At 39.1% G+C, this 72,089-nt stretch overlaps 1 protein-coding gene across 1 annotated transcript; it reads left to right on the top strand.

The window, feature by feature from the left end:
• Positions 1-21,554: 21,554 nt before the first annotated feature.
• Positions 21,555-49,813, top strand: BCHE (butyrylcholinesterase). Its single transcript, XM_009989545.2, has 3 exons — positions 21,555-23,065; positions 42,726-42,892; positions 49,686-49,813. The coding sequence occupies exons 1-3, from the start codon at positions 21,555-21,557 to the stop codon at positions 49,811-49,813; spliced, it is 1,806 nt and encodes a 601-aa protein (XP_009987847.1).
• Positions 49,814-72,089: the final 22,276 nt, after the last annotated feature.

Raw genomic sequence — 72,089 nt, forward strand, 5'->3', positions numbered from 1 at the left:
AGTGATGTTTCCAAACAGGGACAAGGTTTACTTGGATGATGAGGGGAAAGTAAATTCTTTCCTATGCCCAGAAAGCCTGATAGAACGGAGTAGGTTGGTTTAGCTTAGAAAAGTGATGCAGCTGATGCAGATGTTTCCTTCTTATAAATTTAACCACAAAGAAATGTTGAAGAGGGGAAAAACATAATGAAAAATTGTAACACTCATAATAAAAATAGTTTTGTACATGTTTATTCTGGAAATGGGAGTAAGATTTCTAATCATAAGTGACTGAGATTGTTAAATGCTCTTCCATTAGGAGTAAAGTGGGTAAGAAACTGCAAGATTATGCTTAATCAAGCAGCGAGTGAAATAATATATAATGATTTCTTATAACATTAGAGGTCTGGACATGATGAGCAGGAAGTCTTAAGGAATTTTACTGTGAAAAAAATTATTTTTGTTAAACAACAGATTCAGAAGGAAAAAAGGTGGGCAGAATCTATCAGCCTGCTCTAGCAAACAGATGCTTTTGGGATTATTTATATTTTATATTTGGAATTTGGGTTAGTAGGCCTTCTAGCTAAATTAAACTGTGTTCTTATCAGCTAAGTAGCACTGAGGAATCTAAGGAAACTGAGATGCTACATTTCCAACAAAATAAACCAGTATCCTCAGCCTTACCTTAATCCAAGTATTTGAGAAGAAGAGAAAGGAAAAGGAGATACTGAAAAATATATTTTATAAATATTGTGAACATATATTTTTTTAAATTTTGTAGATATCCTTACCAAAACCAATAAAGATCAAGGACACTTTCTGAACTCCTCTCTATGTGGATAGAAACTGCTGATTTCCATCAGTTCTTCTACAGGGACCATCAAGACTTCACACTTGCTAATCTTGCATTGTGAATAGAAGGCTAATGCTTTGCATGTGCTACACACAACCTGAAATAAAATACAATTATTGACTTCAGTTCTACATTATTCTCAAAAGGGTAAATGTATTGTGTAAGCTGGGAAGGCTTCCAATCACATTTTTAGAAAAATGAGATATTTTAGGTGGCCTACACTAGGCAGCATAATTCATAATGCAAATAAAAATATTACATGGTCACATATATCAATATCTGTTGGCATAAGGTAGCTGATTTTCTGAGATCATTGCTTCATCAACTGACAATGGAAATTAAATGTTCAACTTTGTTTTCTGCCAATTCCTCCTGCCACGGTGCCTAACTATGAAATACACTACGAAGACAACTTTTTGGCTGAACTGACTGTTAATCAATTTATGCTCTAAATCATGACTATTCATTGTACTTAGTGGCTTTGTCTTGATATATGTGCACAGGATAATTGAGTCAAATTTCTCTAACCAGGGTGACCATGGCAAGCTTTCAGCTTTTGAGATGCTGCACAGTTGAAAGACTTTCGCTGGTTTTGCTGGTTAAAAAAGGAGCAGAACCCTGTGTAAAACTGCTTTTACACTTTTTAAAGCTCTTGTTGCCTAGAAGACATTTCTGTTGTGCTTCTTCCGAATGTTTTCCATGTTTTCTGTGATGTGATTGAAACTGAGTTCAAAATCAAGAGGATGTGAAATAACAGCAAACTTTCAAATTGGACTTTTATCTTTTTGCTAGCAGTCACTTGCAACACATTAACCATTTTTGGCTGCTTTTGAAGAATAAACAGACATTTTTACTGAATTGTTTAGATTATTTTTTTTTATTATTTTAGTATTAAAACAACCATCTCTGAATCCATTAGTGTCTGTGTTGGTTGATTCATGAATATTTATCTGCATGAAACTTCCTCTACCATTTTTTCCAGTTGGCTACGTCTACTGGAAAATGAGTTGTATACCATTTGCTTCCATGATGAACTTCTGCATACATCCATGGCATGTTTTAAACCTTTGAAATGGAGTTTGCTAGGGATTTAAAGACTGGTTTTGATGCTGAATGCCATTCATTCTGACATAACAGCAATGTTTTCCTCAGCAGCAGAATGATTCCCACGTTTTTTCAATATACAAGGGAAAAATACATTTTATCTGCCTTGCCGAGCTTCAGACTCACTGAATGGTTTCAAAGAAAAATTGTCTTTGTTCTGATTTATGAGCAATCACAAGTAACACAGATTCTCCCCTTGGGACTTTTCTACTGAAGTGTAACCACATCGAGATTAAGCTTCCTCTTTGCGTGCCTGATAGTCTTGTGGGTGCTGCTACCAGCTGAGGCATAGAGACTCGGGAGCCTGATCTAAAGCAAGAAAGCACAAGTATTTATTGCAGTAGAGAAGTGCAGACTATTTGCTGAGTAAGATAGTACTTTTTGGATTATGCTGGGGATTTAAAGTGACAAAAATCAGTCCCAGCAGCAAGTCTTAGGGCACTCCATATTAACCTCTCTGTACGTCAAGAATTTGATCTTTTTTCTTCTCCTTTGTTTTCTCTATCTCATGAATAGTTTTAAATCCATGGCAGAAACTTACCTTTTACCCTGTAGTTTTCGAATTTCCATAATAGGCTTTGGTGATGGATTGTGTCGTAAGCCTTCTAAAACTACAACCAAATGATCTCTTCAGGTTTGCTTTTATTCTCTATTATTAGATGCCCCATCCCTGGAAGTGTTCAAGGCCAGGTTGGATGAGGCTTTGAGCAACCTGGTGTAGTGGAGGGTGTCCCTGCCCATGGCAGGGGGGTTGGAACTAGATGATCTTTGAGGTCCCTTCTGACCCTAACCATTCTATGATTCTACGATTCTATTTTTTTGCTGGCATTGAATAGATCGGTGGGGCAAGATTTTTAACCTTCCCAAGCAGGGGTATTTTTCCCTGTTGTACAACTTTGTAAATGTTCTGGAGTTTTATATTCACATTTACCACCCCATCTGAAACACTGGACTTCACATAGTAGTGTCCAACATTTAAATACCCTCTTTCTGAAGGGCCAGATTGGCGTCTCAGCTAAATAGATGTACAGAAGCAGTTTCTAATAGTTCTACTGTGATTTTCAGTAGCTAAAAATCTGGTTGTTGTCCTGGTTTTGACCGGGACAGAGTTTTTGTTTTTAGCAGCTAGAAGAGCTCTGCGTTTTGGTTTAGTCTGGGATTCGCTATGAGAAGAATGTTGATACACACTGATGTTTATAGTTGTTACTGAGACATCAAGGACTTTTCAGCTTCTGGTGTTTTTGCCAGTGTGCAGGAGCACAACAGGCTGGAGGGGGAAAATAGCCAGGAAAAAGGGTCCGCAACTTCCCTTATGATTTGAACTTAGACTTTGGATTGAGGGTTAAATTGGCCAATGAGCTATTCCATATCATGCAGCATCATTCCCAGTATATAGATGAGGACTGACTGGAAAGAAGGGCTCTTGCTCTTCTGGGGACTCTCAGATCTCAGAGTCCAATCTCTCTCTCTCGTTCTCTTCTCGGGCCTCTCATCCAGGATTGTGATGTCAGAACTTCCCTGTTTCGGAATTGTTCACCAAGATGGGACAGGCATTGGTCACCAAGTGGTGAGCAATTATACTGTGCTTCATTCATTTGTATGTATTATTATCATTATATATATGTATTCATATAGCCTCATTATTATTAAACTGTTCTTATCTCAACTCACTGGTCTGACTCCCTTTTCCCCTTTAATTCTCTTCCCATTCCCGGTGAGTGGCTGTGTGGCGTTTAGTTGCCGGCCGAGCAAAACGACAACAGTTGTATTCTTTGGGAGACTATTTTATGAGAGAAAGCAACTGTACAGCATGTCATCTGCAACTAAAGTGTGATCCACAAGCCAGAACGGTACCAGGTCCCCACCGGGAGCTGAATAACCTGAGCTGTGCTTCTTGTGTTAGAGCGTTTCCTGATGTGGTGTATTCCCACTGAGGTCCATGAAAGAAGAGGAGACTTTCCCCCTCTCCTTTTTAAGCAGAGCTAACAGCTGTTTTTCTTGGAGTACTTTGAGGGAAGATAGAAGACAGTATGTGTTGCATCAGTCAAGGAAGAAGGCACACAGTGTGGGAAAGCTACTCCAGCACCAAGCAAAAAGTCGAAGGGTAACTGGGGAACGATCCTAAAAGGTTTGAGGATATTTAGAAGAGAATACACAGGCAAATGCTTACAGATGTGGAAGTTAAAATTAAACCAAATCATCTCCAAAAGTAACTCCTGGTGATTTTGTCTAGATTTAAAGATTTGAAGTCTTGGATTTGGTTGTGTGTTGTGAAATCGTCTTGTCTCTTGTGTCACAAACCCCTAAAACTGATCTTATCTAATTATCAAGTTTTCTGAGGGAAAGTATCAGGATCCAGCCTGGAATCTCAGCCCAGTTTTTCTTTATACTATCCTGTGTACAACTAGCGGGTGGTGGGTGTAGAAGCAAACTGAAAAGAACGTTTTTTCTCAGCTCGTGCACTTATGCAATGGATCTTTTCTCCAGATGTTCCGAATGCCAAATGTTCTCAAGGTCGCAAAAAGTGCTTGGACAAATTCAAGAAAGAAAAATCTCTGGGCAGCAATAAGATACAAAAACATCACCTCTTATGAAAACTCATTTTTTTTGCTGGCTGGAAAGTTTTACGTGTATCATTACACATTTAGCCTGCTCTTCTACTTCTGCAGACTTCCCTGGCATTTGGTCAGACTCAGCACAGCCGTTCTTGCACATTCTTCTTATGTAAAATTTCTGTTATTTAATAGATGTTATTACTTTCCTGAAGTTAATGTATTTCTTTAGTCATACATAGTGGAAAAGTAATTTCGAGCCACACCACTGTCTGCGGTGATCAGTCCTATAGAAAAAAAATCTGTTCAGTTTAGTGGTGATTTGCTTAGAAATTGTGTAATGGAGAACGTGGAAAAAATGAAATCTCTTTAGAAATTAGCAAGAAAAAGAAATAGCTCAGGTATAAACTTCAAAAAGGGTAGTATGAAAGATGTCCTGAAAAAATTATGGGTTGGTCCAGCATGCCAGAGGCACTTATAAGATTCAAAGGGTCAGTCTAGTGCAAGCAGCATTGTGGTTCCAAGAGCAAACGGACATGGTGTCCAGCATCTTCACTGATCTCTGCTCATTTAAGATGTCTTCTAAGCCCTGTCCTCAGTACACTTCTGATTTTTGAAATAGTATACAGGTTTGAAAAACTGAAACGGTCGGTAGTGGAAGTAAGCTGCAGCGATGAACATTAACGGATGGCTTGTTAGAAATTGCGCTGAGTGTAACATCAATTCTCAGATCAGCTTTGCAGTGTTTGCATCCTAAGCCCGTGCAGATGGATTATTTATTTTTGTACCTGAATTTCAGGACCAGCAAACGCTGCCAGTGGCTTACAAAGAGAGCCAAAGTCCTATAAAAAATACTGAGCTGTATCATCAAAAGGAAAATGAGTCTGAGGGACTTGTTTTCTTTCTGTTTTTCTAGGATTTTAGGGTCTTCCCCGACGAATACCGGCCATCAGAAGGGCACAGTAGCAGAGCTCCGTGGTGATGCATATTGCTTAAGGGCAACAGCACAACCTGGTGGTTTATGGTTATTCTAATGCATCAGCTCAGGTATCTGCACAAGAAAACACAGGACTTTCCCTTCCCCAGAAACCATCCCGCTGCCTGTACAGAACCGACGCTGTTTTTCATTAATTCCTTTGTAAGATACCATTTTACCGGAGGTTTTCAGAATAAATAGAAAAGACTAGACTGCAAGGGCATATGCAAAAAGATAAATTAATAGGTCGCTTCCTTTCCAACATCTATGATTCTGAAACCTCCAGGCGCCGTAGTGACGAGCCATTTCATGTGGTTTTGTGCTGGGTATGTCTGAATTTTTGTTCCAAGATAATAGCTAGAGGCGTGTAACTATAAAGAAAAGCTTGCAATACGCACTATGCAAAATTTGGTAAAAAAAAGACAAAAGGAAAGTGTGTGTGGAAAAAAATACAAGTTTGTCTTGCTTGCTTTTTCTATTATGATGAAGCTAAGCAAAGTATATAATACATTTACATAGACTGAATATTCAAACACCAGTAATAATATTTATTCTCTTTCTTCTGTGTCTTCAGGGTATGTGACGTTGGTCAGAGTGTATCTTCTGATGTGCCAGTGAAATGAAACGGGTGACAAATGTTCTCAGACAGAATTTTCAAATAAAATTAATTACATTTTCTATTTTGCTTGATTCTGAAGAATGGGCTATGTTATTACTAGCAATGCAGCTGGCACTGGTGTGGTTGCTGAACAAAATTCTTGCAAACTACATATGCACTTAATTTACTGATAGTATAGAATGGGACAAAACCCACCAGCTGTAACTAGAAAGGTGGTGCCAATGCTGGGGCTGGTCCTGAGACTGTGCAAGCCTTTTTCTTCTTCAGACAGCATCCAAAACACAGACTCCTCCATCCTGCCTAGCTTGATAGAAAGAATCTTTGATTTCAGCCTGTGTGGTTTTGGATCTGAGGGAAAAGGTATCTTAAGAGATGCTTGACTTTAAAGCACTGAAAGACTGAAGTGTTTTGAGCCAAAAAGTAGCATTAGTTTTTGTGCAGCGAAGATTCCTATAGGATTGTCACCACGGGTAGATGCTAAGGTTTCTCACTGCTTCATCATTGTACTTTAGTCCTGTTCATGGCTAAACTATGACTCACATTCTTGGTCCAAGAAAGCACGTTAGTATAATTAACACATTTAAACATACACTTAAGCTCACACTTAACTTTCTTTTATTTTATTGTGGTCAAATATATATGAAATGTAAAGCGTGCTGAAATTTATGAAAATGCTTCTTATTATGCTTTAGTTTATTGTAGAGGAAATACACTGTTACATAAATAAGACAAAATACTCTGAAGAGCACTGATGGTATTTCTGAAAAACTGTACAAAGAGCTTCGGAAAAGAGTAGAATGAAAAAAAAAAAAACACAAACCAGAAAGAAGAGAAAGAATTGTTTCCTTTTCCTTGAGTGCTGAATTAGAGGACAAAATGATCAAAGACCAAGTCCTGTTGTCCACAGCATTTCCCTAAAGTCCACTAAAATATAGGGATGCGATGTGGTTCCCACATCCCTGTATCCCACTGGCGCAGATACAGGAAGACAGGAAACATGTTCTGTTCTACAGAAAACAAACACATCTGAGACGATGTGCCAGCTTCCCACACATCCTTCTTCACAGAAAACTCCAGAATATTTTTCGCTTTGCTAAAAATTATTGGTGAGCACAGTGACATCAGGTCTACCTGCTTTCTTAATTACAATCCATCAATTCAGTCATTGCTTTTTGCTTTGTTCATGAATTGGGTGACAGTGTTGATTACTGGATGGAGAACATCAGATTTGGTGGATTGAGCTGACATGTCTCAACCAGCTCCTCCTGCCATAACTGCTGTGTAGTGTCTGGTGCAGCATGGACACCCACTACTGCTGATGGGACCAATCCTCCACTCTGCTTCCGCTACTGTTGGCTAAAGCTATTACATACTTTTACGTTAGGAAAAAGAATTTGTCAGCAAGAACTTAATATACTACCTGGGGACATCTGCCAATCTTGACAGCTGAGTACGAACACCCACTCAGAGAATAAGCATGTACCCAGTTTTCATGCTTGGGTAAGAGAAAACTCTCCTTTTCCCATGTGAAATGGAGGGAACATAGAGAGGATCTGTGTTGTTTTCACAGTGCCATTCGTGCCACCAAAGTGAACGCTGTATCAGCATTTACACTACATTTAGAGGGTGAATCATCTTTTACTCAGAGGAGTAACAATTCTGCGGTACAAATTCAATGTGTTCCCATACGTGTCCACCAAATTGTCTTCTCACTGCTACAAATTTTTTATTAAATTATTTAGGTCAGCTTAAATTTGGAAAGCAACAACATAAACACCGTTTTTGGCTCGTTTACAAGTCTATGAATATTGCAAAATGATTTGCTTCCTAAATTAAAGTGATGCAAGTAGCCTGCCAGGAAAATGAGCAGCAATTTTTTTTTTTTTTGTTATGTTTTTGAAAAGCTGGTTGTAACACTCAGTCATTAACCCAAGAATAGGCGGACACCTGGAAAATGAAAACTCAGATTACTTTTAGCATACGCTGGATCTGTAGAGGCTCGGGTTTGAAATTTCATGATTTTCCTTTGAGCTAAACAGATTTTGAGTCTTTGCCTAATGGTTTTACTGTATACTGCTGCAGACGTGGGTAGCACACTTTGGCACCGTGTATCTTTAGAGCTGTTAGCGTTGGTATATCAATATCCATGATCCGGTGATTAAGGACCGCCTAATAGCATGCATTGTCAGGATATGGAGTATCGCATTAAAAGTCATTAATAGCTCTATCCTGTGCACTGACGTGATGCAATATAGCAGCTGTCCTGTTGAGAAACTCTGAAGGCATCCTGTCAGCGGTAGACATGCTAATAACCGTGGTAGGCTCTGGCACGTTGCATCGTGACAGCGCCAGAGTCCTTCCTGCAGACAGCACTACAGTAATGCCAGAGATGTTGTATGTAGTGCTAAAAATCCATGTGTTAACAGATCCATTTTTACTGACATCCTCTTCTATGCCATGCCAGAGATTTATAGTAAATGAGTTAATGTGAGCCAAGATCAGGCTTATTTCATGTGACTTTGAGGCACCGTGGGGACAACAGGAGCTAGCGGGCAGATGCTTGAACTCAAAGTCTGAACGACTTGTCCTCACTGCCTGACCTCAACCTACCTCTTCTTTTTACTGCCGTACTCCAGAATTCATTTCTGGCTGACCCTAGCTCAGACAAACACCTCTCTTTCCCTCAGTGGTATATGGGTATATGCTGCATGTGCTGACAAATGTTGCTCTGTGGTTTTCAGTGTGTCTGTCCCATCTTTCTGCTTCCACCAGATGACACTTATCTTAAATTGAAAGGGTTTTTTTCCACTAGGACAGCTCATAGCTGATATCCTTGCACACCCCATTACATGAAAACTCCTGATCATCACTAAAGCTTCTGGCATGGAAGAAGATACAGTACAGCTTTCTATGAGAAAAGTTTGTTCCTTATAAATATAGAATAAAATTATGCTACAATAAATTCAAAGAAGTCTTGGTAAAGATCTTTAGCCCAGTAATGAGTCAGAGGGAACACTGGTTTCTAAAATGCCACAAATGAGTACATGAAAGTTGCTCTTTGGATGTTTTCTATGTCAAATACGGGTTGAAATCACTGGATTGGGTATTCAGTGTAGTGTCACTACCATCTCCAGCAGATATTTGGAGTTATACTATACTTGGAGAATCTCACACCTGATTCAAGTGAGGTTATTGGCTTTAGCAGACCGTATTTTCCCCCCTCAGGATCTTTGAGTGAGGAGGAGGAAGCAATATGTCTGTCTTTCAGCCACATTATTGAATAAATATCCATTGAGGTACAGGAAGCACTTTCATACCCTTTGCTGTTGAATCTGCACATGTAACAGAAATGGCTAAGCTGGAAAATCTCCACTTAATACCCACAGATCCTTGGGCTCTTGGCTCATGTTTTGGCTGAAGTGCAGCATCCTAGACAAACAGTAACACCTGTGTTGAGTAGCCCTTTGATAGCTTATCCCATAGCTATCCCGTATCCAGAATGCTGGAGATACTGAAGGAAGAGCTTGAAAATCCCTGCAACTGCTTAGGCAGGGGCTGTCCCCTGGCTTAACCTGGATTGCTCAGGGGCAAAAAGCTCCTAGTCCACAGAGCAGACACCAAAGTTCATGTAACCAGAGCTTGGAGCTGCTTATGTATATATTGATCCTATTGACTCTTTATCTGATCATCCAAAATAAATGCGTATTTGTATTTGCCCTGGCTGGGTTCTGAAGGCTGTAAGGTACTGCCTGTGCAAGGTCTCATTTTCTGCTTGCTTACCAGATGGTCTTTGGGTTTGTTTGCAGAGATGAGTTGGACGTGTCTGGGCGTGCGTATCAGGATAGGGAGGTACCCACGGGCACACCGTGGCTGCAATAACAAGTAGCACACCTTGGTGAGAGCAACAAAAGAGCCCGTTCTGAGGATCTGGTGATGTACACACTGCAGGGATTCTTTTTTCTTTTTTTTTTTCTTTTATTCTTTTTGTGTTTTTCTTCCCCCCCCCCCAGTTTGGAGAAGCTCTAGACTGAACCCAGAGACAGAATCCCCATTGCCCACGCATCAGGTGCTTAGCACAAACTAAATTCCTGCTGTCCAGGCACCCATTGCTGAAACATTAACTTGAAATCATTTGCATGGTGACACACTGGGATCACCTAAGCCCAAAAGGACAATGATTTGGAAAGCATAGAAAAGAGCTGGATTCATTCAATCACATTCCCTTTGGTCAAACATCTTGTTTCCTGTCTGTTCTGGTAAAATTGTCTCAGCAACATTTGATAAATTTTACTCCTTGCCCATCTTCTCTTGAAACAGCTTCCAGGTTTCTTTATAAAGCTCTCTGATTCAGCCCCTTTTCCCATTTCATGCACCAATACTTAATTCTTGTACAGATTTTTATTGATTGTTTTTCTTAGTGTTGTTTTATTCCACTGTTTTACGGCTGCTGTTAACATTTATTAGAAAAGCTATTTTTTATACTCTGCGTGTAAGAATGTCGCTGCACAATTTTTGGCAACGCTGACAATAGCTGACTGAGAGGAGGAGAGAAAAAGCAGCATAGGAGAGTTAGCAAATTCCTTTTCACTTTTCACATGGTTAAATCCTAAACACTGGTAAAAGCCCTTTCACTGGGAGGACAGTTCATATTTGATGTAAGTACCAGTGTGCTTAATCAGAAAGGCAACACCACAGGCACTTGCATTTCTTTGCGCGACATTCAAAAATCTTTGATGTTTTCATCAGCTGGTGGTGGGATTTATTTTTTGCATGAACATGAAAATTAAAATCACTGGAATGTTTTCTCTGAGCAAGCTGTAGCCATTGCACTTTATTCCTCCAGCGGCACTGGGAAATAGACTGACATTTTATTAAAGCTGTGTTCCTGCAGGATAGGCAATGAAAGGAAAACCACGTAAAACTCACTTAGCAGCACCTACCTGCCTACTGGTTGGTTTTCTTCAACGTCAGTCAGCCGCTGCTTTGGCAAAAATGAAGGTACATGGTTTTGTGCCATGATATTCCATCTGTACCTTCTGTATCGGTTTCCAAACCAAATCCTCGCTACAACCTTTATTATGATTAATTAGTGTGCACAAAAGATTCACAGCTGTGGTGGTGGCTCCATCAGGAGGCACTGGCAGCTCCTGGGCAGATTGGTCTGAAGTGGCTTTCCTTCTCCATGGTACATCTACCAACTGAGTAGCCCAGGAGTATTCAGTAGCTTCTTTCTATTATTGCCTGTGGTGACTTGTAGAAAACTCAGCCTCTGAATCCCAAGGACTGACTTCTGTTGCTGTGGAAAATGGATGGAAATGCTGCTTTTAGTCAAGATTACCGTCAAAAATATCTTCAGTTTTTGGTGATGTATTGAGAGAAAACCTACCACAGCTATAAAACTGGGGGATTTAAAACAAACCAAGAAGGATGGTGTTTTAAAGTTCTGGGAGTCTGAATGCAATTCAGTCTTCCTTATGATCTTGGGCACATCTTTTAATTTCCCAGAATCCCTGGGTCTGAAAACTTAAATAGAAAGTCCTTCAGGTTGTGGACTGTCTTTGTGCATTTTGTACTGAACCTGCCTTGAGGCAAGAGTGAGGGAACGAGCGGAGAATCGTAACATTCCTGCAACTGCTAAAAAATGCCTCTTCTCCCCAGCCGGGTCCATGAGGTCTGCCCGTGAGGCCACGTTCCCTGTCAGTGCACTGAGGTTTTCCTTTCCTGTTTCAACCTGCTGCAACCCCTGCTAAGGGAAAATACACTTACGGATTGTTTTCAGTGTTAAAATGCTACTACATGATAGGGAGGAAGGGTCTGGAGAAAGTCAGTGTTGTGTTGGGCTTGTATGATCCCCTTGGTGCAAACAAAGGTGAGACAAAGAAGAGAGAAGTTTATGGGGTGGCTTAATCCATCAGGAATCTGTATAGGGCAGAATAATCATGAGCAGAACATACCGTTAATAAACTAATGAAGGTTACTGTTGAAGAATTCTTCTAATTGTTTGATAAAATCATGTTTCTTAATAGTTATACACGGTTAATGTTTTAAGGACACTGTTGGAATCAAAATGCCCTTAATATTTTGACTCGAATCCTTGAACTTCATATCAAGCATCATATTTTGATCATACTACCTTTAAGTTAATGTTATGTACTTCACACAGAGACATGTAGCAAGACCTGAGGGAGTCTACTGTACTTTACTACTAAGCCACCTGTTCTGACAGCTCTGTTTTTCAAGCAGAGGGCAACGTGATGAATTACCTGATACCCACCAATCACGGCATCTTCCTGAAAAATTCGCACAGATCTTTATAATGAGATTTTCATGATTACACCACACTTGGACATCCACAGAGTGAAGGGGCCTTCTGTTAAAAAGCCACTTGGCCTGAGGAGTTTGCTTCTCTGATGGGACTACAACAGTGCTCAGCAGTGCCTGAGCTCTCATAAGCGTCATGGTCTCTGGGCATGACCCTATGGCAGAGGTCAGCGTGCGCCTATGTGTGTTGTGCCACAGTGGTAAGAAAATAAGCACAAGCTCTTCCAGGGTCATCTGTTTTTCCTGAAGTTATGCTTCTTTCATAAAACACATAGGCAAAGAGATCAAATCAGCTGCGAATTATAGAAAATAAAGGCAAAACGTTTCTGGAATACCTTTTAGTTTTGCCCTGATGCAGCCATAGAAAGAAAAATAAAACACGTGACTTGATGTTGACCAATGTCAACTCTGCCTTCCTCCTACTTGAGCAAGGCTATTGGAGAGATGCAGCCCAGGTGCCTTCGTTGCATGTGGGCTGCAGTAACCTCTCAAACCTCCTCTCTCATAGGCTTCAGACCTACACAGAGCTATGACAGGGCACTAGTAGATCTGAAGTTTTATCTCATGACAAATACCTAATTTTTTTCACCAGAAATCCGTAATTGTGACATATTCAGGTGCTGTGACCCATTTATTGAAGTGTGGACTGAGGCACTGAGCTCGTTTCCTCTGTAACTTCCCACCCGCAGGTCCCAGCAGGTCCTGATGTAAAGCTCCATTTTTTTCATTCCTATTTTCAACATACTGGCTGAAATTGAACTCTGGAAGCTGAAGAGGCTTAAACTAAACCTTTGAACAACTCTATGGCATTTTTCATTAGAGATATGTACCTCTCTTGTTGATGCAGAGCCTGAAAGATGGAGAATCATTAGTGATGAGGCCTAAAATAGAGGAAGAATTGGGAAGATTGAGAATTGGAAAGAGCTCCCACCTTCCAGATACAAGTTCTGCTTAACAGATTCAAATGAGCTCATTTATTTATCAAACTGCTTAGTTATTCACAGATTTTGGGTACTAGAGGGCGTATTATAATTGTGAACTTCACACTACTGTCAGTAGGTGATTACCAGAAACCAAGCTTGATTATTCAGGTATCTTTATATAATTTTAAACAATTAGAACTTTATTATCCATAGGAAAGAAAAAAATAAATAGAAATGGAAAACAGTTACATTGTTAATTAATTAACCTTCTGCAGAAATCTGTGAAACTTAACTTATACTTTGATTAGCTTTATCATGCTCCCACAAGATTTCATCTCTTTGCTGATATTTCAGTTTTGCCTGTTTTCTTACAAGTTAAACACTAGGTTATAATAAATTCATGCAAGACATATTGTGTATACATTAATAATTTTTTATTTTCTTTATTGAATCTGATCCCTATATGTGACAAAATATCAAGTTGTGCAAAAGTGCTATAAGGAATTAAGAGTAAGTGAACATTCAATAGAACTAATAATAACTTTGTCTTCTAACTGGCTATATTTTCTCATTGGCTCTGATTTCTCCAAGAATTTTATAAAAGTACAGACCATAATTGTGCTAATAAAGAGGAAATTATACCAGCCTATAATTAGAGTAATAAGCAGAAAGGTACAGCAGATCATAATTGAACCAATAAGATGAAGATATAATAATGTTTAATGGCTTATATGAGTGTTAGTGTTTTCTGTATACCTAATAAATTGGTATCCATTTTCATGGTATGTATCTAAGACACCTTTCCTAATATTATCAAACTACCCTTCAGATCCATTGTTGGGAACTTCTGCAACTCCTGGAAGCTTCTCTGGAGTGAAGCTTCTTTGTATAACCAGAATAACAAGAGAATTTCAGACAGGCCTGACCACCAGCTACAATGGTCTGTAGCAACACTTAAGCTCTCTCCAGGTTTCTTTAGGATGTCCCTGCTTGACATTCATGGGTATACAGAGGCGTTGTGTGCAGTACCAAGTATGAGATTTACAAAAGAAATACAGAAAAAGAAGAAAGATATAACTTTTTGGGGTGACTGTATTTGGGCATGGCAAGATGATCTGCAAGCGGGGTATACTCAGCTTAAAAGTGAAGACAATGATTTATTTTCTAATGGGAACAGCAGAATAACATGAATGCAAGCCCCAAAGCTGAGTATCTGTAGTTCCTTGCTGCTGCTGAGCTCCCGTCTTCTGTCTTTTTTACCTGAAGGTTTCACAGCTTGTTTTTCCCTCCGAGCCCTTGAGCTGCTAACTGTCCCCATCTCAGCAGCCTCACCCCCTGTCTGCGGTTTCACCTTTCGTGTCTTGTGCAGCTTGAGTTTCCTTGTTTTCCTCGCAGCTTTTTCTCACACCGTAGCAGTTTTCTCAGCAGTTCGAGCCAGGGTCACGCAGATGCTCAGCGTGAACACTCGGCCGGGGATCAGAGACAGCCGAGACCCCCCGAGGGAGCTTACCAAGCCTTAAAAAAAACCCTCCCCACACTTTAATAGAAATGACATTTCATATAGTTTAGCTATAATTCACCTTTCGGTTTTCCTCTCAGCAATTAAAAAAATAAGAATGTTTCCTGCTTTTACATACTATTAACATGTAAATATTTCCGTACGCGTGCACACACTTCACATGTGATGTCCTTCACTTTGAAGTGACATTTGCAAAGCTTTTCAGCCCAGTTTTCCTACAGGAGCCCAGGTGCTCTTTCTGAGGCTGTAGATGTTTTGGAAGGGCAGGATCAAATGTGGTGAATAGGATTCTTCACGTGCAAATAGACCTTGAAAGCTCAGAGGACACCTTGTGAGAGAGGCATGTGTTTTCCACTAGAGATGTCTGAGATACATCATTTTCCAAACAGTTTTGTCGCTCATAGATTTCTCAGCTCTGTTAGGTAACTCCTGAAGATAAACCAGAACGTGCATAATTTAGATTATTCATGAGTGTAAACATCTGCATATGCTTAGGTAATACCCTGAAGGGCAGTTTAATAATGAACTAAACCATAACAAAATCATTTATGTTATTTCTATAATACATATTGTTTAAATTTTCCAAGCTGCTTAGGCTATTAACTGTCAATCTTTCCTAGAGCTGACCTTTGCTTTAATTTCTTAAGAGACTTGGACATCTCCTATCAAATTCCTATGTCAATGTGGGATCTATTTCGTATGTACATGTTAAATGATGAAGAGGCACTTTTATCTTTGGTAGTGATTCTTAAGAATCTTTGCCTTAAATATTAATTTTCATGATCTCAAAAAAACCCCTCAGTATTATAGATAGGTAGACAGATGGGTAGAGATACCTAAATGAACCAGTATATGTACATGTATATACATGTGTATATATAACAGCTTATATACACATCCACACATATATGGTGTTCTATCTGCTGGTTTGTACCTCTTTTCCTTTCAAGCTCCCAAAGGAAATCTGAGAAAATGACCACTCTACACAGAATTACTAAAGGCATTATGTGTATTTAATCTCTAATTTTCGCGCAGGTATTTTTAGTAAGCTAAGTAATAACTAAAGTAAGTGTTTCTTCTCACAGCACACAGTTGTGAAACTTTAATTTATATGTTAATTTTTTAATTAAAGGAAAAAATTATAGAAGAGGGCTTGGTTTTGCTCAAAAGTACAGCACAATAGTCTAAAATTAGACTGAAGCATAATGATCGAGAAGTGTAAGAGTCTAAACAGCCCATCCTAATGCCCCTCTTCTCTGAAGACATCCAGGTAACCCCAAGGCTGAGCTCAGTGTTTCCTACCACCCGAGAAACAGCCTGAGACAGTTGATTCACTTGTCCCAGGGTCACCTTGTCTGAGTCCATTGAAATGCTCCACGTTTTGCATTCAATAACTGTGCTGCTTCAGAGGAGGAGGCTGTTTCAGGCACCTTGGGTGCTGTAAAGGGCAGCAGAGAGGGATGAGGAAAAGGAAAAGAGCGATGGCAACAGGAGATGTAGGACAACATGGCCAATGCTGGAAAAATGATGAAGCCAGAAACAGCATTTGTAGGGTTTGAGTCTCCTGCTGTTTCTCTACGGCTTAAGGCAGTGATGAGGGTTGACAATATAATGGTTTGTCGTAAGCATCAAAAACGCCTTATTTAAAAGTGGCCTCTAACAAGATTTAGGGGCTATGATTTGTTCCTCTGATGATACGGAAGTGAAGCAAACGTGTCACCTGGCCTTGTTTCCAAAAGGATTGAAGAGGCTTTGCAGAAAGTCAGCGAATGTGCACGTCAGAGAACATTGAAAACTGCCTTAATTTAAAGAGCACAACTTGGTGTTTCCTGCAGGCAACTGCACTTGGAAAGCTTTGAATAGCAAGAGTTGCCACTAGAGTTGATTCCAAATTAATCCTATTTTGTTATTAAATATTTCTGTTTGCATTGCTGAGATAACAATCTCAGCTAAGAATTCTGAATTCCTAACTAGCAACTATATTGAACATTTCCATGCTGGAAATGTAGAGATTTATAATCTGGTTTAGATTTAGACTGGGACATATTCTCTCCAATGGACAAGTCACTGCAATGTGCCTTTCAAATGTCTGATCCTAAAGGTAGACTGTAAAATTACTGGGAGAAATGAAATGACCAAGCTTTCTTGAGCTTTTCTCTATTAAAACACTATTTCACATGCTAGCCTTTAAAAAGCATTCGTAGTCTCCATGTTAAGGTCTATAAACTTCATATTTAACTTTTTATTTCTGCTTTATGCCTGTTCTGTGCATTGCCAAATATTGCTTTTGTGTAATTGAAACAGAGCTGTAGTTTGATTATTAAACAGAGGGAAAGTAATTGTCTTCTGCTCTAATGGGGGAAGCAAAGACTCTCAGTAGAAGAAAACCTTAAACTGTGGAAAAGTTACTTTTTTCAGAGCAGCACTGGAGAGCAGATGCTGCCAGGGGTCAGCAGCCCCACCACCCCACCACCAATGGTTGGCCTTCTGGCTTCATGTGGTGGCTCAGGGATGTGGGTTTGATGAGACCTTTCGTAGAGGCGGTGTACGTAATTTATTTATCTTCTCTACCCCTCTTCTCTATTCTGCCTTTGTTTGTACCTCGAAATATTTGCAATTTAAATATCACTCCTGTGTTTTGGGACATTTCCACAGCTGTGCTGCAACCTTGACAACTTTGACCTGTGGTTTAGACTGGCGTTACACCTGCAGTGCTGAATTCTGGTGGAAACAGTGATTAAGAGGTTCAGGCAAAAGGAGGGTATCAGGTGTACTAGGCAGCAAGGGTGGTTTCCTATTTGAAGCCTAAAGAAGAGAGAGAAAACAGCATGTGACACCATATGAGTACCATTTTTAACCCTAACATCAGCAGAGGACAACGCAGGTTTCTACAGAAGCCTACAGATGGCCATGAGTCAAGTAACACGACTGATGCTTGCCAGTTGTTGACATGTCTGTGCAGAGGACGCTCCTTTTTTATCCACCACAGTTGCTTAAAACCAAAAATAGCTACTCATCTTACAGTGAAAAGAAAAGTTTGAGGTACTTTAAAATTGTTGTAATCTTGAGCTAAATAACAGCAAAGAGCAAGTGAGATCAGTGCTCCAAGCAAGATGAAGGAAAGAGAGGCAGGATTTTGTTGTATTTATAATTCTGTTTATCTTTTTAGATTTTAAAATTGTTGCTCCGTGCCAAGAACAAATCTCTGCACCTTCCCTTTCCTAGCAAAAGCTCACGGCTGATTTTCTCCGAAACGGGTCTCCCTCCGTAGCGTTTCTACGGCTATTCCGCTAGCCTTGGAGCAGATGTCAGATCCTAAGGAACGGCTGCCGGCAGATCAAGTTGCTGCTGCCAACTCTCGCGAGCTTTGTGTCAGAAACAGTTGATTATAATGTCAGTACTGTCCAATTTACGGGCTCAAAGCAGCAGCTGCACACCGCGTTTTCCCTGACGTATTCAAAGATCCCGACTCTTAGAAACTTTGTAGTTCTTGTAGTAGAAGTGGGGTAAGTGATTCTCTATTTACGTGTCTCTGTCTGCCAGGATAATTTACAGTTCAGCTTGATTTGCACGGGGATTGGGATCTTTTAAAACGTTACGCTCTGCCCATTTGTTGCTCTCTTGGGAAAACTCACTCTGCTCTGCAAATGGAACGAGTCAGCAGGCATGTGTATCAGACCTTGGTATTATTCAAGGGATCCTGGGCTAAGTAAATTAAGCTGAGCTAGAAATCACTTATTAATTCAACCATCTTTTCTATTTAAATAGTGATTATATAGTCTTGTGTATAGATTTTTTGGCTGGGTAAAGATTTGCAAGGAGAGGAAACAGTCATTGAAATAAATTGTGTTCCCTTGCTGAATAAGAATACAAAAGTATAGTCTGGTTAACTTGTGCTGGAGGAAACTACTACAGAAGCAGCTTTTTAAAGTGTGCAAATGCATTATATGATATAGCCCTGCTCGGTTAAGGTTGATGAGCTAAAGCAATCTTCTGACCTTTTTACTCTCATAGTAATAATCAAGTAATGTTTGTTTTGCTCAGTGAGCTTTATGTTGTTGGGTTTGTTTCAGTGCAGCATTAAAAAACTTATTAAATGTAATATTTGCCATACATTCAAAGTGGGATAATAATCTTCTGTCACTTGCTACTTTTGTTAATATTTGCAGAGTAACTTCAGATTAGACAAGCCCTCTCATTCAGTAGTACAAAACTTCTGTGTTTTTCAAGCTTGATCTATTTCAAACTTTTGCTTTAAAATGCCACCTGTTCTTTTGCAGAGCTAATTAAAACGGTACAGAATTGAATTCGTTAGGTTTTTTCTTCCTAAATTTTTTGTCTGAAACTTGTCAGGGTCAAAAATTATGCCTCTGTGTTTTGCAACAGTACAGTATTTTCCTCCCATCCCATTCCTTTTTAATTAACAGGAAAGTGCAGAGGGCAATCAATTTTAATTACTATTTAGATACTAAAAGCTTTACGATCTTCAACGTCTCTTACTTTTCTTGGTATCATACGCTCTTCTTCATAATGACAATGTTTGAAATCTCTTATCATTTCCAGCTTGCTGTTGTGGTTTGGTCCTGGGTGATATGTTAGAAGTGAATCTGTGAAAAAAGGCAGTGTCTGTGAAACAACAGCCTTGCAGAAATCACTTCTCCTGTCTCACCGTGCTGTGCGTTGGGTGTGCACATACCCAAGTAGATCCCTGCTATCAACATTACTCCCAGCCTCCCCAGTTGCCTTGGTTGACTGTGAGATAGGGTGAAAGAGTTTTGTCCTAAGCCAATCTTTACATCTCTTTTCTCACTCAGCTCTTAAAAGATTTTATTATAGGAATTAATGGGGAAAAAAAAAAGTTAGAAAAAGACTGGCATGTAGAGAGGAGAGCTAAATGCCACTTAACTGATGTGAGCCTCCTGTGCTGGTATTGTGGGCTGCTGAAGTGAGCCTCTGCTTACCAAAACTGCTCTGGAGTTGCTGGACCACGTGAGTCGTCAGACTGGCTACTCTCATCTCTGAAATTTTGCATACACGGGGGCGTTTGCAGGTTTTTACAACTCAAGCTGAAGGCTAGGTGGAGTGTTAGACCAACTCTGAAGTCTATTGCCCCCACTCACCAGCTTATCTTCTTTTTGTTTTATTTTTTAATAAAAACCCAAGAGTGTTCATATTTTCTAGAATTTATCTATTTTCTATCTATTTACATGAGCGCTAAAAATATTGTCTCTGAAGATTCTTCCCTGCTCCGTTGATGCTGTCTCAAAGTTAGGACCCTCTTTGTACAAAATCCTCCTTTTCTCCCCACTGTGTTTTCTTAGTCGATTCCCAGCCATACACAAACAAGCAGGAGGAGCTCAGATTAGGCCACAGCTGTACTTTGCACAGAAATTAGCCTCATTCCTTGTAAGGACACGAGTGCTTCCCATCAACAAAGAATGGCCTGTTTAAAGTGGAAGGACAGAGTACGCTGTGTACAACAGGGCAACAAGCAAAAAATAGAAGGATGCTTTGTTGAGCATTTTCAAATATGTAAGTCATAGAAGTGGGTTTATGCAAATATATTTTTTATGACTTTTCATTTTCAAGGGGAAGATTCTGGGGGTTTTATAGCATTTGAAAAGGTTGGGGTAAATAAGACTGTTAGTATGTTTAGATGTGGTGCGTAATCAGGATCTATAACCTCAGCTTTAAGATAATATCAATTATCACTTTGAAAATTTCTCAGAAAGCAAAGACCAGGCCACAATTAAATTATTAGGCACTACCTACATATATGAAAAAAAATCCTTGGCTTTTTTAGCATTTTAATATTTGTTCTAAGTAGTAGAAGTATGACTACTTGTCATGACTATGATGGTTGTAAACTTGGTTAAGTTGCTTTAGAGAAAAAAGCGTTTTTTCTTGAAAGAAATGTTTCATTTACATCTTGGCATACCACTGTGTGCAGTTGCCCACAGAAACTGATGAATTGACAGTCAGTTCAGAGGTTCTTCATGTACTTCACTTGTTAAAACACCTCCAGATCTTAAGACATATGAGTAGAACAGTGAAATCACCCAGTGCTTTGAGTTTATAGCAATGCCATCTCAATGGTTCGCTTCAGCCCAGGCATCTACTGTGACACGAGTATATAGTTCAAAACTTACCGAAAATCCTTGGATTTCTGAACCCTGGAAATCCTTGAATTAAAACTTGGCTTCAAACTCCTTTTCGATGTGTTTATGTGTGGAAAAATCTGCGCCTAATGATGTTGGTTATCACACTTTATTGATATGAGAATACAAGTTGCCAAAGTAACCTCTAACAGAACAACGGCTAGTTGGGCATGGTATTTTCCATCACAGATCATAAAATGTCCTGTTCACTGCGCCAGTGGAAATGTAAGTGGTTAAGTCATCTCCTAACTGAAGTAGTCAGAGTCTGCTTACATGACTTTACCTTCTCTGGTCTGGCTTCTTCCGTTCTATTTTTTTTCAGCAACAGAGTTTTTCTGAACCACTGTATCAAATACTAAATATTAAATACAGTTTTTGCAACACTACTAACAAGAATTTATGGTTAAAGACTGCTGAGCTTTGTGCTTATTTCCTTATTTCCAGTGCCCTTGGGATGACCTGCACCCTTTTTGAAGAAACTGTTTTGGCTCTGGTACTAATACATCGCAATACTAATTCTGAATTTCTTTTTTCCTGTGTTTAAGGCATCATGATTTGGATGAATGGTACAAGTCACAGATTTCTTATGTGGCTTCTTCTCCTGTATGTGTCAATCAGGAAGGTAATGCCTGAAGATAACATCATTACAACAAAGAAAGGCAGAGTCAGAGGGACAAACCTGCAGGTACTGGGGGGAACGGTGACAGCCTTCCTTGGAATACCTTATGGACAGCCACCCATTGGTAGACTGAGATTTCAAAAACCAGAACCTCGTGAGAATTGGTCAGACGTTTGGGATGCCACAAAACATGCAAACTCTTGTTACCAGCTTATAGATACAACTTACCCAGGATTTCCTGGATCAGAGATGTGGAATCCAAAAACTAACCTAAGTGAAGACTGCTTATACCTTAATGTGTGGATTCCTTCTCCCAAACCTAAGAACGCGACTGTCATGGTTTGGATATATGGTGGTGCCTTTGAGACTGGGACAACTTCCCTGCCTGTCTACGATGGCAAGTTTCTGGCCAGGGTAGAAAGAGTCATTGTAGTTTCCATGAACTACAGGATTGGTGCATTAGGATTTTTGGCTTTGCCAGGAAACCAGGAAGCTCCTGGAAACGCAGGTTTGTTTGATCAAAGATTGGCACTTCAGTGGGTCCAGGAGAACATAGCAGCATTTGGAGGCAATCCAAAAAGCGTGACTCTATTTGGAGAGAGCGCTGGCTCGGCTTCTGTCAGCTACCATATTCTTTCTCCTAAAAGCCATCCTTTATTCACAAGAGCCATCCTGCAAAGTGGATCTGCAAACGCCCCTTGGGCTGCAATAACAGCATCTGAAGCCAGAAACAGAACAGTGGCCTTAGCTAAACAACTCCAGTGTCCCACCAGCAATGAGACAGAGCTAATTCTCTGCCTCCAAGACAAGGACCCACAGGATATACTGGAGAATGAAATTTTTGTTGTAACCTATGACTCTCTTTTCCGAGTATATTTTTGTCCAACTGTGGATGGTGATTTTCTCTTGGACATGCCAGAAACATTGATTGAGAATGGCCTTTTCAAACAAACACAGATCTTAGTCGGTGTTAATAAAGATGAGGGATCAGCATTTCTAGCATATGGAGTCCCTGGCTTCAGCAAGGACAGTGATGGCTTGATCAATAAAACAGAATTTGAAGCTGCTTTGACTCTGTCCTTCCCAGAAGCAAGCCAACTTGCGATAGAAACGATCATTTTTCAGTACACAGACTGGGAAAATGAGCAAAAGCCAGAACATTACCGTGATGCCATGGATGATGTTATTGGGGACTACCATATAATATGTCCTGCAATGGAATTCACCAAAAAATTTGCACAACTAGGCCACAATGCGTTCTTTTATTTTTTTGAACATCGATCCTCAAAGCTCCCTTGGCCAGAGTGGATGGGAGTAATGCATGGTTACGAGATCGAGTTTGTGTTCGGGTTGCCCCTAGAAAGAAGAGTGAATTACACCAAAGCCGAAGAAATCTTAAGTCGGTCCATGTTGAGGTACTGGGCAACTTTTGCAAAAACTGGGTAAGTTTACTGTGAAAGTTTGTTTGCTTGGTCAGATGCTTGTTGTTTCATGGGCAGAGAAACTCTTACTGTTTGATTTCGAGCCTCATGAGAATGATGAGGAAGGATTAATTGTTCAGCTATCCAAAATTCCTGGTTTAGTTCTGATAAAAACATCATCTTAGTAAAATAAACTGTGATGCGTAGCTCACTGTGTTGGATGAGCTTAACAAAACAATGTGTATCCATCTATAAAAGCAAACACAAACCATTTTTTTTTGCCATGGCAGCAGTTTTTACAAAGGAAGGTAATGCTTTCAAGTTTTAGAGAGAAAATATTTCAAATTCTGGGAAAGGCTTCCAACAGTAGAAGTAAGAGGAAAAAGCCCAATTTGCTTTAAGAATGTAATTTGCTCAGAACATGCAGGTGTATAATATGGAGGTATATTACGTTCACATGATGAAGTGATTGGGATTGCAGGATGTTCTTTTCAGAAAACCTATCTTCCCATGTCTGCTGTAAGTATAATCCTGAATTTCACTGGAGCTGATGACAAATCACTTGCTATTTCCATTAAACTCTTCTTTAAGTGAAATATGTCCCAGCCTGTGTAAGAAGCAAATAAGCATATTTCATTTGGGTGTTTGATATTTGTTAAATACAGCCCCTTGTTCACTCTTTAGCTGGAGTCCAAGAGAAGTGAGACAAGCCTCGCTCGGCACGGCAGGGTTGTGGGGCTCTCAGTGCAATATTTGGTTTGAATGGAAAACATTTCAGTGTGGCAAGAAAAACAGCTGCTACCACAGTCATGTACAATGAGTCTCAAGGATGCAAGCCTGATGGGATGGGGGAATGTCTTGTCTTCTCAGACACCCAGTTTGTGCTCTGTCCTGAGAAAATTAGATGTATATATAAATTTGTACCTATGAAAACATACAACCAAACAATTCACACTTTAAAAATGTTTAATTAACTTGAATTTTAAAATCCTGCATTAGTTTTACTTCCATGGTGGACTTTTCCTTCGATTTCTGGAGGATACGTAAATTTGTAAAAGCTGAAATCAACTTTGGAGCAGAATCAAATTATTTTTCTTAATAGATTAGAAATCAGAGGAGACCACAGTGCTCAATTAGTCCATATAACACAAAACACAGGTAAGACTTTAACACTTCCCATAATGAAAAATCCAGAGCAAATGTTGTAGGTTGCTCTAAAGTTTAGTTACAGTTACAATGGTTACAGTTAGAAAAAGAAGGTTTGTGTCTGGTCTGAATTTGCCTGTTCTACATTTTCCAGGTGCTATATTTTGTTTGACAATTTCTAAGCTTTATATTATGAATTGTGTTCCATATAGAGATAATTCTAGGCTCTATTCAAATAGCCTTTAATCCTGGGTGGGGTTTTTTTGTGTGTTTTTTTTATTATTATTTATTTATTTAAATAAAACAGGTTATGCTCTTGACTCTTTCACTGTAAGACACTTTTTCAAGTCCTTAATAACTCTGCATCTTCTTTAAAACTGTGATTCATCAACACCTTGTTGGAACTTTCCGTGTCGGAATTAAACACTGGCATCCCCAAAGAGCCCTAATTACAGCTGTCATCCATTCCCTCTGGTTCAACCTGATATTCTCTTGTTTACTTATCCAAGGCGAGTGCTATTTGCCTTGGCTGTGGTGTTAGGTTAAGAGGCTCTTCCATCCACCCTGATCCCATGGCCCCCCTTCTCCAGTGGCTCTGCCGTGGCTCCGAAACACGCTGCCTGCCCTTGGCGGCTGGCACCAACCTGGGGGCACTCAGCTGCTGCCCGAGCCCTGGGTAGTCCCTTCACGTTACCTTCCAAGGTGAACTAACAGCTTATTTTTATGTGCATCCTTTTTGTTTAACAGATTGCTTATCAATACACGTGACCGATTATTTGCCTTAATGTGTAGGAATATTAATTACATTAATAAGTTCTATCCCCTGTATGTGTTGGAGCCTGTAATATTTTTTTACCTACCATAAGTGAAGAGCATATTAAAACTCAGAAAATGACTCTACAGCCATACTCATCAATGCATGATATTTTAATGCAGGCCTTATTCTTGTAAAATTTAATCTAAAATTTAATCTATGAGCTCTTCCTGCTTCCCTCTTTACTCCGAGCCCAATGACACCGCTCCATATGAATTCAGGGTGAAAGACCATTGCCCAGAGAAAAGCATTCAGCAAGGGTGTAAATTGTGGAATTGAGCTGTGCCATTGATTTATCAATGCCAAAAATGCATCTGATAGATTCCCAGGATGAAGTCTGAACAATGAGGTCAGGTAAAACTTGGCAGCAATTCCTGCATCATGAAGACAGGTTATGACAATGCTGCTTTGAAGCTGGTGTCATTAGGCCCTTAGTGGGGAGCAAACTGAGTGAAGGCTTCTTATTACATACTGCAGCTTTACAACCTGCCCTGCAGAAGCTTGCAATTGGGATCTTACACCAGACATAGTGGATCTTTCCATTAAACAGAACTATATCTTGGTAGGAAGAAATAAATTCGGGTCTAGATCAGATTTTGCAGAACAGTATTTACGTTTTTGTGAATTACTGGTTTCCACTGGATTTTATTTATCTATTCAATTTATATGTAAAAATATCTATCATTTTTGTATGTGTATATATATAAAAATCTCAATAATCTGCTCTGCAAAATAGAGTACACTGTCCCTGTCACTGTAGCTAGCTAAAATTAGACAATGTGAGGTACATTCAGGTTTAAGTTTATAGAAGACAGTCCTGTCATCTAGTATGATTATTCATAGAATCATGGATTTTATTATTTGCACTATAATTAGATTAGCCTACAGATCAAATTTCAAGTGGTTTCCACAGCAAACGGCAAATAATCTCTCCCTCTGCTTCTGCCACAAGTATCAAAAACATCACTGTTAGAGCAGACAACACAATCATGCAATTTTTGTACCAGTAAAAGATCAGATCAGTATTAACCCATCACGTGGCACTTTTCTCGTCATCCAGAACACAGACCCTTTAGGCCCCATAACACGTTATTGATAGAGTAAAATGAGTGGGGAAATAATAAAAATTGCAGGTAATTCCAAAAATAATAGCTGATCCTGTTTTCCTGGCACTTTTGAGTACACAGTAAACATTAATAAAGAACTGGGGAAGCCCCGTTTCACATAATGTTTATAGTAAACTCTGGCGTGATCAAAGGGCAAACATCTGAGGGGAAAATTACTTTACTATTGATGTCTCCAGTAGATGAGGAGAAAATCAAGCAAAAAGATGAAAATCAGAAATATTGTACAGCACAATTTTTAGTGAAGGCGTTTGACCTAATATTCTAATGTGCTGGAGTACAAAAGCACATGGGAAGGAAGAACAGCCTGCAGAGGAAAGGAGATAAGGTATAGTCAAAGAAACCAGTTTTCTCCTGGTACTCTCTGTTTGGGAGGGACCAAGAGGTGGTCCATCAGCTCCATGCTGAGCTATGTGCTCTGTGTCACTGCTGGTGCCGCTGCCTGTGGCTCCGTGGTTCTCACAAGAGGTCTTCAAGCTCATCCTTTGACCCTCCTGATCTCTGGTTTTCGTTCACACATAAGCACTAGGAATAAAAATGGTGATATGGAAAAGCAAAGATATGCCCTGTAGGAGAATTTTCTGTTTCTTGGAAATACCTGAAGTCATGTAAGAACAAAAGAAAAGGGGTTAAGGAGAAAAAGAGAGGAGACTCCTTCAACAAATCCCAAGAGTTCATGTGAAATTCTTGGTTTCTGCATTTCTCAGTAAACAAAAGGAGACTGTCAGCCAGCTCAAGGGTTTCCCAATCGACCACCACCCTCATCTAGGTTTAGCTGGTGTAATTTTTCAAGTCTCTAGGCACTTCTTATTTCACATCCTTGCTAAAAATAAGTATCAGTAGCAACTGACCTTTTTTTTTTTTTTTCTGGAAAATTGACAGGGATAAGGATTTTCTGGTTTTGAATATGAATGGGGAATGGGTAATGTAGGTGATTCAGTAGGAGACGGGAATAGACTGTTCGCCCGTTAGGCTTGAAGTTAGATGCTGGCATTATACACCAGCACCTCTTGTCAGTACCCAAGGGTATAGTGTCATCTTTAGGAATCTGCCATGTATTTACATGGTCTGTAACATCTGTGAAGACCTTGCTGAAATAGTCTTTGACAACAAACCACTGCTTTTCAATCATGAGATTCCCTGCAGATTCATTACCCAGAACTGGATTCGGTGGCTCAGGAACCCCTGGGAACTACGGATACTGTAACTACCCGTGTTGCTGCACGTAGGGACAGGGTGCTAATCACTGCCAATAAATTCCTGGGATTGGAAGATAAAAGTTTGTAGGTGTGGCAACTCCACCACTTGGACACTTCTGCTGTTTTATTACAGCTACAATTTTCAATGAATGAACTTTTGGTATCGAGTAAGGTTGACTAAGTATCCCGGCCATTACTAGTGCTATCAGCGTAATTTCATTAAATACTTTTTTTTTACACGTATTTGAGCCTTGAAAGAACGTTTTCATCACACCCTCAAAAAATCTCTGTTCCACCAGTGAGGGAAGAAAGAGGGTTAGTACTGGTGCTATCTGAATAAATCAAGTATAATAAAATATTCAGGCTATAGAAAAGAACAGGTTCCAAAATCAATGTTCTTGATTTATACTTTGATTTAAAATTCCTCCATTTACCCTGACCTAGGGTCTCCTCAGCTCATTCTTGTATTTAAGAACATTGGCAGTTGTATATCAATTGTTAGCCTTAAAACCATTTGATAAAATTCCAGACATCATCAAAATTAGACAGGCAAAGAGATGTGGCCAAATTGTGTTCAGCAGGAAACCATAGTGCGATATCATATGGATCAGGATCAGTATGATTATGTTTGTGTATACGTAAAGCTCATTTTAACAATATTAGGTTTGTTTTCAGTGCCTTCTCCTGGATGCTTTCCAGCACGCTTTATTTTAAGTAATGTTCATGGTGAAAGAATTTAAATTTCTCTTTCTAAACACTTTTAAAATTCATTTCTCTGATGCGCTTCTGTTATTCTTCAGAAAGCTTTTGAAAGTTAGCAAGTGACACTAACAGGTACCATAAATCATAAGCAGCAGAATGCTCTGCTAACTCTGGTAAGAGGAAGTTTTATTTATCATGAAAATATATATGACATCCCAAATCAGTGGTTGCTAGGTTATGCCTTTTGCATTACTTTATTCATTAGATTTGGTAACTGTATTCTTTAGACAAGAGTGACACAAAGTGACAAGGAGACAGACAAATCAGGTGAGATGAAAACTCAAATAAGAATGTAGTGGAACATCCAAAGATAATATTTTTTAAGGCTTTGTGAAAAATGTTTCGGATAAAAGGAAACTGGCAAAACTTGTCTCACTGCCAGTTTTACAACTGCTGAAACAAATCTTTGCAGCTTTTTCTATAAAGTGAAGCCTTTGAAATATTTCCTCCTATGTTTTAGGGGAATTTGTGAGGCTTTGATTGTCCCACTAAAGCTCTGAAGCACTTTGCCTGGTTATTATTGCCTTTCCCTGATGTTCCACTGGTAGACATACAATAAATTTCAGTGCTTTTGTTACCAACTTATCACAACATGTTTATAGAGAGTAGTTTCAAAACAGTGAGAGCAAAAACAACAGCCTCATATAGAGTCCAGACAGCAGATTGAACTGGGGATCTATATACTTCATGTATGGAAGGGAATGAATATACTGGGGAAAAAAATAAAATAAAAAACTCTAACCACTTTTAATTTTCTAATACTTCAGAAACTAGAAAGTTTTACGTACCACTCAGCCATTTCATGGCAAGACATTTACTGCAGGTTGCATTTCTCTCTGAGCTTAGCCCACGTTCATGGGGATAGAGGCAAGTGCCTGGGTTCCATCTACTCACCTGAGACCTGGTGCTGCTCCTCACACAGTCTTTAAATACACTGGAGCCGTAGCTCAGCGAGACCAAGAGGAAGCTTTCCCTGAGGCTGCTGCTTCTGGCACCTCAGGTTTATCTAGAATAAGTCATTTGTCCAGTGGTTTGACTGGATCAGGTCAAGAATCCAGAAAAGGTTTCTGGATGTGAGGCAAAAACTGAAGGAGTATAAATGAGGCATGAGAGAGGTTTCTAAAAATACAAAAAGATATATGGAAAGGAAAGTCTTCCCTTCCCATGTTAGGGAAAAGCAAAGCTTTAGTTCTGACCCAAAAGGGCACATGCGTTCTCACAGTCTTTCATGGGAACCGGTTCTGAGCCATGAAATAAAACATGAAAATCATAGAAATGAATTTAAAAAAGGTCAAATTTTAAGAAACTTACTCCCATTTCTCCTTCACATTTGTTTTTTTTGATTCTTAAAAGTGATTCATCGTCTTTCCAGAGTCCACAAGTATTGTTATATTCAGAAGCAGCAATGGAAATCTATCTGGTAATAGTGCATCATGGAAAAAATCAGTAACTAGAGACTTGCATTTGGCAGCCATCTCTGTCTTTCTGGCTTGCGAGCTGACAAGCTGTCATTGAATTTCAAAACTGAAAACAGGACTATTTGATTCGATCATATTTGAAAATAGGTCTGAGATACAAATTGGTTAGATTGGCTTAATATTATTACACACATTGCAAAATTACACAAAGATGTCTTATTACTTTCCATGTGTGCAGCAAATGCAATTCTGTCCATACAGATTTTGTTCTCTTCGACAGATGAGTCAAACTGTTCTTTTCAAACATGAGATGAGAATATCTATTAAGGAAATGTCCAAATATTGTAGGATTAATTGAACGAGACATAAAACTAAAACCTAAAACGTTAAATGCAAAAGGTTTGCCTTGAATATAACACTGGCAACGCTTTATAGAAAGAGGTAAACTCTGATACAATCGTCAAAGGCTGCGGGATCAAAACCAGCAGCAATAATGCACAGTCCTGGAGCTGAGCAGGGTGAACTCCCTGTGTTGGCAGCTGGAGGCAGAGACACACAAACTTACATGCACAGGCACAAGAAAAGACATCATAAAGTGGATGTCTTGGAGGTGAGTCTTTGCAGAGCTCTGCTGCCTTTGGCTGACCCTGTAAAAGGAGAGAGAGAAATATCTTGGATGTGGCTTTTCCTGTTCTTGCAACAGAGACACACAGAAGAGCCTGTGCTGGACATGGTTCCCTGCTGTGCCCAGAACCTGACATAGAGCCTACACCGATATGTTTTGGGAAAAGGAGGGGAATGAAGAGAGACAACTGTTCCGAGAGTTAAAATAAAACCATGGTATGATTGCTGTCTCAAATTTAGGAGTGGGAATAAGAAGCATGGATGGAAATAATTTAGTGTTTGATGGAAAGTACATGAGTAAGGGAGATGGGAAAACAAGAGAGGGAAATGCTAACTGATGCAAGAGACTAGGTGAACAAGAAAAGACAAAGTAGAGAGAAAAAACAAAAAAAGGTGGAAAGATAAAGGAACAAAATGTCTGAGAGACTTACTGAAAATTTTGGCGAATGAAAGAATGTGTGAACAGTGAAATGAAGGAAAAACATGCATGAACCTATTACGAGTTGTGAGTGCAGGTTCACATATAAGAGCAATACACTTCAGAGATAATCTAGGATTAGGGATTACTTGCCCTATATTATAACTTCTGCAGGCGTGTAAACACATAAGTCACTGTGAAATTCTAATTAGTGTTCACCCATAGTTAGTTCTCTTTTTAGGGCCACTGTTATTCCGTGCTGCTTTCCTGCAGTTTAGTACTTGTTTCATCATCAAAAGACAGAAATTGAAGTTTAAAAGGTCTGCAAACCCCATTTTTCCAGGTGGTTCTGGAACATTAATCTGAAGTCCTACTGAGAAATTTCACATGAAGAATGGAAACCTTTCGGTACACATTTTAATTTACTCCCCAATGCAAGAGATTGGCTTGTTTCAGGGAAGTGGCAAAGGGGAAAAAAGAGGAAATGAGGAGCAGCCGAGGTTACCTAACACCATATTTTTGAAGGTAGCTCAATATGGTGTTTAATTTCTTTTCAATCAGCTGCCAGAGAAGTCAGTTTTGGGTAAACGTAGTTAGCAATTTAGTCACAGGACTTATGAGATTCTGTCCTCACAAATCTAGAAGCTACATAAGTAGAAATGATGCTTGCACAATGCTTACACTTAGTGATGTTACACAATTATATTCTAGTGCAGATGTAAAATTCAAAGTTGCCATCATCTACTTTCCCAGATGTCACTGGCCACCATCTGTCTCCTCTATCCTTCCTTAAGAGAATATAAGACAACTTCCTAATTTCATACAATACAAACTTTAAAGAGTGTTGCCTCAAATTTGCACCAGAGACATCCTTTTTCTGCTAGAGCTGCTGTTCAAATATTGTGATTTTCATTTTAACTAATGGAGTTTTCAATATCTACCTCTCATGAATGTTATTCACTGTGATGTTCTCAAGGAGTATCCTCCAAGTGAATTTCTATATAACTGGAAATGCTTAGAGGTTTAAACAGTTGATTTTCCTAGGTATGGAGTAGTCTGTATACTATAATTTTCTCAAAAGCCCCCTCAATTTTGAAAGAGAAGGACTTTGAATAGGCTCAGATATCCTTTCCTCTTTACATACTGTTTCTTCTTGACACCACGCCTTTCAGGAATCTCAGTCCAACTGTTTACAAGTGGAGATCTCCCTCTTGGCGCCAGAATGTAGTTCAAATCAGATTCATAGGATGTCATAACACTGGGATATAATTTGAATACGTTTACCATAGAAAGGTACGTGATCTCCACTTGTAGATGTCAAACCTACAATGAATTTATAACAGAGACAAGAAAATAATTGAAACATATCTTTTTTAAACATCTTATTTGGGGGTTTATGAACATGGTAGCTTCTTATCTACTTTTCCCATCATGAAGTATCAGTGATTGTTTCAAACGAAGTGATAAAAAATGTACATGCTACTGAAAGCTGCGCGATGGTTTCATCAATAGGACTGCTCAGTTTGGCCCAGAGCACGTATTAGTTGAAGTTTGTGACTCATAGTCTTCCTGCTCTTCACAGAAATAAAACAGTTGCACCAGTGGACAACATCAAGAAAAATGTTTCCATGACAAAGTCCATCAGGACGCCATGCATTTAGATTATTTTATTTGGTGCACATGGGGCATCTGTCTTGAAAAGAAATCCTGATTAGGGCAATTACAATTGAAAACAAATCTCAAATACTATATCCTAGTATAGTATCTACTACACGGTCTGTATTGAAAACTTGGTCTCTAGAGATAAGGAAAACATTAAATCCATTTATCTAACAATTTCTGAGTGTCTGGGATGAACTCTATTAATGGGAGAGAAAGCAAGAGATGGAAACAGCAATCATATACATATGAGCACAGTATTTAGTCTTTCACACTACCAACTGTGCTGACAAATTTTACCAAAGGCACTGGGAATTTAAAACACAGTATTAATAGTTCCATGGCAATAAAATCTTTTTTTTTTCCCTTTACGCAGCAATTCTGGTTAAGATACTATGTAAGTTTATACTTTTCCAGGTCATGAGAAGGAGACGTGAGGTTTTAAAGGAGATAAGCCAGTTTCAGAGGATGAGTAAAAGGGCAAGTGCCATGTGCTTTCCTGTCTATTTATTCTTTTACTTACCTTCAAGGGAAGTTACTTCCTCCCTCCGAGTTTCAATAGGGTTCAGCACCTTCTTCCATTTCCAAATAGCCCTCTTCAACCTCTACAAGTAAGACTAAAAACTATAGTTTCACCTGATTTCTTGCTGCAGCCAAGAGTGTAAAAGAATAACAGCTTTGAAAAGTGGTCCTTGAAAACTAAAATTGATACCATATGAAAGGGCATAAGGATCTTACAAAATACTTTACAGGAACGTTAAAAAAAAAAAAAAGGGCAAAAAAAAATCCTTTAGAATAAAGAAAGACTAAGCCATAGTGTTGCCTCTCTTGTGTCTATTAAAAAATGACGTAGATACAAACTGAATATTCGCACCAGAATCTGAGGTCCTGGAGAAGGTGTGAAATCATCATTGTGAATACAGTCCAGAAGGAGAGAAGCTTCCTCTGTAAACAGCTACAGGTATTTCTCCAGCTGGGACCTGATCCAAAGTTTTTGGAGACAATCATTCTGTTCCATTCATTTGAATTTGGATCAGCCTCTAACTAGTAAGTTGATTCACCTCAAAAAGTGCTGGATTGATCTTCAAACACTGTGTAAAATCTGCATGTTAAGCAGAAGAAATAAAATACTTCTGAAAATTCTTTATTGCTTTATTCCAATACATAATCTAAATATGTAAATCACTAACATATATGTTGTAGGTATATGAGACAATTGCCACTTGTCACGTTCAGCTTAGTGTGATGTAAGCATCACACCAAATTACCAGCATTTCTTAAAACAAGACAGAATAAAACATATCTTTGGTGGTTTAAAATTATCTCCGCCTTAACGTCAAAATTTCATCCATTTCCCTGAATTCTATTTATCTTCAAATCTTTTGTCTTCTTGAAGTCACACCTTTAGGTTGAAGGTTATTTGCTCGTTTTGGGTTGTTTGGTTGTGGTTTTTTTTCTTTTCCTCTTGCCAATCGCTCTTCTCCCAGTGGCAGCCTCCAGCATTACAAGCTCTTTTCTTTCTTTGGCCAACAGCAATGCTCCGTGATGAGAAAGCTGTGAGATTTGGCATGGTCTCACTCACTTCTTCACAGCCCCTTCATAACTGTGCAGAACATGTATGTCTTTGGGATGTACCATCTGAGACATTGAGGCATCTCTGAGTATCAGGGTTTTAGGACTGCAGTATAGACTCGCTGAGAGGACAGAGGACACGGGTCTGATCCTCCTCACTCAGAGAGACCCAGAAGATAGCAGCACAATGTTGTTCTCATTTAAGTCAATGTGGATCTTCATTATTAATTAGAGCTAAATTTAGAGAAAGGGCTAGTCCTGTTTAACTTTACCAGTTGCTCAGGAAAGGACACTTTAACTCACTTTCAAGATTCTGGTGATTAGACGGAATGATGGGACTGCTATTCCAGACCTTTTATGATAATCACATCTCATCAAATGCTAAAAAACAAAGGAGTTTGGGAGAGGGGTTCCTGAAATAGCACCAAGCTTTGCTGGAACATTTTTGCAGTGCAGGAGACCTACGTGCAGGAGTGCCAGCATGGGCCCAGTAGGTTAGAAATACACAGCCAGGGTCTGAAGGGCTCATTAGCTCTGGCTTGGCTGACCCAGTTCGTTATTACTCCTGATACCAGAGCAGACTCCATTTACAGGAGCCAGGACTTGAAGCACTGAGCTCCTACATGCATTACAAGCACGCCCAAAGAGCTAAGGCAGAACATCCTGGATCTAAATTTCTTAAATACTATATTATTTATGGCCAATACCTTAAGACCTACATTTGTCAGTCCTTTGCATATAGCAGGAACTCACAAATAACTACCAAGACATGCACAAACAAGAATCATTTTGACTTGATGGGTACTTCATGAAGCTGTTTTGAGCCAAAAACCATAAGACCAAAACAGAGGCAATAGCTTGTTGCTTCGTTTCCTGAAACTGATATCGGTTGTGATAGTACATACCATGATAATTTATAGTTTAAGACATTTAAACACGTAACTGTGCTGTCACCAAGCTGGAATCTGGAAGGAATATCCTGAGATTTATTTAGCTGGTGAAGGTGTAAGAAAGCCTAGCTGCAGAGGTCCTTCTCCAATTTCTGTCAGTTAGAAGTGTGCCAGCTGGATCCTACAGGTTTCTTCAAGGATCAGCAGAAGAAATAATATTTACCTATGATGTAACGTGCAAAGCAGTTGCCTTTTGCTGTGGCTCAGGGGCACTTTATCGTCACTAGATTGTGAACTCGTGTGTGATCTGTGAGTGAGAACAAAGCACAACAGAATATAATGAACTTTCCATAAGCAGTTGCTTAAGAAATGTAACTCAAAGAATTCAAATCCTAAACCTCTCCCAGACTTGTAGTACTCAATCAAACAAGTCCTTTCGTTCATTACAGTGGTAATCGGAGTAAGGCTCAGATGTTTCAGAATCAGGATCAACAATTTTTGCATCATATTAAGGAACAAATAAACGAGAAAAGTTTAATTACTACAGACTTTCAGAAACTGATTACTATATTCTCACAAGAATTAAATTCTAATGAATAAAACAATATTTTTAAACATGACTCTTTTTTTGTTTGTTTATTTGTTTCCTAAGTTCCCTAGTTCTTCATTGTGCCACAGGAGTACAGGTCTGATACCTTGAGAATCATAGAATCATAGCATGTTTTGAGTTGGAAAAGACGTCAAAGATGATCTAGTTTCAACCTCCCTGCCACAGGCAGGGACACCTTCCCCTAGATCAAGTTGTTCAAAGCCTCCTCCAGCCTGGCCTTGACCACTTCCAGGGGTGAGAATGCTGATGCCGTGAGGCTGCAAGGAAGCTTAGTGTATGAAACAGATAATCACGGATGCTTTCAAACCAGCCAGTATTGCATAGGTTGACAACATCCCTATCTGAGTTGTCGCCTTTCAGGATGGTAGTTTTTAGAGCTGGTTGTTATGAACAGCACCACTCATCCTTTTCAGCTGATAGATTAGATAGACTAACAGGAAAGACAGCAGCTAAGAGAATAAAGACCTTACAAGAATATTTTAGAATAAATTATTAAGTGTGGCAGTGCATTTGTATACAAAGTCCATCAGTTCAATAGATAAGATGACTAGTTATTAGCTGATGCTAAGGAACACTCTGAATAGTAGTCTCAATTAAATAGAAACTAGCAAGGTAACTTGTTTATGTAGTATCATGTATAAAGAGCACCAGCTGGTAGCAGTAATGACATCAAAAATAATATATGTATTTGTGAAGTGATAGAGTGTCAGCTTTCCAATTCACTTGTTCAGGGGCTTGGCTTATTATTCCAAATGGACCAATTCATAAACTTTGGATAATGGACAGAAAAGTGCCTCTGTCATCTTGTCTTTGCTTTTAGAATTTCTAATAACAAAAAGCCTCGAAGTGTACAATGTATTGTAAAATATTTTGGCATAATGTAAGGATTTTATCCAGGGAGTTCATCAAATTGTTTTAGTAGGTGGTAGATTATTAGCTGACTTGGGAAAATGTTTTTGATAACTATCTGTGTTTAAAAAAATCTAAGAATAAATTCATTATTCTGAATCATACATAGGTGGACCCAATTGATGGTGATATTGCATCAGATGCAATCTATGTATTCAAGCAGTGAGAGCCTTTCAGATTTATACAGGTCTCAGTCTCTGAATGGAAAACTTATACAGTAATTAGTGTGTCTGGGGATGTTTTTATAGCTAGCAATTATTTTTTAAAGGTGTTATAGGTATTTCTTCATCCTTTCCCCTAATAACTTTTCTAAGGAAAGTTTCCAGAACAGGTGCATCTTTGTTTCAATAGGTAGGACTGCTCCTCAGGTTAAGGACTTTGAGTCTTCAACCTCAGGGCCCTCTCCGGTGTCTACTTAACAGTGAGTCATCTGAAACTAATAGCCTGATATGAAGAAACGGGCATTAAGCCAAATTGTTTAAGGGTTTCAGAAGATTCAACCAGCACTTAACAGTAAAATCTGCTCTCTTTTTAATAGGACTGGGCTGGAAAGTATCTGTTAAGCTCCCAGTTGTACCATTCAAGCAAAACCTTACACAAACGTGTTGTCACAGCTCCATCATTCCCCTGGTGACCGCACCACTGCCCAAAATTGACATTTACCTAGAAGTTGTTGTGTTACAATGAGAAAATGAACATAGGTATAAATGCCATGCTTCATGGCCTTTAGAAATTATGTCAAACATCTGGATATGTGCCTGACTAACACCACAAACATTTCTCCCCTCTCCCCAGTGAGTGGGACTCCAGAGGGCTGAGGCAGCACAGGTGTGCGTGGTGCACCTCCTCAACTCTCCCGCTAATTAGGAGTGCCCTTCCCTCCAAGTGGAAAAGACGGAAAACAACAAAATATTATTGTTGGGGAGAAGAAAACTGAACACATTCCATCCATTTGGATTAGATAAATAAAGATATTTCGATTGGGTATGTTGTTTAGTGCCAGCATGATTAATGGAGGCATTCTACACAACACGACCACTAATAAAGCAATTGCAACACCGAGATAAATTTTTAAGATACAAATCTTGCGACCTTTCCTCGAAGCATATGATATCCCTGTTGTGACTCTTCTGAAGTCAACAGGATTGCTCGTTGATTGATGTATCAAGAGGAGGAACTCAGGCTTTGGCCATACTGCAAGAAGAAGCAATAAAGGCTGCCGTAGCCTGTCCCTCAGAGGAGCATTGTCAGAGGCTGGAAGTTTGAGGGGAACTCACCACATGATGGTGTTATCCTGGAGTCCTTACTGTCTGCTCACTTTTTTAATGTGTCTGTCACTTCATTAAAGCAAATGGGCACATTTGCCTTTATGTTTGCATGTTACTTGTGGTGCAGTGGCAGCTTACTCTGTGATATCAGTCATTAGTTTGACATCTTTGCTTCTGTTGTGAACCATGTAACTCTACTTCAAGATCCCTACTCACCAAGATCAACTGTTGATACTGTAGCCCAGTTAATGTCTTCTCATCTTGTTATTCATTTTGCCTGAACCTTGGATTTCTCTACCCTGTGCTAACTTACTCTTTTTCACCTGGCAGAAAACGTATGTAGGAGACAACCAAATTTACAATGCCACAGAAAAAGCAGTTCATTCTGTATTTCTACAAGCACAAAGACATTATTAACTACATTCACTCCCATCAGGTTTTATACCTGTACTGGGCTGCTGCACAAGCGTTTGCAGTGGTAGAAACTGTGTTGTGCTGATGGTGGCTTTCACACATCTCCTCCGAAACCACCTTGGGTACAACTGCGAGAGCTTCAGCAGTGCCTTTTGATTGCAACATAGACATGCACAGAACTGTCTGTTGCTCCCAGAGCTACCCATGGGGTGAAACATTTCCAGTGTGGTGCTTTTTTGAGGCTGAGCTGACTATTTCCATAATCCTTAAAGGCTTTGCAATCCAACTGTGGAAAATGTGCAAGAGATGGGGTTATTGTCTAAGGCCGTTCCCCCTCCCTGTTGTCTTGTGCCCATGGCAACATGCTGTAAAAGGCCACCCCATGAAAAACAGCAGATCGCCAGTACTGCCCGGTTCCTGCAAGGAGTCATGAACGCTAATAAAAATGATTCACATTTACTCTCTCCTCCCTCTAAACCTGCTGTTCAGCAGAAAAAAGGGGCCAAATTGACAATGAGCATCAGCAGTTACAACCCAGGTGAAGTCAATAAAGCCCCACCTCGGAGGAACAAGTCTCCGTTTGATTTCAGCTCCAACTGCACGGGGGAAGCAGAGGATGCAGCAGCACTATCATAACTTTCTGTTAATCTCAATGGGCAGCCTGCTCAGCTAACAAGACGTGCGCCAGCGAGATGCCAGGCTGGCCATAACCTGCAGAAGGCACCAGAGAAGGAATTGCTTTACCAGGTGTTTGTGAATGGTGGGGTTGCTGCTGCCCTGATGGGAGCAGGTGGGAGCCAGGCTGGGCAAGGAGAGGCCACCATCCTCCCGCCCCATGCATTGGGGAGGAACGAGGAATCCTCTACGGGGAGGAACTGTGGGGGAAAGAGCTCCTTGAGCTCTTCTCAGAGCAGGTCGGAGGGAAGCCAGCTGCACCTGAAGAGACAATTAAGAGCAATAACGCACTGCTCAGGTGAAATTAGTGTATGCTTCCTCTCCGGGAGCAATATCTCTATGAACAGCTCCAGCCAGGCAGAACAAATATATGTCTGTCTGGGGTCTTCCAGCAAGGCTGTCTGGAAGAAGCTGCTGCTGGGGAATGGAGGTAAAAACGTGTTTCAGCCTCTGAATCTCTTAGTGATTTGGGGCTGGTATAATTCATCTGTGTGAGACAGCTAAAATGATGTGGGTTTTGTTTTTCTTTTCCTCTAGAGAAACACACAACGTGTTAACCTGATGCATTTACAAATAGAGCAGGGAAACAGGAATACTGTGAAAGCTTGGGACAATCTAGGCTAGCATGTGGTACAGTTAGTGTTTACAACACTCATTAGGAAGGTAAATGATGCTTAAAACCGTTTTCAGGAGACTTATCAGAGAAAATTTTCCTTTGTGGACTATGTCAAAATATAGCTTAACATCACAAAAGCACCCCTCTGTTAAGTGGTGATACCACAGCAGACTGAAAACTATCCAGAGCTCATTCGCGAAAATAAAATGAATATTTTATATTCACATATATGATTTAAATATGATTATTTATATCATGATTGCTTACCCCTAAAAAAGCTAGATGATTAATTAAATTTTTACGTTTACGTGTTTGATAAACTATCTGTAAAAGTAATGATATGTACCAATTAATAAATATGCAGTGAGCTAGAATTGTATTTCAGGCTATATTGATCATATTAATCAGGGTGGTAATATGTGTATGTTTATAATGATTAAAAAAACTGCGTTCAGTTGTGTTTTCCATGTGAACCAAATGAAGTCTCTCCTTCTAAACTTATTGAAGGTGAATGTTAAATATATAAAAGTAATCAGTGAATAAACTCCTCTACAACCCTCTTCACTCCTATGTTAAATTTAGCATATTTACTATAAACGAGTCTTGAAGATTAAATGTTATTGACAGTTGCAGACATATAATACTCAAAAGGGGAAGAGCCTGATCTTAGTAACAGTGAGTAATGCCAAGCAACTTCCACTGAGTACAAGTAGGAAAGGTTTGTGAACTTCACTGAGTGCACATATATATGTAAAGGTAGAACACAAAAGAAGCTTTATTGGAGATTTAGCTCAGAAAGGTACTCTGCTTTTCAAGTTAATGAGCAAATAAGTTTGGCTGCCTTAAAGACATATCTTAACGAAATAATTAACTATAAATGAGCTGTTGTACCCCTATCAGAGATTAGAGAGAGTCCAGCCTATAGCTTCAGGGCATATGCAAAGAAAAAAAAGTAGCTGAAATAATGAAACAAATTCTCTTTACACTAAAGTTTAAACATGGGGTTTTTTGTTTGAGTTTTGTTTTTTGTTTTTTTCCTCCTCCCTTGCATTTCTTCTCTGGGAGCAATTCAAATAATTCTATTTCTTAATTGCCATAAGACATGCTCCTGAAAACATTAAAAAAAAAGCATAGAAAAGGAGCTATTTTCTAAAATACTCAGTGAAGAAGCTTGCATTTTCCCCAAATGAAATGAAGGTCTTCCCTGACTAAAGTTTATAGATATGGACACAGGTCTAAGTAAGGTGATTAGTGTTTGACAAGGTAGATAGAGGTTCATCCTGAAGATGTGTGGCCCAAGACCTTTCGGGACACACTTTCAGGCCCCATTAACAGCACTGAGGTGGGAAAAACTGGAACGTGCTGAAGAAGAGATGGTTGAGATGACAGATCAGAGGTTTGAGGAATTGATGAAGACGATAGGATGGAGGTTTCCATGGAAATGTTGGGCTTTGTTTCAGTAGAAACAGGTTCCTATAATGTATTAGCAAAGATTGTCCATCCAAACATAGATGGACAGAGACAAGGTTGTCCAGTGTATTGCATTCCTTTCCGTTCAGTAAGGATATTCCCACAATACTTCTAATTTTCTATATGAATATTATTAAATTTAGATTGGTGCAAAGAACAGGGAATTTTACAGCTTATTCTGGGTACTGCAATTTTCATCATGAAGTGATTAGCAAGAAGGAATGAACGGTAATTGTGATAGAACAATGAGATTATAATCATAACTTGTTCTGACCAGTTAAAAATGATGCTCTTGTGATCTCTCTGTTCTGCTGTAACTGGGAGCTACTTTTTAACTTGGGAAATTTTCAATAATGGAGCTAAGAAGGAAATTACTGGACATTTCTTTGAGCCGTAAGCTTCCTAGAAATGCAGAGAGAATGTCATAATCAGCAGGTTCACGCATTTCAAAACGCTGTATTCATCTGACAGTCCTTTCAATCATTTTTTAGTGAAATACATCTGTAGCCATTGTGTAATCCCCCCACACACCTGTAAATTGTAACGTGGAATGTCATGATTTATTGCATAGCATAAAAGCTGTTAAATGAATACTGACAGTACCATTAGCATTCTGATCTTGAACTGAAGTGCAAGTCAGCTCTGCTTAAGTCATCATTCTCATGAGCCACAAATAAATGTGCAGTTAAAAGGGGTGCCATAGGTTAATCAGAGCTGAATTAGTAAAGAAAAATTAGTAAAGAAGTGAGCAATTCAGGAAAAGACATGCTGAGTCTCTTACTCTAACATCATTTCTGTGAGCAGCCAATGGCAAAGATTCCAGAATACTAAAACATAGGCTGAAAACTTGATTTGTTTTGAATGAACTAAGATATTTCGATATTATTTCAGCAGCTGAACCTTGTGCTCTGACTGCTCCCACCTACACCTGGTACCTTCTTCCCACTCTTGGCAAGTGGAACCCAAGGGCTCCGCACAGCCTGGACTCCTCTCTGACTGCTGAATTCTGGGAAGAGTCCTGGTGAAAAGTAAAGTAGATATAATCAACTTAACTTAGCTAATAGGGTTCATCATTTAGCCCACCAAAAATAAGGAAATTCTGTTGTTCTACCCTAAACCCCAGGTTCCTTGATATCAACTTCTGGAAAAGAACATGGGTCCTTCTGCTTGCGCTGCAACAAGATGTTTAATATATATTCTTAACCTCTCCTGAGCTAACATATATTCATAAACAGTCACAAATCACTATCTTTTTCTGAAAATCATATTCCATCTCATTTGCTCCCTGTGCACTGCTGTCCATTTTATTCTTTTTATAACTAATTATTTTTTCTCCAGTCATATAGATACACATATTACCTTATTTGGAGGGGAAAAACGACGTGTCTGTTCCTAGAACCTTATGAATTCCGTTGTATTATAAATATTTATCACAACTATTTTAATACTGACAGCTGTGATCTTTTAACATGCAGAGCCTGTTTTATAAAGAGCCAAGCGCTCTGTACCAGTTCCTGGTTTCCAAAAGATACGAGATGGCTCATGTTTGGCACTCCACTGATGGGGCTCAGCATATTTCAAGGAGAAACTGTTTCTTCTTAATGAGGAATAATTCTTTTCTCTCCCAATATAGCTCTCATCCAAAAATGAGACATTATTTGTATCTTTACTTGCATATTTATCGGAGCTATTTAGTCCAATCTATTTGTCTATCTGAAGAGGCCAGCAATGTTCAAACTAAAACATAAACCACCTAACCTCCCAAACTGGTTGGTTTGCTTTTTAAGCTACCCATAATAATTTACAGCTTCTGTGAGAATCCCGAGATTCAACAAGTGTATTTTTGCTCATGGTCAGTTATTAACTTTTTTGCTCTTAGGTGAACCCAGGACACTCCAAAAGGGGAATATCAAATACATTTTTTTAAAATGAAGTTAAATTTACCTTCTTTTATTCCCCGTTACTCACAAAAATATAGTTCAATAATTCCAAGCTAACATACTTAAGCCGAAATAACTGTTAAAAAAATAATATTTTATTGATGTGCTGAGGTAATTCCTCATTCTAAATGAAATGTTTCTTTTCTCTTTTAGAACTCCAAATGGGACCCTGATTAATGGAACAAGATGGCCAGTCTTCACCAGCACTGAACAAAAATATTTGACATTAAACACCGACAGTTCAGAGATACTGACAAAATTACGTGATCAGCAGTGTCGATTCTGGAAAGTTTTTTTTCCCAAAGTCCTGGAAATGACAGGTAAAAATGCTTTTATAGATGCTTTTATTTAAACTTTTATACAAGGATCATTTGCTTGATGCTAACGTGGTACTTTAGCTTAAATCTTTACATTCCTATTTGTCAGTGAATTCCTATCAGATGTTCAGATGTTGGACAAAGCTGTCCATGTTGCAGTGAAGGCGTACCCTGCTACGTGTCCTGTGCTTCTGGAAGTGGGGTCACCACCCTGTTCTGCATTAGGACAAGACCTGGGGACAGGCCAAGGCCCAGGATTTGTATGACGTGGAACTTCTCTGCCCCAAAGTGCAGATGCAGCCACAACGTGGGATGTTTTAGAGTGCTGCAAATCCCTGTTCTCAAACCACCTGCTGCGAGGGTCGGCGCTGCCTGGCTCTGGGTTCCTGGAGAGACTGGGAAAGATATGCTGAAGTAGGAGCTTGCACTGGGATTTCTGAAGGCATCAGATGTTCTGTATAAAATTCATGTACCTAAGGTACATTGTAGAGTGTTATATTGGAATTATATTATCTATTATTTATGGGATTATATTATTACAGAGCTAATCCACAGAGGATATTAAGTGTGTTGCTGCTGCCAAAAGGGGATTCTGTTCTACATCTGACGTGAGAGCACATCGTGGTTTATTTCTAGAGTGTTAGTCGTTGATGTCAACCCGGAGACTTCAAGATTTGCCTATGCAAAATAGAATTGATTTGTGCACATACAATGTGTTTATGAGATTTCACTGCCCTCAAAAAAATAACAGGCTGTTTGAAACTTTAAGCTCAGTTGAACACAAAGGACTCGTATTTTCTTTTGAAGACCGATGCCGCTGCTTTTGCAAAGCCCACCAAACAGACCAAGCCTCGGTGCTTCTGGACTTTGGAAAGAATTGATTTTATAAACTGATTTTACAGCTCTGGAACTGCATTCTGCAGTTTGACTGGAGGGAGCGGGAAGTCTCCTCTCAAAAATAAGATACACTTTTTAAATGTTAATTAGTAATTTACAAGCTTTCTGTAAGCTTCAGTTTGAGTCTTAGTCTTAAAAATATGCAAACGTTCATGGTGCACAAATGATTCGTTCTGAAATAAATTTATTCCTTCCTCATTTGAGCCTATAACAGTATTATGGCTCAACTTTTATTCCCTCTCAATTCAATAGCTGTTTTTCAATTAAATCAAGAGAAGCAAAACCAGTAGGTAAAATGAATAATTTATAAAGCATACTCTGTGATTTTAAAGTCACGATATACCAAATTATGGATGGATTTGAGGGCGTTTTCTCAAATTCTGATGAGGCCTTTATGCTGAGACAAGAGAACTGAACTATTTTACATATTTCTTTGACTGGGTGTGAACCTCTATGGAGTAACGTGCATCTTGCAAGTGAACTGGGCACAACCAAACGCTCTGTGGCAGGGCAGAAGAGAGCACATCACCAGACATGGTTCAACACATCTTGGCAGGACAGCAGAGTTACTTTGCACGGTCCTGTGGTGTGAGGGATGACAAAACAACACTCTGGATCTGCCAGGTGACATAAATACATCATTTTGCCACATTCAGTAATTTACAGCATAAGTTTACATGGTTTAATTCAAAGAAAATCCTGATTATATTCTTAGTAAAAGGAAAGAATCATTGTGCCTGGCTCCTAATATAGAAATGAGACAGGAATGTTGTCAAGAAGTGCTGCTTTGTCACGTATCTACATCTATCAGTCCTTGAAATATTGTAAGAGAAATTCTATATTTTCATATTTGTTCCCTGTACAATCTTATACAATTCTGACAAAGAAACCTTTTAAGATTCTGCTTAAAACATGATACAATACTTAATACTGTAATAATTCTCTTAACTGAAATATGTTGCGTTTCCTCTATCCTTTTATGCCCAAAGGACAGTGCACACCATAAACACACATATTTGCTCATTTTCTGAGGGTCTACCTTTTCTATTACTTCTTCCATGGAAATATTCTTAGAAAAAGAAGGTTGCATTAATATGATATTCTATAAGATAACAGAGAATAAGAAATAAGGAAATTTTGTGTTATCATTATTGCAAGTTACAGCTCAGGTAGGGTTCAGATAGTCAAAGTTAAAACCTGAAGAGGACAATCAAACTGACTTATTTTGCAAAAATTGCAAGGGATTTCTCACTGTGTCAAGTGGTCAGAACTTGGCATGGACGTGCTTAGTAACAAGCCATGTGTTTTTGAGGTGATCTTGGCCATGTAATGGCCAGCTCCAAATGTGTTCAGCATCTGAGCAAGCCTGTTCCTGTGAAAGCCTGGGTAAGACAGGCTCCTTGAGGCAGTTAAATATATGAAAGAGGGAAAATATTTAGTCCCTGCCATCTTTATGACTAGATGTTTTTCCACATTTCTCAAGCAGCCAAATCAGATATGTTCCAAAAAAAATTGTCATGGTGATGGATTGAGAAAACTAATAAGAAAAAGATAAGCCTCAGACACTAACACAACAGTAATAGCCATATATAAAACACTGGCCTTTGTATCTCTATAGTAGTTTGTATGATTTGGGAATATTTCTTAATACCTTCCCCTTCAATTTCAATATATAAAAGTATAATTGAAGATATGAGTCAAAACATTTGGGTTTGTGTCTAGCTTAATAATCACTAGCCAGGTAAACTGACCTAGACATGCCTTCTGTGGGCTTTCAGTTCCAACTAGACACAATTTCTACACAAATTTCAACCCTTTTGCAAAGGCACCGAGAATACCCTCTGTCCCCAGTCACCCAAAGGCAAACTGGGAGCATTGAGCATTTAATATTTAATTCGAGGGTGTGAGCACTGGGACAATCACCAGAACTTTTTCTGATGACTGCTTCTAAAAGAAACACACCAGAGAGACAGTAAACAGAAAGTGTCTCTTAAGTAGCTTTTAGAGCAATCATATGTTAATTATAAAAGCATCTATGTTAGACTCTACCTCCTTAACACAATCTTTAATGCATCTAGAGCCGTAACTATTTATATATGCCTGTTTCCTCTTGATTATAGAAAGCTGCAGGCAGCCAAGCTTTCCATTTGTGTTCCATTACTATTTTAGTGTGCCTAATACATATTTTTCTATTTGATATTACTGCCTAATATATCACCTATAGAGATATCAAGCATCAAAGTAACTAATATAAATACATTCTATTTTAAAAGACCCCTAAAAAGATTTTGAACGCAGCGACAGAAAAGTTCAAGCTGTTGACCAGTGAATAACCAAAATAATTGTATTTGCTATGACCCTCCAAAGAGTATCTGGATTCTATAGAGCTAAATACTCAGGGTAGTAAGAATATTAAAAATATAACTGATCCGAAAATTCACCACCAGAATTAGTTTTCATTTTCCACAGAGCTAGATGCTGTGTTCCTTATGCTCGCAGAAAAGTGAACTAGTCAAAAGTTCTCACTGATACTACTGCACTCACCAACAAAGTAAAATTGTATTAAAGTAAAATTGTATTCTGTGCACCTATGGGCAATAAGCTATGTGCCTTAACAATCTGATTTATTTCTAACTCCAGTCCCTTGCATCCCAGGTCATAGGAGAGATAACAGCCTTTACAGTATTTCATGTTCCAGAGAGCTCTATTGACTTTTGGAATAAGAAATTAATAAAAAAAAAAAAAATTGAAAATCTGAAGTCCTTAAAAATACAGATGTAAACAAATATACTGTTGTGGTTAGAAAAGCACTGATATTCCAACTATGTGATTAAAGAGCATTGACTAGAGATACTGATGTATAGATACTATTTGTTCTTTCCTTTCTGAACATTTGTATAGAAACTATCACCATGAGAATCTACAGCATAGATAAACTCGTAGCATTTATCATACTAATGAATCAAGAAGTTTGCAGGTACCTGCATTTATGAGCTGTTGAGGATGGAAAAATTAATTCTAACTTGTCATCCTTTGTTAATTATACTGTATCATAACAGCTATGTGGCTTTTGTCCCAATCTTAATACTACAAAAATATATTTAAGATTAGCACTTAATTGGCACATCTAGCAGTTCAACAAATGATGGTATGGAGATAAATTTAACTTACATTGAAGCAAGGACTGTATCCCTGTGTGGAACTAAAAGAAATGCCAGCTGTCTGCACCGATGCTGCTGAAGAATAATAAAAAAAAAAACCTTTCATTTTTTTTGTCTGTTAAACTGGGGCCTTTCTGAGCACTGAAGTATGATTCATTGCCTACCAAAACCTCCCCTTTTCTCCTTGTAAACTTCACTGGGCTTTGCATTAGGCTAATTAGTATTACTATAAAGTTTGGGATTGCCTAAATGGCTGCATATGGCAAAATAACCTCACTGTATCATTAGCTGACTTCTGTAGTACTGCAGCACATCGTAGGAGCCCGGTGCTCCAAGCTGTAATTATCGGTCAAGTTGAACTCTCTAATATTTTATTTATTTTTTTTTTTTTACTTTCTGGCTGTCAGCTCGTCTAAGTCATGGGTGGTTGCTTCAAAGAGATTGATGATGTTGGTGATAATGGGATGCATTGACTTGTGACTTCAATTTGGATCTTATCACTGAAAAAAGCAAACAAATGGGAATCTTGAGTTCTTATTTCAGTGTTTTCTTTCCCCTTTTGTCTTTTAGATTCATAATGGTGGCTACTCTGAATTTCTCATTGTCTGCTTTCTCTAGCTGGCTCGCTTCTTCATTGTGATCTTTAAGAATCACTGAAATGCCCCATAATTTTTACTCTAGAACAGTGACTTTTAATTGAAGATATGTGTATGGTGGAGGTATTCCAGTTTCTAGTTTTTGGGTAGACTTCAAACACATCTAAACCTGAATAATTAAAGAGGGAACAGAGTTTTTTTAAATTCATAAGTGGAAGCTTTGCCTGGATAAATAATATTGGACATTCATCATCAAGAATAAGACAAGAAATATGATTGAGGCATTTTTCTCCAAATAATACTAGGACTGATTCATACTCTAATTTATCAATCCATTTGACATATGTGGAAAATTTGGCTTTACCTGAGACCCTGGCTACATCTTCGAGTTCAGAAACTTGCAAAGGCGAGTTCTTAGAGTAAGGAAAGTAAAGTGTCGTGCATGTCTTCTCCCCATAGTTCTGTGAGTCATATCTGCAGAGCTTAGTAATCAAAACATGGTTTTATTATCCATATTTTCAAATCCTCTTTGAGTTGATGACAATTGAGGCCTGGAGAAAAGTTTTAAAAATGATATGAACTTTCCTTTGATCTCTGATGTAAGCAAGTTTATTTACATATTTGAACTGAGAGAGAGGAATGTGTTTAGTTTTTTAATATTTTTTTCCCATATTTGCTCTTCACAATTTCCCTTTTGACTACAAGCAGAAGTACAGAACCTCCCCAAGAAAAGATATCTTGGTTTTATTTCTGGTCTCCCTGAAACCAAGAAGTAATGTAAATCTCATTTCAAAGTCTCATTAAATTGCCATCTGGATTTCCAGACCAAAAAGGTTTGGAAATGTTCAGCTAAACTGCAGATAAGCAACCAAATTACTGGATGCTTCTCCAAACTAAATTTCCGAATCCGTTAACTCTCTTTCCAGAATATTTTCTCTACTGATGTGTAAAACACAAAAGTGTTTCATTTTCACATAACCAGTTAAACTTGCAGTGCTGGCAGATCATAAAAAAAGGGGAAAAGGGTGTATTTATGGAGGGAAAGGGCCTATGTTCTACTGCAGCAGAAGAACATAAAGTCAAAAGAGCATAAAGAAACCATGGAACTGTTATCTCATGAACACAACTATCAAATTTTTTTTGGAAGCAAGCCATGCCAATGTGGGACACTGAGATAATTAGGTCCAGAATGAATAAAGGCATTCATAGATCATAAAGGGTTTCTAAACTTTAAGAAAAATTCTACAACTGATCCAGAATAACAAACCACAGTGTGTGATACAGCCTACATACATTATCTTTCCTCTAGTTGTTGAGTGAGTTGTTCCTGCAAGGTCACTGCATTTCTCCCTAACATTAATTACCTTTTAGGACTGGAAGAAGTGATCCCTGTCCGTGAAATACTCTGGGAACCTTGTAAAATTATATATTTTTTATTACTCTTCTCATCCTCACCCTCTGCTCTGATGCCTACAACAAATTTGGCCATAAATATTGCCTTGGGATGTAGGATTAGTCAGCAAATGCTTTATAGGCTAGAACGAAAAGGAAAAAGAGAAGATGGTTTCATGTTGACATAGTGCACATTTTACAGTATCCTTCTCCAAACTTGTGCCCCTTACACATTAAACTTGCAGATTTTTTTCCACAGCAGGGTGAAATCCTGCCTGTCCATTGAAATCCGTTGAAACTAATGGCAATGTTGTTGTTTTGAACAAAGTTGTGATTTCACTGTATTTTTACAAGCACTTGTCTCAGTCTGTTTATTGTAGTCTTTGGGGTACGCAGGTTGTGCTGTAGCGTATACTGGACCAAAGTAATATTTGGAGGATTTTTTTTTTTTTTTAAAGTGGTTTTAAAATTATAAATTCGATAGACAGAAGTATTATCCAAATGCAACAAGCTCATACATAAGTGTATTTATTACCCTGCAGTGTGCCAGAATGATAACTTTACAGTCCTTCCTTCCTGACATAAAGTGTTAATCACTGAATTTTTAGTCATTTTAGGTTTAAGAAAAGAGGCAAAAGACCATCCTATAATGTATTTGGAGCAAATGACATTGGGAATCAAAATTATTTTTCAATTAGCATATAAAGAGATTCAAATTTAGATTAATGTAACCCATTTCATGTTTTACAGGAAATATTGATGAAGCAGAACGAGAGTGGAAAGCAGGATTCCATCGCTGGAACAATTACATGTCAGACTGGAAAAATCAATTTAATGATTACACTAGTGAGAAGGAGAGATGTGCAGGCTCTAATTAATATGTTTACCCTTTCCAGTATGTCCGTATTACTGTTCATCAGGCAAATATACAGGTAGCTTTCTAACACATCTAGCATTAAATACGTTATGCAGATGAAAACAATTTTATGGATATGATTTTGATTCCCCAGATCTTTCATTTATATTTCCCCTCATATCTCAATAAACAATATAAGGCACCCGTACCCTTTGAAGCTTCACTGTGTTAAATAGGACTATAGAGATTAAAGCCTGGAGATTAATGATGTACGTATTATTATAAACACTAGCTGCTTAAATTCACACTTCAAAGAAACAATGTAATCTGTTATAGAAAAATGGATTTTTTTTTTTAAATAGAAATAGCAGTGCTTTACAGTATTGTCATGCAAAACACAATCGGTTTTGATCTTTAACTGCAATGCCACCACACTTAAACCTTGCTTCAGACATAATTTACTTGACATAAACATAAAGAGATAATAACTTTGCTGGACACACCAAATGATATTTGCTTGTTAGACCAAAAAGTTTTAAGACTGCCATTAAAGCCCAAATCGTTGCTTCTTTATGGCCAAATTTGTAGGACAAAGCCACAGTAGGAGAGTATTCAAACTATGTATTGAAGGCTGAAATCATCGACTCTCTCTGTGCAAGTGCAATGGTGAAACAAGCCCGAAAACCTGACGTCTCTGCTTCTGCTATCCTCATTTTTCAAGGAGTAAAGACCTACAAATTCACAAAGTAATAAACTCACAGCTTTCCCTGCTCAGGCACCCACTGTCTTCAGCTGGTAGAAGCCTCTGCTATGGAGGTAAGCTCCGATTATGACCTATTTTGTCCACCAAGTTGCCTCCCAGTCGAGAGACGGCCCCATGTTTACTGGAACACAACAGACAAGTTTTTATACCCACAGAAAAGCATCGACCTACATGTTGGCAAGTTCATCAGAAATCAGCCATGAAAGCCTTGCTCAGCCAGCCAGCTCCCAGCAGGAGAGTGGGACCTGGCCACCAAGCCCTTGGTGCTCCTGGGGAAGGATATCACTGCAGAGGAACATCGTGACCTTGGTGGGAAGGACCCAGCTCTTTGACATAGCCAAAAGAGCTCCAGTTGCCATGCAAGTAGGCATCTCCTGGATCTCTTTCTACCTACTGAAGCTAAATCTATTAGAAGCTTCTAAAAAAACTCTTGGATAATTCTTCTTCCTACTTCTCTGCTGCTGGATGGGATTGGAAGTTGTATGCCTGAATAACACCTTAATTAGCTGCTTTCAGTGGCCCAACTGGGAAGAATAACTGCCAAAAACTTGATAAACACAAGGAGTATGTAAAAGCAACAACTCATCTCATAAATAAATTCTCCTGAACCTTTCTGTAAAAGTAATGGAATTGCAGTGCATCTATTTTCTGTTCTAGTGATTGAAAGCTCTTGCAAAATTCCTTCTCAAATGGAGTAGACTGGAGAGATCTAGATAATGAACAGAGAGTGTTCTCTTTCTGGCAATCAGTTTGACCACACAGGATACCTCCAATGAAAGGATTTATTTTTGCAGAAAGGCCAAATTCTGCAAGAGATGATCACTTACCATCTTTTCAGTTATTTCTAAGAGATTCCAATTATTTCCTGAATAAAATATGGAAAACCACCTTTTAGCACAGTATTTCCAAAAACTACAATCGAAACTATGCAATCAAAAAAAAACTGTCCATTTTTGAGCAAGCTGATTGAAACTTGAAATTATCTGGGTTTAAAAAGCCCTCATTATGCAGCACTTCATGTTTATACTACAGGCAATTAGCTCATGACATACATTAACACAATTACTGCTATTAATATTGGCACGAATAGCTGCGTCAGTCTATGGTGTATTGGGAATTTATCAGATATTTCTCATGCCAGCAATAAGCTACTGAAAATAAATACAGAAGGATGAACTTTCTGTCCATCACTGAGCTGGTTCTGACACTCCCCATTTTATTTATGATGGTGTGCTTCATGGACCTGTTGGGTGTTGATCTGCCACAGCGAGCCTTGACAGCACCAGCAACACCTAAGCACCTTTAAAAGCAGCTTTTGTCTCTCTTGATATCCTCCTCTTAGCTATATTTCACTCTCTCTCTGTCTAATCAGCCTAATCAATGGCTAAAAAAAAAATTTGAGCTAGTTAAAATGCACAAATAACCTTTGGGAAGGACAGGTTGCAAAGCAATTTATAAAATATTTTGCTGGGAAGGTGTCCTTTGTCTGTATGTGCTGTGATCAAGGCTGGGTAAGTTCTATTTGAAGACTAATATCCTTTCCATGGTACAGATACCATGCCTGCAATGCTCTTAAGAAGGAGTAAGGATGAAAAGAAGAGGAAAGAAAAGCATAATAAAAGGAAGGTTAAACCACTTTTTGAAGTGTGGTTTTACTGATTATCTCGGTGTGAGTAAATTGCTATCTTTGTATTTTTTTTTATATGCTGGGAAATAATATCTCCATTTATCATTCATATGAAATCAATATATCACATAGTCATATATTCATATCCCACACTTATGCAAAAATAGGAAAGCCTTAAGTACTTGGACGTAAGTGGCTAAGGAAATGAAGAGTGAAAAAAGACCAGTCTCCATTGTGGTTAGTTTCAAACTAAAGGTCAAACACACTTATGCTGGAAATTTTTTGAGGATACTGTGTCATTGCTTAAAATGATTACATATTAGAGAGATATCTCACCCAGACCTCACTGAAGATATAATGTTGTTAATTAATTATTTTCTTTTGGCTTGAAAGAGGCAAGAGACCGAGATTTATCTGTGAAACCACAGAAAACGTGTTGATTCTTTCTTATTATTCTTGATATCTGAAGCACGAATTCTGAATTTAGTCCTGGAGTTGCTGAAAGACTGTAGCAAAATGAAGTATAGTGCCAAAAAATACGTTGGCATTAAACCAGTTGTCATTAGGTTTATGAGCTAACAGCATGCTGATTAAATTACAGCTATTTCACACGTATTTACAGATAGTTGTAAGAGGACTGAAGTCAGAAACTTCCCAACCAGACTCTGTTTTGCTAAAACTATCGATTTTTGCATTTTAAATGTTTTGTCTAAAGGAGTTTGGGTTAGATAAGCTTTCAGAAGAGCTAAGCTCTGTGAGTTAAATCTCACCCGTGCTCCTACTGCACTATCAAAAACTGAAGGATTTGGGACATTCAAGGTGCCTGGCCTTGGGCACCCTGATCTACAAAGCTGGACCAACAAAGATTGAAGCTTTCTGGCTTTGAACAGGGGCCCTCAGACCCCAGAGGTTGTCTCCAAAAGAATTAAGACCACCCCTGCCCTGCCAGGTTTCCAGGCTTCCTCTCAATTGCAGATTTTATACTCCCAGCTTGGGTTTTTGGGACGGGTGCTCAGGCCTTGCTGCCCTAAGCCCTGGTCATCACTCTAGGTTTATCATACTGACAAAGCCAAAGTTCTGTTGAAGTGGAAGCCTGGCTTTTTGGCCCTCTTTGGTCACTGGAGGCTCAGGCTATTTACAGAGCAGAGATTACTGCTCTCCGAACACATAGATATATGTGCCAAATTTAGATCTTCATGAATAGACAACTCATATGTGTCTTTTAATAGCAAGGAGCAGAGGCAAATCTCTATCAGCCCATTGTTGGAAAGGTATCTTTGCAACATAAGGAAGAAAAGTCCTTTTTTTTATTATTAAGTATAGTGTTAGAGAGAAAATTATCTTACATTATGAAAAACTGATGGGACTGTCAGAAAAACGTATATCCATTTCATGATGTACAAGCTTAATATGACCTCTGTGGCCCTCTCTAATGTTTCTATCACAACAGATCACCAGCAAGTGATTTGGCCCATTGTCATGTGCAGGTACCACATAGATTAATCTGAACATAACATTAACAGCAGAGATACATGTTTTTCTCCATCAACAGCATATCATTGTCTTCTCGGGCTCGACTATGGTCCGTGCATTTCTACTGGCTCAGCACCAGTTCTGCAACATCAGCAGCAGCTATTTAGAGGGACATAATAAACGTCACCACACTTCAGTGACACCTGCAGTGTGTCCAGCTAGTAAAGAGCAGGCTGTGCTGCCACTGCCAAATGCCAGCCTGTCCACAGAGGGCTCTTGCCCTTCCTTCCCCTCCAGTTGAGAAAAAAAAAAAAAAAACAAACAGCAAACAACCCAAGAAAAGAAAATCAACACTACCAAGAGGAGGGAAAAAAAAAAAAAAAAAAAGAGAATGTAAAATCCCCACACAAACACTTTTGCTCCAGAATGATCAATTGAAAGGCTTAATACTATACACAGAGGTACTAAGTATCCCAGTGTCTCTGTTCCAATAACTCCAGCCAAAAAAACCTCCCACTGAATTGCAAAATAAGTTTAGGAATTTGACAGTGATTCAGAATATGGGGTGAGGAATGAGATCGGCAGGTTTGGCTCAGGCTCGGGGGCTGCTATGGAAAGCGCTCGTGCCAGCTGACTACTTTCTCACTGCCTTTTCCCTTCCAATCCGTGGAACTACGGGCATCTGCCAAAAACTCTGACTGCTCTTGGCTAGCCAGCGAGTCTAAAATCAAGCACCTGTGTAACAGATATGTGCAGCTGTATATGTTTACCACGGCTGATCCATCTGTAGTACATGCCACATGCCCGTTGATTTACTCTGGGTGAACCGGGAGCAAGAATCCATTAGAAAAAAAAAAAAAAAAAAAAAAAAGGTTCCTGGCTGAAATACAAGTATTTCTTTTTCTCATTGCTCTATTTGTCCTCATCTGTCTAAGGTTCTAGGTCAGTTTTCCATTGCTAGGTGATTGCTGCTGTATGACAATGAAGAAACTTCTTCTTAAAAAAAAAAAATCTCTAACAAAATGGAAGATTTTAGACTGTTTGAGTACTGTATCTTAGGGATCTGCAAGAGATGTTTGAAAACAGTGTGTGTATGTGGTTAGTATTTAACGACCTTGATTGTTCTGTGAGCTGAGAGGTCCACTGCTTGGAAGTCGTGTGTCTCAGAGTATGTATCCATGCACACATACATACACAGAAATATAGATTCATCAGCAATTGCCTCTCAACAGTATGTTTCCAACCTTTGCAAGGAACACTGTGTTCCTTACACATGTAAGATGAGGGCTTGCATGTTATTGGTTTTGTATTTTCAAAGTATATCATTTTTGGATATTCTTCACTGCAGACTAAAATCATCTCAGGACTTTCTGGTATAAATCACTCTGATATAAGTCATTCACAGTTAAAAGTTCAAAAGCTTTTACTCTCGTTTCGATTGTTTTAGGACCAAATTTTATGAACAAACATAATTAGCCATTTTGAAATGCTTCATAAGACAAGATAATTCCTTCCTGATCCCTGCTGAAATCTTGAAGCATGAATACTGATTATCTCATTTTAGCACGTAAACTTTCCAGCATTTTGTTGATAAACTAGATTAGTAGCACTCATAAAAAACTTTAACTTATAGACTTAATGACTACAAAGCAGTGATGTGAATCTACAATTAGCGCAGGTGTGAATTTTTGAGAGGCTTTTAATTGGATCACAGGTGAGATTAAATCAGGCTTCTAGCCATAGTGCCAGCAGAAGTGCTGGGCTGGGGGGGGATTAGTAATGATTTCAGTTAGTTTGGGGAGAATTAGGAGGAAAAACAATGTTTAGTTCTAGCATAGGATCTGTTACACAAAAGTTAACACTGAGAAAGTTTCCTTCCTGATAGCATCACAATGGCTCGAGGACACTTCCAGAGGCTGTGGAAGCCTGTCTTTTGGGATTTACTGAATCTGGTCATTACATATATCACTGTCTGTTTAAAAATACTATCATTCTTCTCAGGGATCTGGAGATAGCCAGGAAATTATTGTTGTTTTAAAACTGGAAAGTATCTAGTCCCTTCGAATCCATGTTGGAGATATCCCTGTTCCTTGCAGGGGGGTTGGACTAGATGACCTTTGAAGGTCCCTTCCAGCCCTAACCATTCTATGATTCTATGATTCTATGTATTTGCCTGGAAAAGAACACCAGCTTCTGATCTTTCCAATTCCGCTTCATTTTAATATATGCCACGGTTGCAGGAGCTGATGTTTTAGCCACTATTAATAGAACAATGAACAAATGGCGTAGGTGGTTCTTGCAGTTTGGGAGTGCTGTGGTTAATTTCTTTAATTTATAAAGTATTTCTAAGTCCTCAGTTATACTGAGTAGTGGTGAAAGTGCGTAGGCAGAAAGCAGTTATCTCCACACCTCTCAATCTTCCAAATTAAATTCACTCTTGCAGCATATCTAATCACTTCAGGGTGCCTCATCATCCTCTCTCTATTACAGGCGATGCAGCACCACGTCTTACAAAATAGATACGTTGCAACTGAGTTTTCAGATTGATCTGATTTTATTATCTCCTATGTGAGACAATTAGGGAATTAACCCAGAAAAAGCAGCAAGAGATGTGGCTGATCATTTCTCAAGAATTGTTTAGAAAGTAATTTGCAAGGACCTTATTTAGGACTGTGAGAACCAGCTGGAATTACACATCCAAAGTGATACTTCTGAAATATTAAACTTTTCTCACTAATTGCAGAGCTACAAGTTTTATAGATACTGCTAGCTGGTTACATCAGTCATTAAGTAACATTAACCATGCCTCATTTTGCCAGATTTAAAGTAAATATATTTAACTTTTTTTTAATTAAGAGTTAGAATTGCAGAAAAGTGTTGCTTTGTCATCTTTCAGCATATTTTTTTATCTAGACATTCATCCCATGTGATGTTTCGTTTTCAGTGCTACAGTGATTTGGGTAGTTACAGTTTTCCCCATCTCTGCTCTCTAAAAAATCCTGATCTTGTAGCGTTCACTGCAGGTGTAATTCTGGTGCCAGGAATGATTATTACGAATCAAAACTGCAAGTATGTACTTATGTACACACGGTTGCCTCCGTTCAATAAGACTTTTATATTGCATCTATCTTTGGGAATGACCTCAGCACTCCCAGTTTTAGACCATGGGGTGACTTTCAGTTAATTAAAGTTGCGTCGTTGCCTTCAGCAGAAGCACAAGAGCTCCTTTGACTGACATTTTCAATCTGCTTTATCACTTAGTAATCTGGGAGGTATTTACTATTTAAGAAAGAAATTCCTTGCCTCAGATCACGCTTTTTTCACAGATTTCTCTTAATGACAAGCTAAATGGGAGAGCAAAGCTGTGAATGAATTGTATTTACGTCCTCCTCTTTGCAGAGGAAACTCCATTAGATGCTAACTAAAACCACCTCCAATTCTTTTACTTTACATTGTACATGTTTCTATTATTTTGCTAACAAACGGACTCTGAAAAATTGAAGCAGAAACCAAAATCGTCCTGTGCCAATCCCTGGCAAAACTAGCAGCATGCCTTCAGCTCACCTGAAGGTCCTCTGCTCCCTCATCAAGGCTATCAAGACATTAGTTTAATTGTACCATAAATCTGATCCACTGTAGCAGTTCCCATCCTATCCACACTCAGATAGTGTAGGTGTGGAGAAATCTTTTGGCTGCTGCAGCATCCTGTGAAGGTTCTTTCCCTATGCAGGTTAACTAAAACACCTGTGGCTCGTTACACTGGGAAAGTTACCTTGAAACAGGTGCTGTAGCATTCAGCCAATCACTCTGGGAGATGGATGGTCAAGTGACCAATAGCCTTGACCCATCTAGCAAACCATGTGACTCCTGACTATTTAAGGCAGGGTGTTTACTTCTAAGGGTGAGGCATTTTCTCCTGAGCCTTAGAGGAGTGTGGGTCTTCCTTAGAGTAGAGCCTAAAGCCTTCGCATTAGAACATTGGTCTGCTTGGAGCCGCCTGAAGACTTCCAGCTGCGACAACTGGTGACCCCGACGTGATCCAGCCGCAACTAAGATCTGAAGGTACGTGCTTCCATACACGGGGCTCCAAGGGACGAACTGCAAATTAGAATGATGGGACAAAGCTCCACAAAAGAAAGCATGATGTTTTCCATTCTCAAACCTGCATAGGGAAAGAACCTTCACAGGATGCTGCAGCAGGCAAAAGATTTCTCCACAGTGTAGGTATTATTAAACATATTAAGATCAGTATATCTAAGAACTCCTTTCTAGAGAGGGGTATTGACAACCAACTACTACTGGAGTTCACATTCCTGTTACTATCCCCTGTGGGTCCAGAACTGCAAAGAGGGATCTTAGTCAAAACAGCCTACAGCTCTTCAACTCTTTCTCCAAGAAAGATCTGGATTGGATCTGAGCAATGCAATTTGACAGCACTTCTGAGCAAAGAAAGCAGTAAAGAAAACCTCATGAATTTTCTTTCCTATTCCTGGGCACAAAAACACCAGGTTAATGACTTCAGCTGCCTCAGACAGTGGTAAGGCAACCATGGTATGAGGTTTCTTACAACGCTTTGTGCTGAGAGTACAAACAGGGTCTTACCTGCTCCTCCCACCCAGTCAACCTCTGGCTAACCACGTCCCATGGTGTTGGCCATAGCGGGACCTGATGCCTGTAGACTACTGGGCTGATGAAAACAAGACTGAAATCTCCATTTAGGCAGAGGTCTCAGATGTTTGGTGAGACAGTACTTCAGGGGACAATTGAAAGCCCCTGGATCCCCATTAGCTTTTCACTCATTCAATCTAGCCTCGTTACTGGTGAGGCAGGTGTGATGTAGTGTGAAAACAGATGGTCTGCTGTTGGCAGACTTTTGAACCCTTTGGAATAATGGAGGGAATAAAACTCACTCAAAATGGAGAGGGTTCATGGAGGCTTTAGCTGTGCTGGTTTTGGCTGAGATAGAGTTAATTTTCTTTATATTATCTGGTGTGGGGCTGTGCTTTGAATTCGTGCTGCAAACAGTGTTGGTAATGCAGAGATGTTATCGCTGAGCAGTGCTCACACAGAGTCAAGGTCTCTGCTCCTCACCCCACCCCACCAGCAAGGATGTTGGGAGGGGACCCAGCTGGGACAGCTGACCAAAGGGATATTCCACACCTTATGATGTCATGCTCAGCATGTAAAGCTGGGGGAGGAAGAAGGGGATGTTTGGAGTGGTGGTGTTTGTATTATCAAGTCACTGTTACGTGGATGGAGCTCTGCTTTCCTGGAGATGTCTGAACACCCACCTGCCCATGGGAAGGAGTCAATGAATTCCTTGCTTTGCTTGAGTGTGCTTCTTTTGCTTTCCCTATTAAACTGTCTTTATCTCAACCCCGGAGTTTTCTCACTTTTACTGTTCTGATTCACTCCCCCATTCCACTGGGGGAAAGTGAGTGGGGGGCTGAGTTGCTGGCTGGGGTTAAACCATGACATTAGCCCAGATGTCACCCACTCCAGAATACACCGTGTGATTTATGTTGATATAAGAACAAGCTTTATGCCGAGTCTCTGAAAATCACACTCTATGTTATTTCTATATTCAAAGGAAGCTCCATTGAGCATGTAACCAGCCACTGCAGCCTGAATTCCTTCTGTATTACTGTTACAAACTCCTAAAAACTAGGTTACTCTTAGGGCACTCTGGCTGTGAATTCGTATGAATTCATGGCATTTGACATTCGTAACTCCCCATTTATAAAAATAGACTAGTCCATTAAAAACCTTGTTAATCATGGTTCCAGCAAAGCATACATTGCCTAAAGTGATACAATTATTGGTCAATAATTCCTCTTTAGCTGTCTGTATTACTACCACTTTATTTCAACACTTGGCTTCTTACCCTTTGATCTGCTTATTATCTTTTTACCCTCTGATCCTCTTTGCAATTCCTTGGCAATTTGATCCATTAATTACAATGGCCATATTCCCTATTTTCTGTAGAATGTGCATTTTTTTCTGACCCTCTTCACCTTTCTTCATACAAATACCTGCCATCTTTCTGTCTGTAAAGTATATCTACTTCTGTAAATAGATATATATTGATTGAAAATTCTATAATTAAAAGTATCTTTACATTTTTCTTGAAAGCCTTTGAACTTCATGAAAATGTTTTAATAGTTTGTCATTGTCTTAAATTTTGATGGAAATGGGCACTGTTCTCTGGTAAATTCTTTGGCACTCCATCTTCAATTACCATAAACTCTCAGATATTTTCCTGATATAATAGACATCAGTTGTATTTCCATCCTGTAAACTCTATTATAAACACAGTTTCTGCCATGGTTGGGATATATATTATTAAAAAAAGTATTTTCTGATAGAAGGCTTTTCTCACTTTATGAGAGCATGACTCATGAATTCCTGAATTGTCTGCATTGCCAATTTCCTAGTCCCTTCTAAGACAGATGTAGACTTTCAGTGCAACCTAAATTTGCTTTAGAGCTGTAGAATTTTAGGAAGATAAACTCAGGCTGTTGACTTCTACAGCACAGAAATGATGGTGCTATGGGAGGGGGGGCCTTTCTGAGACTGGGAAGCAAAAGTTTGGTGGTTGGAACACAGCCTTGGTGTTTGAAAGCCAGATTTCATTCATTTACTGTGATCAGGGTATCCTATAAGGATTAAAAATGGTGACTTATTCTACCAGGCATTCTCTGACACTGCACTAAAGGCAGCTTGTACAGCTGTATTATGGGCGTCTGCTTGTGAGGGAAAGTGGGACAGCATGAAAATGGGGTTTATGCTCAACACAAATCAATCTAGGACACAAACTGGTGCCCCTGGTTGCCCTTTGGCTTCCCTCTGGGTGGATCAAGCAATTGGGCCAACCCAGAGTCTGGGAGTAGAGGAGTGGGCTCATGCCAGAGTCTTTCCTCCTACTCCTGGCTGGCTCAGACCCACTATTCCCATTGGAACACTCCGTGGATCAGTTTAGAAACTCCTCACTTGCATACACCTTGTTCAATGCAGTGCTGTGGTTTTGCAGTGAAGTTGCTTTTTTCTCTTTTTCCCATTTAAATTACGGATTTTGCAAACCTTGCAGGAAAAAGCCTGCAGAATGGACAGCAGTGGTTCTTCCTGCCTGCTGCCCAGCGAGTGCGAGCTGTGTCCCTTCAAAGTTTGTGTGAAGGAAGGACACCCTCATTTAAACCTCCTGTGTCTCAGTTTGCCTCTCGGTGTTGTGGGATTTCATCCGTTAATATTTATCTACCTCTTTAACCTCAGAGCAAGCAGATTTAGCTCCGTACTGAGGGCTTGGGAAAACTCAATCGATAAAGCGCAGCAAAACACAGACTCTACGATTCTAAGTTTTATTCTGGTTTTATATGGCACTTGATTGCAAACGCTCACTTAGTCCTTTGGCCAGAGTTAACAGCCATTTAAAGTAATGGGTTTGTGGTGTGTCCACTCAAACGAACTCCACAACTTCTCATTCCAGAGAAACCTCTGCAGAGTTGCCAGAAATCTATCATTCATGCAATATTTTTCTTTTTGACCTTGTTCCCGTTTTAAAAAAGATTGATCAAATATCTCTTTTCTTGTATAAATAATCTTCGCAGTTTTTAATACAGAGGATTTATTTTAGCTTCTCCAGTGTAAAAAAAAAAAAATCCTCATTACTGTGCATCCAATTCTTTTCAATCAGATTATTCTCACAAACTACGAGGATTGCAAGGGCGAAATATATGTTACAGAGTAGAAGTATCTTCTACAATCTGAAGAAAAATCTCCTAAGAAATAACATTCTTCTCTCACAATTTCAAAAGAAAAGTATGCTTATTGAATACAGTCCTGTCTAATCATATTGACTTATTCTTCCTTTTTTTCCCTTTTAGACCTACTTGATAGTGTATAAGTTGCCATTTTTCACATTAGTTCTTAAACAGCTCACACATTCTTGCATCACAAGGCACTTAACAGCTTTTCAGTAATCTGATTGTTCAATTGTCTGAATATTTCTTGACATAGAAAAGTGAAGTACAAGATCAGCTTGAAATATCTTGAAATACACTAGGCCATTTCACTGTAACTGAAGCAAATAATGGAGAATTTGTAAAATAAAATGTAAAGAAATGAATTGTGGTTTGCAATAAATACGTGTACTGCTCCAAGGGTATTTCTGTTTGAATTATGGAGCTTCTCATTCATTGTTTGGGAATCAGGACTTATCTGCTTGACTTCACTTTATAATCCCCCAGCCAGGTATCTTAGCTGCCTCTGAGACATACTATAATTCAATGCTATAGGGAGAAGCTCAGTTCATTGATTGATCGTAGACCTCAGATTTGCCAGGCATAACCAGAAAGGTGGTCAGAACTGCTGACAACATAGTTTTTCTTCACTACCACCTGCATTATGAAGGAAAACTTTTTGCTGCTTCCTTTGGTGGGACTCAGTCTCATCAAGTATTCCAACGAGAGAAGCAATCTTGTCAACAACCAGATTAAACAGCTACTGAACTTCAGACCTGGATTTGTGACTAACCTGAAATGTACAATAGTAAAAGAAGATACTCATTAATCAAGAAAATCTTCAAAGAGAGGTACCATTCCCTCTAGTCAAATAGCCTCTCTTTTGTGTGTGTGTGTGTGTAATGCTTATCCCAGTCAATATTTAGATTATGAAAATCCAGTAAGCTACATAATGTGAATACATTTATTTATTTTTTTAACAGCAGAATCCAGTGTTGACCTGATTGTGATATTTTTTAATCTCCAGTTTCAATCCAAATTCATGTAGCCAAAACACTTAGGTCATTTTTCTTTGTCATTAATTAATATCTCTCACTAATAACTAAATGATCTCTTTATTTTCCTTTTGTATCCCTCTAGCAAAATGCATCAGGTAGTTTTCAGTTACTCGTGTTTTTTTTCCCCTTTCCTTTCTATTTCTTGCTTTTCCTCTCTGTGTTGCCTGGACTGTTATTCAATGTTATGGATCCTTAAGAAATCTGCAGGATTCCTCTGTATTGTTTTGCTTTATCATAAACAAAAAAAAAACCACAACAAGGTGATTTTCCATAGTGGTTGCCAGCCAGTGTGTTCCTGTACACAGAGTACAGCTGCAGTTCATTTCTTAATGTCATTTTGCTTTTCTTACCCTCCAAGTTGTTTATAACTATTAAAGCTTCAAGCTAGTAGAGCTTACCCCAGCTCTTGTGTTTGCCCTTTTAGCTCTGAGTAGCAATTAAAACCCAAGATTTCGAGAAAACTTAATGCTTTTATTTTCAGTCATCTTTTGATTTCATTCTCTAAGGTTTTCTGCTGCAAATAGATTCAATATTTTGTACAAGAAACCTCATCTAAAGGTGACTGAAGTCTGTGAAAGCCTTTCAGTTGAAGTTTGTAGGCTTTAAAGTGAACCCTAATTTAGCAGCTGAGCCAGCCCCTACTCTTTCAAAATAAGTCAATAGCTCTTTCAACAGAGGTCAGTGTACAGGTTATGCTTTGACACACACAAAACCCCTCCAAAACAATTAAACACGTATTTATAACTAAGATGAATGTACGAGTAATAGCTTGTCACACGTGCCCACGACTTGCAATGCTTTGTTGACTATAATCATCACAGAAAGATTTAGAAACGAGTGAGATGCCAGCTTCACTTTTGTAGCTTACAGGATTGCATCTCCTATAACTGCTGGGAGAGGCACAGACTTTACATATTGTTTATCACTGAAATGTTTAGATATCCTTTCTCTCTTCTTTTCTTCCTGTGCTATTTAAGCAAGAACATTTATTTGAACAAGAGGTCTTTAACCTCATCACAGTGGATTTTTTTCTCATTTCAACCTTCTTATTCATTAATATAAAATCCAGTGATCTTGCTGCCCCTGCCTTGAGTTTAGCTGACATTTTGCCTTTTGATGAAGACAGCTAAGGAGGAAGTATTCTCCAGAGCTGAGACTGTTCAGCCTAGAGGAGAGAAGGCTGAAGTGGGATGTTATTAATGTATATAAATACCTGAAGGAAGGAGGCAAAGAAGATAAAGCCAGGCTCTTTCCAATGGTGCCCAGTGACAGGACAAGAGACTAAGGGCAAAAACTGAAACAGAGGGACATCAGGAAACACTTTTTCACCATGAGGGTGACCGAGCGCTGGAACCAGTTGCCCAGGGAGGTTGTGAAGTCTCCATCCTTGGATGTATTCAAAAGCCAGCTGGACACTGCCCTCGGCAACTGGCTCTAGTTTGCCCTGCTTGAGCAGAGGCGTTGATCCAGATGATCTCTGGAGGTTCCTTCCAATATTGACCATTCTGTGATTATGTGAAACATATCCATTAGTTCAGTGCCTCAACATAAAGCACATCAGACCTGAAACAAGAGGGTGCTGAGTGTCTTTGAGGCCACACTAGAATAAGTATGTGCTGCCAAGAGCCATAAAAAAGGTGTAAGTTGTATTAGATTAGGTTCCCCATACCCAATGGTGTTGTCAAACTGTGTAGCACCCCAAATATCATAAGATTTTGATCAATTTTTTAAATGTCTTTGCTCTCCTATCAAGCCTTTTGTCTCACTCTTCTTTGCTCTCCTATTTCTATAATAAGAAATAAATGTACCTTTGCCTGGCCAATTTCTCTGAACTGCGAAATAAACCTGTAACTTGGGGCATACTTGGAAATGTTTACAGATGCTCAGTAACCCTGTGAAGACTCTCATGTCCCTCTGAATTTAATGGAAGTTGACACTGAATTCAATGAAGTGCGAATTTCCCTCTCAATTTAGCTAGCACTTTCTCTGGATTTATTATGCCTGTGATTTCACACAGTGTCTGTAAATAGTGTTATAATACAGCCACCAACTCAGCCGTAGCATTTCAACTGAGAAGTTAGAGACCAAAGTCCTTTTGCCATCAGCTGTCTCCAGTTCACCTCCACAGTGGATAATCTGGATTCAATGCTCCTGAGATTTGTCTTTTATTATTAATTGGTTTCATTTATTTTCTAGCAGCTTCTTATAATTAGAGAGTGAAGCCCCCTCCTTCAGGGAAATATCAAAATATACAATAAGACAAGGGTTTTACAAACCAGGGCGATCTCAGCAGCTTCATAGAATCATACAATCATAGAATGGTTTGGGTTGGAAGGGACCTCAAAATCATCTAGTTTCAGCCCCTCTGCCATGGGCAGGGAAACCCTCCACTACACCAGGTTGCCCAAAGCCTCATCCAACCCGGCTTTGAACACTTCCAGGGATGGGGCATCTACAACTTCTCTGGGCAACCTGTTCCAGTGCCTCACCACCCTCTGAGTGAAAAATTTCTTCCTTATATCAGCTTGCTCCTGCAAAGCCTGGGTTAGGAGCAGCAGCACTGTAGCAAAAGTCATCGTGGGATGGTACACGCGCTCCACCGTACTTCTTCCCATCTCATGAATGGTGACGTGTGACTCTGCAAAGCCCATTGAGATAGCTGGTGATCCTACAGATCCTGCTTTGCTACAGCTTCAACGTTGTGATCAATGCTGAGATGGTAAATCATAGTTGTGCAACAATAGACTTAACAATATGGATTTCTTTCTTCTTTTTTATCTTTGTGCGCGTGCAAGTAAATTGCCATCAACGGGATTACTGCAATCTTGGATCGTATGTGGTACAGAAATTTTGGACTTGAAGTTCTCCTAATTCCTTCATAACCAACCTTGCAAATCTGGCAGGGTAAGCTTTTAGCCCGTTATTCTTTTAATCCTACCACAGTGCTTGACAGTTTTCAAGCAAGCAGGTGCCTGGAAGGAAATGGAGTCAGATATCTGATCCTTGTCTCAGCCGTGTTCTAAGGAATGATGAGAAGAGTTATGCCAGGGCAGATGCAAGTGGGAAGCGGAAGCGAATAGCAGAAATGCCACCACCCTGGGTCACGTGCCAGAGTGAAGCTGCTCTGGTAGAAGCATCTCCTCCCCAGCCTGGCACAGTGACAAACCTGTCCCTTGGCCAGCAAACCAGCCCAGGGTTTGGAGAAAGGCAAAGGTGCTGCGCTGATAGGGAGCAAAATCTTGTCTCTGCTTCAGAGTCTCAAGAGAGGAGAGCTAATGTAAGAGTTAATGACTCCTGGCCTTTGCCAGGAAAGCTGGATGGCCCTGGCTAAACTGTTTTTCTGTTTTTAGTTTCAACAAGCTGCCTCTATGCAGCAAAGCTGTATTAAAATCAACTGACTTATGTTGGTGCTTAACGCTACCCGCAAAAATAAGTGGTTTGCTGAAAAAGGATGGACTTAAGCTGAAACACTTTGCTGCATAAAGTTCTGAGTCAATATTTTAGCTGGGCTGTGTAATTTCCCATCGTTTAATGTGAGGCACCTCCTTGTGCCTTCGGTTCAGAATAGTCTTATACATATCATTGGGAAGACTGTGCTCATCCTATGCCTCACTACATCTTATTATGAAATTATAATGCCACTCTATAACCTTGCTGGAGGGAGAGTTTCAAGCTAATGCAAGAAAGCTGGCCTCCCATACTGATGAACAAATATTTTAAAGTAGATATCTCTGAATATCCATCCAGTACCTCAGTGCAGCCAGCCTCAGTGGATTTCTGTTGTTTATCTTAAGAGAGCTGAAGTCTATAAGTTTAACTATTACCACTCAGTCCCAAAGTCTGCTCGGAATTTTAGAAACTTAGTTCTTGCAGTTTTGTCTTATATGACAATTGCTATGTTGCCTAATCATGTTGTTTACGCATTTCAAAGCTGAACTTATACAAGATCATGGACTATAGTGCAATCTCTTGGAAATATTTTGTATATTTGTTTGTTTCTGATAAAAATTTGCAAAAAGTTTAGACCTACTCCTAGTCAAAAAGCATTAAAATATAAAATTAAAGAGTCAGTGCTCTTTAAAAGCTCAGTTTGGTTTGAGCTCTTCAAAGCAGGAGAACTTCAACAGTGCAATAAACAGTCAGACATTCCCTCCAAGCCTGATAAAACCTACTGACATCTGCAGGGAACTATGCTACTGTAGGAATATTGTACCTACTCCATCACTGCTGGCATTGCATACACAGTCCTAGAACCAGCCTGAAAATGTTCAGGCAAGATATTACCCTTGTCGTTGACAATAACCACTTGTCTCATGTAAAATATCTCTGTAGACTGTGCTATGTGCTCATAATAGATATAGGTGCAGCAGTTTCTTTTCCTACACTGTGATAGTCAAGATGTCTTATTGTCTGAGTGACTACCAAATATGTGCAAGTATAGGGAGAAGGAAAATCTATGGAAAGTTGTAAAAACATTATGTGCGGTCTCTGAAGTAACTGAAATAATTCTGACAAAATTATTCTACCTTTCTTCATGCAGTCTCAACCTTTGTATTTCAGTACAAAAAAAAAAAGTACGTTTGGAAAGCAGACTGACGTAATTACAGCACAGAGAAACCTGTGAGAAATGGCAAAGTGACACTAAAAAGATAGCCACTGGGAATAACACAATCAAAGGCAAAAAAAGAAAATAATGTTATTTGTACAAAGAAGCGTTTGTGTGTTACAAATGCAGAAAGGAGAACTCTGCTAATTAAATTCACTGCAGAATTGTTCTGCTGACCTGTGCTGTATGTTAGGAGGGGTTTAGCTAGGGCACTCACAATGTGATCCGTATTATTTACTCTGTAAATGCTTTCTGGGTATGCAGAATTTATGTAAGACTTTAGATTTTGCTTAGAACTTTGCTAAAAATTTGCATTATTTTCAAGCATGAGCATGATGACAATGTTAGCTCCTGCCTTCGCAGAGATGGTTTGAAAGGTGCAAATTCTTCGTTTTCAGAGCAAATGAAGATAAAATAAACAGGCTTATAAAAGGCAGAAACACCCTTGGAATTTGTGGAGCTTCAGCTCTCATTCTATGCTTCCTCTTACCTAAGCAATAGGAAACACCAAAGAAAAGGAGGAGAAGTAACATTTTTTGAGAAAAGATGCCTGATGTTGACAATACGTGTAGCTGGGTCACAGCCCAGCACGTTCTCTGGAGTGCTGCCTTGTGTGGGTGCGGAGCTGAGCAGCAGATCTCCTCTCTGTCACCCCTGATCCCAGGAACTTGAGCAGTTGCATGTTTTCTTAAAGTCCTTTCAAGTGGAGATCCATTACCTCCACACCTCATTTCTGGAGTGGTTTCCGCTCCCTCCACGTGCCAGTGGAAACCAAGCGCAGCGTCTGCTCCATCTCTCCCAGGGACTCCTCCCTCTATCCCAGTACATTTTACAAGGGACACTGAGACACAGGAACGGCACGTCTCAAAATGCAGGAGGAAATCTGGGGCTCCTGAGGTTCCCTTTGGAACTGTCACACCATCCCCACTGATATGACCCCTGCTCCGGGCTGAGCAGAAGAGAGGAGGGGAAGAAATAAAGATGTTATTTAGCACGCCTGCAGGGAGGAGTACCACATGCATAGATTGAGTATCACAGATTCAGGCCAACCTGAGCCTCTGGAACATTAAAATTGGAGAGAAGAGCAAGTCGAACTAGTGTTTTATTTAAGATGTTGTAAGTTGGGCTTTTCTCTTAATTTTTTCCTTTCCCTCACTCCAGCCCCAGCTTACTTGACCTGCGTTACTCTGCCCATTTTCTGATAGAAACACCACAGATAAGCCTCTCGCCAGCAGTGGCCTCAGTTATCTGGGTCTATTTGGGAACAGAAATGTGCTATCAGTATCTGAAAAAAAAATAAGATCTGCTTAATGTCAAGCAGTATGCCAAATTGTGTCATGAGAAAAGGAGAAAATCTCTTGATGTGATTTTCTTTTTTTTTGAATAAGCTAAAGCAGGAGAGATAAAAAGCTGTTTATCAAAGACAAATACAGAAATAAAATTTTGTTAGCCACTAAGATGCATCACTATGTGCAAGATAGGTAGGCTGTTCTCAGAATTTTTAATTTAGTTCTTTGTTCTGTGATCTACAGTTATCACCAGCCCTGCATCACCCCTGTCAGCTCCAATGGGGCCAGAAACAGTTTAGGACCAAGAGCTGGAGCCTCTCTTTTCAACTTTGTGCTATGTACAAGGTTGTTTTAAGAGGGTAAATATTTACCAAGCTGTTGAGAGAGGATAACAGAAGCAAAGAGAGCTTTGCCTCTCAGAGAATGTGTCAAATTGAACTTCTCATAAAATTTTCCAGATAGGCAGAATCTTCATCATTCAAAAATTATCCATGTGCTTTCTGGGCCCAATTCCCCTGATAAATTCCTGTTTCAATGCATCCTGGTAGATTTGTTTCTATCCATCCTTCACACGTTTCAACTCCTGTAACGTTTTTATGTTATATACAAAATATCCATAGTCTGCAAAAGAGTAGCTAGATCAAGAAAAGAATGAGATTATTCTCTCTTCTCATCAAAACAAACAGAAACAGCATTTCTCTTCTCGTGCTTCTGGACTGACAATGTGTGACAGAAACAGAAACATAGCAAATATATTCATATTTTGTCTCTTAAAGCTAGATATGATTCTTATGAAAAGTTCTCAGTGCCTCCTAGCTGGTGGAACAATTTGGTCTAAAATATATTAGAGTCACTTGAAATTATTACAGGGAAAAAAAGAAACAGCAATGGCAGCAATAAAAATGCTGACAATAACATAGTGTCTGAGTCCACTGAGATTTGGCAATAATCAATACATGATGCCCTCTCTAAAAATGCTTTGGCTTTTGGCAGCTTTAAAAACTTTACTTCCCGTAGGTGTGGATTGTCTCAGGATTAGGTAAGTTGAAAAACTCAGAGAAACTTTGAGAATTTACTAAAAGAACAATAAATATTTAAATCTCAGAAATTCACAGAACACCTCCAGCTGGGCAGGAATAGACAATATTCCAGACCCGCAATAGGATAGAAAATCAATAGGATAGAGGCCACGGTTATTCTTGCCGCAAATCAAATTTCAGTTACTTTATCTTCAAGCAAGAAGTAAAGTTTATTGCAAACATTATGGACCTTCCTTTTTCACAGCTGTATGTATAAGGCGTGTCTCCACTGAGACCTAGAAGATTATCTCATTGAGTGGAAAATCAACTTCTGTTTTTGCAGAAATGAGGTGTCTAGAAAGCATGTGTTAAACTTCAGTAACTCTATTGAAGCACAGCATTGCAACATCTTTTTTTTTCTTCAAGTTTGGTACAAAGGGTCAGAGAGCATCATCATAGGTCTAATGTCTAATGTCCTCTGTTAAGAAAAACTAACTAGCAAGAGAAATCAAAACAGTACTGGGTTTAATTCCTTACTATAATTTAATCATTGTTTATAAAACAGGGATGTTTGAAGCATTTAGACTAATTCATCAACTCTGGTACAAACACTTCTATTCATCCTTCCGAGTCTCCACATAATTATCACTTTCAGAGCACCAAGAACTTTTCCTCACAATATTTTTCCTATGGTTCTTCACTTCAGACTTCCAGTCTGGACCAGAAATAGAAATGACCAACTACCGCAATGAGAACTGTCATCACAATACTCCCAGTCTATCTAAAATCAAATTCTATGCCCCAGGATGGAGCACCTGTTGAAATCCAAGTCTGAGTCTTAGCCAATCTGGGGCTCGTTTTCTTTGGAAATAATATTCCCAAAATACCATGGCCACTCATGCCTGTATTTGAGTAAGTATAGACATGATGTCACACTGCCACTTTAACCATCTCATGTGAAACATATCCTTTGGCTCATGAAACCATCAAACCTTTTCGGATCTTTCTTTCTTTTAAGAATATTTAATGAGTACTTTTAGGAGTTCCCCCTACACCCTCAAAGAGTTCCCTTGTGAAAAGAAGACTGATTTTGCAGGAGAGGTGCAAAGTCTGTATGAGAATGTTGTGCTACACAGCCTCAACAAGGTTTAAGGTGAGTTCAGGAACTGCCCAAAAATAGAATTTACTGCAGGGATCACAAGTTGAAAGATGGCTTCTTGTCTTCCTCTGTTAGTGCCAAATATCATGTGTATATATGTATGTGATGATGATGATAAAAACTTATCTAACAAATGCAGAGTAGGAAACTTAAATGACTATTTCTTAGTGTGAGCTTCATTTTTAGATTCCAGAAAGTGGAATATAGGAAGAAGGACGTGACTATTTGATCTGGTAAAATATGTCGTACTTTTTCATATTTTGATGAAACAGCAAAAGTTTTTAATATTCAGCAATTCACTTGATGGCTGTAGAACATCCATGACAAATCAAAGGTTCCTAAATGAAACATCTGTGTACAGTTTAGTGCATGGTTAGTCACAAAAATACAAAATATGACAGGAAAACAGGGTAGGTTAGCAGTAACTGCAATCTGCTTGATGTAAATGGTTCAATTGTGTGCCAGGCTACCAGCACTTTTGCTTCAGATCGTGTTGTTTTACATTTATAGCAAGTATTTATTTTCATCAGATAAATATAAGGAACATAATCATGAGGCAATGGAGGCAGGAGATCGGTACTTTCCATATTTTTTTAATGCAGCTATTTTTTACCCTTTTTTGCTGTCTAAGAGAATCCACTTGGGAATTCTGACTGTGAAGGATTTTTTTTTTTTTCCCTGACTAGCAGTACTAGTGGTTAATAAAGTAAAGATCTGAAAAGCTTTTATTAATGAAATATCTTTTATTTTATCGCCCAGCTTTTATTCATTTTTCACACACTCATAAAAGAGAGCAGAGAGGAAAAAAGCCAACAAAATGTACATGCACGCAGAAATAACCTGTAAAGTCTTAAAAAAAGATTGTTGAGGTAATAGAGATAACATTTTTAGATTGTAAGGATGGAAGGCGAAGAAACATAGAGCCTTTGGGAAAGAAAAGTTCCCTTTAAACCTTTTTCCACCGCTCCTGTGCCACAATGATCTTCTTTTGGTTGTAACATTATTTAGCTGTAACATAACTTATTCTGGCAGTAACGCCAGTTCAGTTGTCTCAAGGGCCATATAATTCCTAAGACACTGCATGCAATAAATACTTTGGTCCAGGTATAGGTTATAGCAAGCACAGAAGAGCTTCCATACGTATGCCCTGCAATCACCTCTAGCTGGTAAGAGGTCTAAGGAAATAGGTCCTTGATACATCACCTCTTTCTAAAGTTGACCTGAAAACACTAGGAAATTATACAAAACCTGGAGGATTAAACCCAGTACATTAAAGGTGATACAGGTGAGCTTCCCTTTCAAACACGAGTGCTTTGCAAGAATTCATCTTCATGCCTCGATCCCAGCGCATTTAAGAGAAATTTTAGATTGCATCCTCATATCTACAGACCACCTCTCCCAGACAGCTTTGGAGATTTACAGTTATAGTGGGTATCTAAAATGCCTGCAGCTCATCTGGGGAAGAAAATGAGAAGGGGAAGTGAACAAGTATTATTCAGCTGGGGATTGTGTGTTCCTGCATAGGTAAGTTCGTTTAACAGAAAATTAATTGGCGTGCAGTTACGCAA

Source organism: Tauraco erythrolophus, chromosome 11, assembly GCF_009769465.1.
Source record: "Tauraco erythrolophus isolate bTauEry1 chromosome 11, bTauEry1.pri, whole genome shotgun sequence".
Classification (NCBI taxonomy): Eukaryota; Metazoa; Chordata; class Aves; order Musophagiformes; family Musophagidae; genus Tauraco; species Tauraco erythrolophus.

What these genes read in the sequence shown, in the direction of transcription:
- BCHE (XM_009989545.2), top strand. Translation starts at nt 21,555, where the DNA reads ATGATTTGGATGAATGGTACAAGTCACAGATTTCTTATGTGGCTTCTT. An exon ending in GCAACTTTTGCAAAAACTGG is followed by an intron (nt 23,066 to 42,725) that starts GTAAGTTTACTG and finishes TTTCTCTTTTAG; the next exon opens with AACTCCAAATGGGACCCTGA. An exon ending in CAAAGTCCTGGAAATGACAG is followed by an intron (nt 42,893 to 49,685) that starts GTAAAAATGCTT and finishes CATGTTTTACAG; the next exon opens with GAAATATTGATGAAGCAGAA.